Below are 72,089 nucleotides of genomic sequence, written 5' to 3'. Positions count from 1 at the left end.
CAATCAAGTGACTATAGTGAATGACCTTAATTCACCTCTCTGCTTCTTTTCTATGTCCCATCCCTTTGAGTGAAGTAGGAGTGGAATAGTTACAGAGAATGATAATGGTAGGAGACTAAGTTTCCTCAGATGCCAAGGACTCCAGCCTGGCACTACAATGGAGACTAGGATGACAAGGAAACTTTCTCATGGGCATGAGAATGAGAACAGCTATTACATGAGAACTGATGATCTGAACAGAAAATCTAACAGTCTTCACAGAAATTACAAGGGAAAGGGGAGAACAGGTTGTCCCAAAATGCCCAATCATAGGAAGATTGCCTACAGAGACATTGAAAAAAAGAGTTCATAAGGGAGATAAAAAATTGCAGAGTAGATGACAGTCTCCAGTGGTGGAGAGAATTTTTTTACAAGTAGTTCTCTATATGAATGAAATTAGATTAATTCCAAAAAAGAAAAAGAAAAAAATGCCTATGAAATTGAGAGGTAAAGGGCAAAAGGACAGTTAATGTAAAAAAGGAGCCATCAAACTGGGAAAAATTTAGAATATGAACTAATATTATTGGCTACTACTACAAGGTCTATGATGCCAAAGGAGTGGCTGACTTAATGACTTTGAGGAAGAACTCCAGAGTTGTTCTTATTTGCTTTTCTTTGATTATTCAAGAGGCTGAACTTATTTTCAAATGAGTAGTCGCAATTACAGTTTTTCCTGTGTAAATTATCTGATTTATCCACTGACCATTTATTTATCCATTAAATACTTAGAGGGTGAATCATTTCCGAAAAAGTTTTAAATGTTATGCTTATATCTGATGCATTTATCACACATATTTTGCTTCCTCTACTTCAGGTCCATTGGTAGCTTTTTAAAAGCATCTTAATTGTGTTGATTTTTTGCTCTGAAGAATTTTTATTTTTATGTGGTTAAATTTACAATAGTTAATAATTTCCTCCATATGGCAAATGAATATGAATTTATCTCCTCCATATTGTGATAAATATAATATTTGCTTTTCTTTTTTAAATGTTTAACTTGTTAATGCCTTAGAGTTTATTCTGGTGTGTCCTATAGAAACAATATTTTTTGAAAGTACATTATATCAAATCCCCCTGAGATCTGGTTACTAAATTTATTACTTTTCCCATTTAAGGGAAAAGGAAACTTAAGAACTTAAGAGGCTTGCCCAAAGTCACTTGGAAAATAAACAGTGGTGAGATTCTAACTCATGTCCTTACACCACTTTATGTTTTTCAAAATTGTTTCAAAGGGTATGGATTTAAATTAATTTCTTTTCCAAAAATTACAAATTAACAACTGTTGAAGTATGGTAGCCCATACCTTGTTTCTCTGTCAGGTGACCTGCTTGAGGAGCAGGAAGGAATAAACATTAATGTATATCTTACTCTGTGCCAGGCATTGTGTTAAATGTTTTACTTTTTTTTTTTTTTAAACAAACATTATCTTATTTGTTCCTTACAACAACCCTGGGAGATAGGTGCTATTATTATCTTCAATTTATAGTTGAGGAAACTAAGATATACAGAAGTTAAATGATTTACTCAGAGATAGAAACCTGGTATATTTCTGAAATCAGATTAGAATTCCCATCTGGATTTTCTGGGTCCAGAGTTCTATCTGTTGCATCACCAGTTATATCAGGACTACTTGAGCTTAGGAGCAGGGTCGGCTCTGATAGGGTATCTTAAGTAAGTCCATCACCGATATGGTGAAATCCCAGAACACAGAGAAGAGAACCTTCCAGTGAGTGATTGCTGTACTTCTAGCCTGGGTGAAGAAACAGGGAGACCCAGTTTCAAAAAAGGAAAAAAAGAACAAATATTTAAATGCACAGACAAGGAGAAAAAAAGGTTTGTACATGAAATCATAAATTTCTGTAATTTAGAGTTTTTTTAAAAGATCAACATATGACCCATTGCCTCACAAAAACAAAAACAAAAACAAAAAAAAAGATCAACAAGTGTCAACATAAATGTTAACTTATTATTTCTATTATTTAGTTTCTCAGGGTGAAAAATAGTCGAACTTCACTGACTAGAACTAGTGCTAGAACTTTTGGTATGGATGTACACTTCATTCAGTAATCTTTTTTCCCCATCTTTGTTCTTTTTAGTGTTATTTCTCCCTTCTCAATAGGTATAGTGACTTCACCTTCTTTGATGTGAAGAGAGTTAAAAAAATCTTTTCAGATCTTTTTCATTTTTTTGTATAATGTCCTTCAGAATTCATTTTAAAAAACCCTCAGAATGCCCTCACTTGGATCTCTTCATCAAACTTTCTTATTTTTCTCTGATTTATAAAGTGATAGCTGCTTGTAATTATCCACCATCCTTCTGTGAATTTGATAAACTCTGGTGGCTTTTTATTTCTTCTAGCGTAAATACACATTCCTCGGTTGGACTTTTACAATCCCTTCATGATTTGACTGCTATTAATCTTTCCATCTTTAATATATATTATTTCCTTTTACACATTCAAAGATCCAACCCAGCCAATTTTTGTGGTGTTCCTCAAATATGATGCTTCCTATCTCATCAGCATCCTTTTTTTATTGATTGCCCCTCATCTCTTCCTCTTAGAACTCCTAGTTTCTTTCCAATCTCAATTTCAGGGCCATGTATATGAAGCCTATCTTAATCTCTGAAACTGCTAGTCTCTTACCCTCCCCCATTATGCTGTATTTATTTTTTGTTTGTTTTCAAGGCAATGGGATTAAAGGACTTGACCAAGGTCACACAGTTAATACAAAGTGTCTGAGGCCACATTTGAACTCAGGTCTTCCAGATTCAATGATAGTGCTCTATCCACTGCACCACCTTTTATATTAATTTTGAATATGTTTAGTATGTGATTATTTGAAGAGCCTGTGAAGACTCATGGTCCAGAGGACCGCATAGCATGTATTCTTTAGAAATAAGGGGTCCCAGCTCTGAATTCACAAAGAATGAATTTCATCTTAGGAAAGTCTAACTCCCAAAAGGAGAACAAGCTCTTGTATTCTCTCTCATTCCATCCCTATTCCTGAGACCCAGTGAAGATCTCTTCAAAAGGTTACATGTCAGTGAATTTGCTACCTTGTTTTTTTAATTTTTTCATTGTGATTTGTTTAGTAACTTTAAATTTAAAATGTAATTTTAAATAAAGTTTGGACTTGTCTTAAAAAAAGTTTAAGTTTGGCTTTTGTTTCACCTCTTCAAAAGGAAGTAACATAGGCCTTGTTAGAAAGGTACTTAATGATCAACTTAGAATAAGCATAGGATAGTTATTTCCTCCCACAAAACATAAATGCTTAAAATAAATGATTTTGAAATCAATCAACATTGATTAAGCACTTATCATGTGCCAGACATTGTTCTAAGCATTAAAAACACAAAAAGAGGTAAAAGACAATTCCTGCCCTCAAGGATTTTATAATTTAATAAGGGAGGTAATATGCAAAAAAAAATATACAAATAAACTATATATACAGGACAAACAGGAAATAAGAAACAGAAATAAGGCACTAAAATTAAGAGGGTTTAGGAAAGGCTTCTATAGAAAGAAGGATTTTAGTTGGGACTTAAAGGAAACCAGGGAGGTCAGTAGTTGGAGGAAAGAATATTCCAGGCATAGGAGACAGTCAGAGAAAATACCCGCAGCCAAGAGATAGAATATTCTCCCTGTTGAATAGCTGGGAAGCCAGTGTTATAAGATATAAGACTAGAAGGAGGGTCACAAAGGGTTTTGAATGCTAAACAGAACATTTTGTTTGACATTACATGGGTGATATGATCAGATTTCCACCTTAGGAAAATCACTTTTAGTAGTTGAATGGAAGATAGATAAATATCCATTTACAAATAAGTGAAGCATGACACAAATACTTTAAAGATGAATAGACTTTTATCTCCAACCTGTTCTGTAAGCCAAACTCATTCAGGATATATATCTTTTTGCCAACCTGGCATGCATAGTTTATTCTTCAGTTGATAGTCATCTCCTCTGAAGAGTTACAGTTGTGGGGTGGAGGTGGGGGGGGGTTGAGGGGGTGGACTCCATGTACTTCTGGACTCCTAAAGTAGCCACCAGGCTTAAAAAGTCCATCTTTCATGATTGCTGTTTGGTCACATTTGTATAGAGAAGAATCTAGTCTTGCTTTTCCTAGTCAGTATATGTTTTGCTGCCATATTTAAGCAGTTACCATAGCTACAATGTAGGCAAAGGAATAATTCACTCCTTGTGGGAAATCCAAATAGCCCCAGTACACACCACAGACAACGAAAGATAGTGGAAACTTTTTCTTTTGAAGCCCACTGAAGGAATGGCATTTTCTGTTCAGATGGTCAATCCTCTTGGATGTATCTTCCTACTTTCATGGTGGGGCACATAAACATGGGGACCAAATTAGGAGCAAATGGCTAGACATATTCTTTATTATAGATTCCATGGGAAAGGGCCAAAACAAAGACCTATCCCTTTAGATGTTCCATGGCGTTCAATATAGACTACTACATAGGTATATGCTGTCTCCCTTGAATGAATGTAAATTCCTTAAGGGCAGGGTTGCTTCAACTCTCCATTGAGCAGTGCTAACCTTGCTTAGCACATGATAGGTGCTTAATAAGTCTATTGATTAATCCTGTTCCATAAGATTTTATAAGCAAATTTATATCTTAAGCCATTGTTGCCTTTGGCTGCCTCTCTGCTTGGCAAATAAGTCAAGCATTTGCTGACTTAGTCTCTTTTGATTTCTTTTGGTGTGGTGATTAATTTACATTGTATCCTAGGTTTGAAGATTGAAGAAGAGCTAGAAGGCACCTCAGAGACAAACTAATTTGTACTCATTTTACATTTTCTGATTTTACAGTTGAGGAAACAGACATGGGGTGATTCAATGATTTACCCAACATCACACTGATAATAAGTACCAGAGGCAACATAAGGCCCCATTTTCTCTGGCTGTAGAGCCAGTGCTCTTTTACCAATAATACTAACCTTGAATCTAATTGTTGGAAGGCCAGGTGTGTTATATTTTATCCTTCCTCTGGGGGTTCACTGGTAGGGGTTTTAAAGGTGTCTAGGCGAGAGTAATGGCTCCAATTTCCATTGATAATAGTCTCCCAAGGCCTGTATCCCATTTCAATTTGTCCCTTGGAGTAATTTTTACAAAGCAATATTTAGTTCAAAAGATACAATAACAAAAATACAAACATATTCCTCCAACACATGAGAGGCATAATATCTCTCTCTACTTGCACCACCTCAAACTCTGGGGCAGGAACAGAAACGGATTTAGTTCATGACAACTGAGTTCCTATAGTTCCTATATTCCCTATAGAATTCCTATACACAGTCTCACTTCCAAATCCAGCAAGACTTCTGGCTAACAGCATCACTTTATCTAGAATCTTGGATCTAACAACCAGGTATTGTGGGGATTATCATCAGCACCAAGAAACTGAGGACAAACAATATATACTAGAGATTCCAGGTCCATTTCTCAGAACTGGAATAAAGAGAGAGAGCAGGGCAAGGAAATTCTCATATGAAATGTAAGCTTCACCTTCTGGATGGACAGCAGGAAGGAGAGACAGAATGAGAGGGACAATCTCACTTTTACCAGTTTTAAAGTCACAGTTTGGGGGCAGCTAGGTGGTGCAGTGGATAGCGCACTGGCCCTGGAGTCAGGAGGACCTGAGTCCGAATCTGGCCTCACACACTTAATAATTACCTAGCTGTGTGGCCTTGGGCAAGCCACTTGGCTTTAGCTCCCCAAGTGGTAGGGGATACAGAGGCCTCCATATTTAAGCAATCTGGACCGACCCTCTGAGTACCTCCACATTACAAGATATGGGCAAGACAGGTTGAGTTATATTACATCCATCAATTTTCTTTTATTAAATATTTCATTTAATTATTTTTTCCAACAACATGCAATGGTAGTTTTCAACAATCAATTTTTTGCAAGGTTTTGAATTTTACGTTTTTCTCCCTCCCTTCCCTCCCCCACTCCCCCAACAGAAAACAATTTAATATAAGCTATACAAGTATAGCCATACTAAACACAGATTCATATTAATCATGTTGAGAAAGAAGAAGCAAATCCAATTGGAAAGAAAAGCATTAGGAAAAAAAGAATGCATAAGACTACTTTTAAAAATTTAAGATAGAAACTTCAATCTACATTTTAAACTCCACAGTTCTGTTTCTGAATATAGATGGCATTTTCTACCTCATCTTTTGAATTCTTTGATTATTCATCAGTCACCTTCTATATGAAATTACTGTAATTGATATCTTTCAATTTCTTCTGCTCTCCTTTCATTTTTCCTAATCAATAAGCCATTTAAACTGATCACTTTGAAGTTGTTTTAATTATACCCTATATCTTTGTTTAAAAATGATAAATTATCTTCAACTAAAGTTTCTGTTTATTTCCATGTCACTTTCTGAACTTTCATCTACCTAACCATATTTTCTCTCTTTTTATTTTTGCTGTTTTAATGATCATTTACATCTTTCTATTCTTTGCATTTGTTATTCCTGTGGTTTTCTCTAAATTTATTTTTAATAAAATAAGGAGGAAATAATCTATTATTTGGTCTGGGAATTTTCAATCTTGTTATTATTTTGCAAATGAAGGTAGACATTAAAAGAGAGGCCTTTTTGCCTGGTGTGTAAGCCTTACTGCTTCTGCTGCTTCTAGGCTCTGAACTTCTTTCTTTGTTTACTTCCTAGGGTCAGCACAGAGTATAAATAGATCTAAGAGTCATTGGTATGTAGTCGTTCATTCATTTCAATCATGTCTAACTCTTTGTGATCCCATTTGGAATTTTCTTGGCAAAGATACTGGAGTGGTTTGCTATTTCTTTCTCCTGATCTTTTTAGAGATGAAGAAACTGAGGAAGAGTCAAGTGACTTGCTTGTGGTCACATAACTGATAAGTGTCTGAAATCAGATTTGAATTCAGGAAGATGAGTCATTCTGACTCCAGGTCTGGTACTCTTATCTACTACACCACCTAGCTGCCCATAATCTACATGGAAATGATAATTGAAACCTTTGGGAAATGAATAATATAGAGGGAGGAGAGAGTCTCTTTAGGTGTCCCTCTACAATGGGCAGGATATGGATTGAGATTCAACAAAGGATCAGTCAAACAGATAGGAGGGAAACTAGGAAAAAAATAATGTTATGAAAACCTAGAGAAATGAGAGCACTGAGAGGACTATTATTGACAATCAAAGACCAAAAAGAGGGCAAGAAGGATTAGTTTAGGGAATTTAAGAGATAATTAAAAAACTTTGGAGAGGAGGTCAGGGTAAAGACTGCAAAGAATTAAGAGGAAAGTGGAAGAAAGGAAATGAATCAAATATCATAGTAGTTTCAAAGAGTTTAGTTAGAAAAGGGAAGACATATGTATGATGATAATTACCAGGGATGGATGAACCTAGTGAGATTTTTTGAGGATGGGGGAAACATCAGCATATTTGTAGGCAGTAGGGATGCAGATGATAGACAAGAAGAGATTAAGGAAAAGTATGATAAAGGGGACTAGAGAAGAATCTGCTGGAGAAGACAGGATATAATAGGATCCCTGAGTTTATCTTGGTAAGAGGACCACCTCTTAATGTGAAAAAGGTAAAGAAATAAGGACAACTGAATAATGTGAAATACTTTGAAGGTTCCCAAGTATGAAGACAGGTGAAATTGAGGAAAAACTGTGAGCCAGATATTGAATTCATTGAGGAAGGTAGGAGAAAGTCCTGGAGGTCTCTAGCAAAAACTGCTAGAATGAACCTCAAAGGAGGAGAGGTTATGTCGTGAAGATGGTAGAAGGAGAACCTAGATATTGATTGATGTTTGTCTTTCATTCTCAAAGAAGACCATGACATCAGGGAGGTGATGCCATGACAAGCAAATGAATTGGATTTGAGCAAAGGACTGCTGTGCTAGGTCACCAATCTCACTTTCTCCTCCAAAGTCATCTGGACCCATGGGCCAGATATTGGATGATTGGAGACAGCCCTGAATGTGAGGCAAGAAGGGTTAAATGACTTGTCCAAGCTAGTAAGTGAGTGGAATATTCCCAATAAAATCTTCTTAGAATTAATATTCCTAGTGAAGTCCTCTTAAGTTAAGAAATATTAAGAAAAACAAACCAATATTGTTATTATTCTTAGAAGAAAGACCTTGCAGCATTCCAAATGAGACTTGTAATGCCATTTGTTACACCACTTTTTTCTCAATAAGGATGTTTTTACTAACTGGGAGGATAGTAGATTGTTCCTAGAAAGACCTCACATTCCAAGACAAGTTCATAACTTTATGATAAACTTACTTTTACTTGACTTAGACATTACTTCATTAAGATAGTTATAATTCTGAAGGTTATTCTCACCATCTGATAGTGAGGTAATATTTGATGGAAACCTTTCATTCTTTTCTTTGTTGCTGGGGTAGATTTTCATGAGTAAACTGTAACCCTGAAGACTAACCAATGAATCACCAGAGAGAGAGAGATGATAGGGAGGAGGAGGGGGATCACATAAGGCTGTATAATCTTGTTTGACTGTCAATTTGAGGCAGCTCCTTGATCTTCACTACCTTTATGAGACTTGGAGTGTGCCCTTCTCTATAGAAAAGTAAATAAACTTTTTTTTCTTTTTGCTCAGAGGAGTCTCTCATCTCAATATTTTTTTAAAATGGATTTTTATCTCACACATAAAGGTAAAGTATCTGAGGCCACATTTGAACTCATGTTCTCCTGACTCCAGGACCAGTACTCTATCCACTGCACCACCTAGGTACCTGGAGATAGTACTGGGGTAAAGCAGTATTTCAACTCCTTCACTTCAACCAGTAAATTGGAGGGAATGAGTGAAAGCTGAAGAGCCATAATAATTTTTATTCAGTTACTTTATAGTCATATCTAATTTTTCATGACTTCATTTGAGATTTTCTTGTCAGAGATACTGTTGCCATTTTCTTCTTCAGCTCATTTGACAGATGAGGAAACTGAGTCAGGCAGGGTGAAGTAATTTACCCACCATCATACAGCTAGTATCTGAGGCCAGATTTGAATTCACTCTTCATTCCCTTTCACTCACCCCATTCCCATATGCAATCTGTTGTCTTCCCTTTTAGAATTTTAGTTCCTTGAGGGGAGGGTCATCTTTTTGCCCTTCTTTGTATCTCTATCACAAAGAACAGTTTCTGGCACCATGATAAATGCTTGTTGATTGAATGACTCACCAAGTCTTACTGATTTTACCTTCATATTATCTTTTACCTAAGTTCCCTTATCTCCCTTGACAATGACACCACCCTGACAGAGGCCCTCATGTAGATAGTTATTTGTTTGGTCTCCTCCAGTAACCTTTCTCTTCTTCTTTTTTTGTTTTTTAGGTTTTTTTTGCAAGGCAAATGGGGTTAAGTGGCTTGCCCAAGGCCACACAGCTAGGTAATTATTAAGTGTCTGAGACCGGATTTGAACCCAGGTACTCCTGACTCCAGGGTCCGTGCTTTATCCACGGCCACTGCGCCACCTAGCCATCCCTGGGGTTGGATTTAAACTGAGGTCCTCCCAACTGACTCCAGGACTAATTTTCTATCCACTCCACTGCACCACCTAGCTGCCCCCCTTTGTTTAATTTTAAAAGTCCTTTGTAATCTGATTCCCATATACCTTTCCAGTCTTAAGAAATTTTATCCCTCTCCATATACTCTGCAACCTAGTAACACTGTCCTCTTTAATGCTTTTCAAAAGAGGGGCCACTAGGTGGTGTAGTGGATAAAACACTGGCCCTGGAGTCAGGAGTACTAGATTCAAATCCGGTCTCAGACACTTAATAATTACCTAGCTGTGTGGCCTTGGGCAAGCCACTTAACCCCATTTGCCTTGCAAAAAAAAATTAAAAAAAAAACCTGATAATGTTCTTCAAAAGAAGACGCTCCATGTTCCAACTCTGCATTTTCCCCTGGCTTTTCCTTATACCTAGAATCTTCCTCCTCTTTTACTTAATTCTTGTCCTTATGTCCATCTCCTAGTCTTCCTTCCTTCAAGATCCAGCTAAAATCCTACCTTTTTACAAAAAAAACCTACTTTCCTCTGAGATCATCTTTGTGTAGGATAAAAATCCACTTTAAAAAAATACAGAGACTCCTCTGAGCAAAAGGAAAGTTTATTTTGGCTTTTCTCAAGAAAAGGGCACACTCCAAGTCTCACAAAGGTGGTGAAGATCAAGGAGCTGCCCCGAGGTGACAGTCAAGCAAGATTATATGGCCTAGCGTGATTCCCCCCCCCTCCCTAGCCCTCTCTCTTCCAACCTGATTGGTTAAGGTTTTCAGAGATACAATTTTGATGTGAAAAATCTACCTGGTAACAAAGAGAAGAATAAAATGCTTTCATAGAATATTATCTCACTGGTGAGGGTATCAGAAGAAAATTTCTAATGACTATTTGTTGTCCATCTAAATGAATTAATGTCTGAGTATGCAAGGTCTTCTTAATACTGTTCTCCCAGTCTATCACCAAATAGGTGGCTAACCAAGAATGCAAGGTCTCTTCTCTGGAAGTATTCCACTATTTCCCTCCCTAACAGAGGGAATCATGAGAGTGTCTGGCTGGGAATGCGAGGTCTTTTCTCCCTCTTTCTTCTAAGAATAGTCTGAGTAATAGTCTGTCTTTGTTCTAATGATTTTTAACCCTGAGAGGACTTTGCTAGGAATATTAACTCTTAAGAGGGAATATTCCACTCACCTCTAATTTATCTTGCATATATTTTGTTTGTACATAGATGTTTGCAAAGGAGTAGGAAGGTGGCACAGTGGATAGAATGCCTAGCCTAGAGTCAGAAAGACCTGAGTTCAAATATGACCTTGGATATTAACTAGAAGATCATTTAACCTCAGTTTTATCACCTGTAAATTTGGAATAAATTTTGGAATAATAATAGAAATAGTCTCACAGGGCTGTGGTGAGAATTAAATGAGATATTTGTAAAGTGCTTAGCATAGTGGCTTAGTTGGAACCTTTCTTGTACCATCTTTGCCAGAAGATGTTTGCATAGTTTCAGATAGTACCAACCTGCCGATTTGTTTTGTTTAACTATATTGATATGTTACCAGAGAGGATTACTCTTTGATGGATGGGAAGTATTTGTAGGTAATGATGCAGAATGTAAGCATCATTGTAGGCAATGATGCAGAAAAAATGAGAAATGTAAAAAAAACAGTGTCAATGAAACATTAAAAACACAGAAAAAAACTGAAAAAAGACCAGGAGGGTATATGAACAGGACAGTTTGGTTACTATCCTAAGGATAACAGAGCTCTTCTTTGTGTAGCCCAAATAAAATTGAGGGTCCTTATTCCAATTTCTACTTGCACTGTCAGATCCCTAGAGAGCAGCTACATCTGGTCTTCAGGGTTCTAGGCTATACCCCCATGAGGAACTATGGGATTTTTAATGCTATTGCCTCAAGCCTTAATTCCAATGTGTTCTCCTCAATATCAATGACCAGGTAGGCTTGCCTACTATCACTGATTTTTTAAAATTTACTTTATTTATTTTTTTCCAATTGCATGCAAAAGTAGTTTTCCACATTCCAAATTCATCCTTTTGGAAGTTCCACATTTTTCTACTACTTTCTCTTTCCTTCCTCCTTCCCATGGCAGGAAACAAACTTATACAAGTTATACATATACAGTTGTGTTTAATATATTTCCTTATTAATCATGTTGTATAGAGGAATTAGAACTAAAGGGCAAAACTATGAGAAAGAAAGAAAAAACATGAAAGAAAATTTAAAAATTGGACTCCTACATCATTGATTGAACCAGCTAATTAATTATTCAATATTACCTAACCAATTAACACCGATTAATTTTTATAAAGAGAATTATTTACACAAAGAAAACAAGCAATGCAGACAGGAGCAGTAGAAAGGCTATACTTATCTACTGGTCTCAAGTAGTCTAGTATTGCTTAAAAAAGACTAATTTTGACTCTTCTATTTTAAATTTCCTTAATTTCTTTCACTAGTTTTTTCACCAGACATTTTTTTTAGGTTCTTGCAAGGCAATGGGGTTAAGGGCTTGCCCAAGGCCACACAGCTAGGTAATCATTTAGTGTCTGAGGCCAGAATTGAACTCAGGTTCTCCTGACTCCAGGGTCAGTGCTCTATCCACTGCGCCACCTAGGCATCCCCGCCAGATACTTCTTGATCACCAAAGGTCACTCCATTCCCATACTTAAATGTACTCTTGTGATACTGCTTCCAAGGAGGAAAAGAAAAAGAACAGAGAAAGAGAGAGAGAGAGAGAGAGAGAGAGAGAGAGAGAGAGAGAAGAAAAATTTGATCATCTGATACTATTTCTCTTCATAAGGTTAGGGATAGGAGTATCTGAAATCCAATTTTGCTAAGTATACAAATCAGTCTAGTGAATCTCATAAAGCATTTGAATTACTTGAAGGTGGGCTGAAACCAATGTCCATATTTCACTTATAAATTACATTTTAACAAATAGTTCAAATTCCAATAACATGACTACTTCAAAAGATTCCTTATTTGCACTAATATAGACTTAGCTACACTAAAATACTCACTATTGAGTGGAAAATTCCCTCTTAAGAGTTAATATTCCTAGTGAAGTCCTCTCAGGGTTAAAAATCATTAAAACAAAGCCAGACTATTACCCTTAGACTATTCTTAGAAAAAAAAGAGGGAGAGAGTCCTTGCATTCTCAGTTAGACACCCTCCCGATTCTGTTAGGGAGGGAAATAGTAAAATACTTCCAGAGAAGAGACCTTGCATTCTTAGTTAGCCACCTGTTTGGTGATACACTGGGAGAACACCTCTTGTTGGATGATAAGTACTAAGAAGACCTTGCATACTCAGACATTAATTAATTTAGATAGACAACAAAAGGTCATTAGAAATCTTCTTCTGATATCCTCACCATCTGGATGGTAAGGTAATATTCTATGAAAGCATTTTGTTCTTCTCTTTGTTACTGGGTAGATTTTTTGCATAAAGATTGTAACCTTAATCAATCAGGTTGGAAGAGAGGGGGTTAGGGAGGGGAGAATCACGCTAGGCCATATAATCTTGCTTGACTGTCACATCGGGGCATCTCCTTGATCTTCACCATCTTTGTGAGACTTGGGGTGTGCCCTTTTCTCTAGAAAAGCCAAAATAAACTTTCTTTTTTGTTCAGAGGAGTCTCTATATTTTTTTAAGTGGATTTTTTCCCCACACACTATGGTATTTGATACCATCAATCTGCATCCCAAGGGTGTCCCCATAAACTGATAGTAATAAAAGAAAATGTTTTTTAAAAACTTGTGGCCAGGGCAGCTAGGTGGTGCAGTGGATGGAGCACTGACCCTGGAATCAAGAGTACCTGAATTCAAATCCGGCCTCAGACACTTAATAATTGCCTAGTTGTGTGACCTTGGGCAAGTCAGCTTAACCCCATTGCCTTAAATAAATAAAATTAACAAAACTTGTGGCCAGAGAAAAACCTGGATGGGCAGGCTGTCAACATATCAAAGAAGAATGTAGAAAGAAGACAAAATTTTAATCTATTTTTGGGCACATTTTCTAATGCAGTTGAATCTCCCTAGTTCCAAAGAGCCTTTGTTAACATATAAGGTTCTTATATGGATAATATGACATCAGTCACAGCATGCAAGAGCATGCATAATAACAGAGAAAACCCTCTTTTCCTATACTCAGACATAAAATGGAACATTTTGTGTCACTGCAAAGATGATTTACTATGCAGTCACTCCATGAAGTCCTTTTTTCTTTCTCTAGGACTAACACATTGAGATGATTGTTTCTTTCCTTAATTCTGTTTTCTTTCCACTTTCCATTCCAAGACCCTTTTTCTTCTAATTTTACCATCACAACTCCAACAGCTCCAAAGTGAATCATAGCTAGAACTGAGAAAAAGGCATTTATGTACCTTAAGCATGATTTGAACTTTGACTCATGTGTTTTAATCCCCTAGGGGCATTATGCCTTTACTAGGGGCACATTCAAAATTGATTTATTACTGAAATACTTATTCTGTATGGAGAGATGGATTCTTGGACATTAAAAACTAGGTGACACAATGGATAGGATACTGGGCCTGGAGTCAGGAAGACCTGAATTCAAATTGACTCAGATCCTGGGCAAATCACTTAGCTTTGCAGCCTCAGTTTTCTCATGACATTTTGTGAAGATAAAATGAGACATTTTTAAAAAATCTTTTGAAACTTCAAAGTGCTATATAAATGATAGTTATTAATATGAAATAACCTGACTCTATGATTTCACTAGCATGAAGAATTTCTTATATTGTAGCTCTCTTCAGTAGCTTACATATAACTTACAAGATGAGTTCTAGGTAATTTCAATGAGGACAAAACAAAGATTAAGTGACTTACCCTGAGTTACAAAATAACTGTCAGAAGGAGGATTTGAACCAAGCTTTTCTTAACTCCAACCTCAGCATTTCATTTATTACTCTGAACTATTTCTGATAATTTAAAATACATATAGTTATCCCTTCCACGGTGAGACTTTTCTCTTCATGGTTTCAATATATCATGGGTCAGCATAAGAAATTAAATGAAGAATTTTGGGACAGTTGTGCAGAAGCAAAACCATACTCTGTATGGGTACTGATCACATCAATCACTCAAACTCTCTTTCCAAAGTTACTAGTGATCTTTTTTTTTGTGTGTTAATTAATTAATTTATGGCCATGGGGTTTGAATGACTTGTCCAAAGTCATACAGCTAAACAATTATTAAGTGTCTGAGGTCAAATTTGAACTCAGGTCCTCCTGACTCAAGGGCCAGTGCTCTACCCACTGTGCTACCCCTACTAGTGATTTCTTAATTTTCAGATCTAATGGTCTCTTCTTATTCCTTGCTCTTATTATCCTCTTCCCAGCATTTGCATCACCTCTTCATCACCTCTTCTCTAGGTTTTCAAGACACTGATCTTTCTTTGTTTTCCTCTTCTCTGTCCAACTGCTCCTCATTGGCCTTTTCTGGTTCTTCATCCATTGTGACACCCTCTAAAAGGAGGTAGCTTGATCTCATCAACTCCTATTGCTTCAATCATCTCTATTCAGTGGATTCCTGGATCTCTCTAACCTTAATGTTTCTACTGAACTACATTTATGCATATGCAGTAGCTAGGAGGTTCAGTGGACAGAGCACTGGGCTTGAAATCAGGAAAATTCATTCTCATGAGTTCAAATCCAGCCTCAGACATTTTTCTAGCTTTATGACTCTGGATAAGGCATTTGATTTTGTCTCAATTTCTCTTCTGCAAAATAAGCCAGAGAATATACTTTATTGTTTTTCCTTAAGGATATGATTTCTCTCTCATCATATTCAACTGAGATCAATGCATACCATGGAAACAATGTAAAGACCAACAGACTGCCATCTGTGGGGGGTGGGGGGAAGGAAGCAAGAATAGGGGAAAAATTATAAAATTCAAAATAAATAAAATCTTAAAAGAAAATAAGCCAGAGCGGCTAGGTGGTATAGTGGATAAAGCACCAGCCTTGGAGTCAGGAGTACCTGGGTTCAAATCTGGTCTCAGACACTTAATAATTACCTAGCTGTGTGGCCTTGGGCAAGCCACTTAACCCCATTGCCTTGAAAAATCTAAAAAAAATAAATAAATAAGCAAAAAAATTAAAAAAAAAATAAGCCAGAGAAGGAAATGACAAATCCCTCCAGTATCTTTACCAGGAAAATCCCAAAAATGGGGTCACAAAGAGTCACACATGACTTAAATAATACATCACACATCTCCAATTGCCTTTTGTACATATAGAACTGGAGGTACTATAATAGGCATTTCTCATTCACCAAAAGAGAATTCATTATCTTTCTTCCCACTCACAGTACCTGGTCCTACTTTTTCACTAACTGTTCTATCACTGTCAAGAAGAGTACCAATATCTTTCCACTCACTCAGGCTCTAAAACTTGGTGTTCAATTCAATTTCATTTACCCTATGTAGCTAATCCTTTGCCAAGGATCTTATTTCTACCTTCACAATTTCTCTCATATACAACCCTTTCATTCCAACCACATAGTCATCACCTTAGGCATTACTCACCTCTGTCCTGGACTACTGAAATAGCATTCCAAAGTGATCTCATCTCTCAAATCTCTCCACACTACAATCCAAACTTCACACACCTGCCAAGATGATTTTTCTTTTTCTTTTTTTTGAAAGAATTCAAAAACTTTATTGACCTGATTAGAATATACCAGATGAGGGGCAACTAGGTGGCACAATGGGCACTGGCCCTGGAGTCAGGAGTACCTGAGTTCAAAACCAGTCTCAGATACTTAATAATTACCTAGCTGTGTGGCCTTGGGCAAGCCACTTAACCCCATTTGCCTTGCAAAAAAAAAAACCTAAAAAAAATGCCAGATGAGAACCAATATTGTATAGAAAGTTGTACAGAATTTTTACAAAAAAACTTTACATATCTGTACCATATGCATTTTATCCATCTGAAAAAATTTTCTACATCCACTGTTAATACAGAATGCTTGACAATCTTGTTTTTTTAAACCATCAGAGCAATTCACAGTATGAATACATTTCCAATAAATCTAAACATCCTCACTCAAATCATGCCAGATTTGTTACTTTAATATATTCAACATTAAATTCTGTACATAGAGTGAAAACCACATCAATTCCCCTCCCCCCAAAAAAGAAAAAAAATTGTGACAGCAGATGCAACCTAGACTTGTTTTTTCAGTGATTCAAGTTCCAGTCCTTGAAGGATCATATCTTTAATGGCTCATGTTTAAAAGCCCTAACACAAGTATGTTACAGGTAGCTATGTCAGTAGTGATATTATTCTACCTTTGTTTGTTTTGGATAAGAGTCAGCAATGGCAGCTTTCTGGGTTAGAATTCCCCGCCCCCCCCCCCCCACAAAAGGTCCCACAAAAGAAAAACAAGTATCAACCCAAACTTCTAGTGCACAAAATGATTTTTCTAAATCACACTTTTGGCCATGCCATTCCTATACCCAAGGAACTCTAGTGGCTCCCTACTTTCTCTAGGATCAAATATGAATTTGTCTAATTAGCATTTAAAGTTCTTTATAACCTGGTCCCTTCCTACCTTTCTGGACTTCTTATACCTGATGCCCTTTCACACAGTTACACTGTCCTTCTTACTGCTCCTGAAATATGGCACTCCATTTCCCGTGACTTGTACAGGCTATCACCAATACTTAGAATGATTTGTCCCCTCTTAATTTCTCATGTTCCCTTGTAGTTTGTTTCAGTTATGTTTGACTCTTTGTGACCCCATTCAGGATTTTCTTGGTAAAGATTCTGGAGAGGTTTGCCATTTCCTTCTTCAGCTCATTTTAGAGATGATTCTTCATGGTTAAGTGATAGTTTAATGGCTTACCCAGAATCATCACACAGTTAGGAAGTGTCTAAGATTACATTTGAACTCAGGAAGGTGAGTCTTCTTGACTCTAGGTTCCCAACTCTATCCATTTTACCACTCTGCTTCCCAGAGTAATTCAGGTGCTCTTAATGTCCCTAGCTTCCTTCAAAGACCAATTCTAATCTGACTTTCTTCATGAGATCTTTCCTGGTACTATTGCCTTCCTCTGTAAACTCTCTAGATATTTTCATATTGTCTTCTCCATTATAAAGTAGGTTCCTTAAGAGGAAGGACTGTAGGTTGGGTTTTGTTTATTTTATCTTATCTTATCTTAGTTTAATTTAGGGTTGGTTTTTTTTTGTATTTTGTGTTTAGCAGGGTACAGGGTGTATTCAGGAAGACTAATATCTCTGGTGTAACAGTTATTGAATCCTTTTCGGGACTGCTTCCCCCCTTTGTTAATCCTGGTTCACCCAGCTCTTTACCTGTGACTCCAAGAAGCTGTGGCCACATCTCATAAACCATTTTGGTTAAACCAGGTTGAAGGTAACCCAGGGGTCTCAAACCCTTTGGTGAGTAGGAGGTGTCTAAGTTAAGCATGTGAAGATTTCCCTGGTAGAATGGGCAGGTAAGAACAATTTGTTCCAATCTATTTCAAATAACTATAGCAACAAGTGAAGCAGTAAGACTTCACTGGGAGCTGTAGTCACAACCATGCATAGCAGGAAGCCCAAGCCATAGGGTTGACTTCTCACTGGAAGCAGCAGGGGGACTCAGCAACCCCCAGGGTGTCTGAGCAACTGTTTAAGGACCACACTGTTCACATCCTCATAAAAAATGTGCCCTAAAATTATCTGTTTCATTCAACCCTGGCCTGCTTACTTTGGCTGGTGGGGATCCCATTCTTTGGTTGAAACACAAAAAAAGGTATTAAATTTTTCTTTTTTACAAAAATGATTTTACTCAGCATTGGTAAGAGGAATATTTATGGACAACATAAAATCCAGTAGACCTGAAAGACAAATAGCACTTGTAACAAGAAAACTCAGCAAGTATTGCATCCAAATAGCAATTTTGAGTGAAACAATGCTGGCAAGTGAAGGTCAGATTATTGAAACTGGATTGGATATATGTTTTTCTGGAGGGTCTGCAGTGCAGAGGAACTCCATGAAGCTAGTGTAGGCTTTGCAATCAGAACTAATCTAATCATGCCTGTATACCTACCTAAAGGACTCAACCTCAGGTTCATGATAATATGATTGCCGCTTGTGGGAAAGTACCATGCCAGCATCATCAGTCTATATGTTCCCACTGTATCTACTGAAACCTGAAGAGGTCAAAGAAAAATTTTATAAAGATCTGGAGACCCTCATCAGCAATGTGACAAAAGACAACAAGACAGTGTCTAGTACATTTTAAATATTTTTATAATTGTCTGCTGAGTCAAATTGAGTAAAGCCTCCTCAAAATTGTTATTCTATGCTGCGTGGTTTCGAGGGGAGAGAGGTAGTATAACCTGGAAATACTGCTTTCTGAGGGGCTGAGGATACCCAGACCAAGCTTGATGCATGCTACCTGTATACTAAAGGCCTTCCTCTTGTTCATTTAGTATCTTGGGGTGGGGTACCAATATACTACTTTATATAGCTATTCATTTTTACTATATGCCCTACACACTTGTTGTAGTCATACATATCCTCAAGAATGTTCTCTATACCAGTTCTTGTGAATGTAATCAGATGTGAGACTTATGCCCACTGGGGAACAGAAAATTTCAGTTTATTTACTTGAGTCCCTGGAGAACTAGGTCCTCTCATTTCTAAGGGTGAGGAGATTTCTATGTTTTTGTTTTTTTTTTTAGGTTTTTGCAAGGCAAATGGGGTTAAGTGGCTTGCCCAAGGCCACACAGCTACGTAAATATTAAGTTTCTGAGACTGGATTTGAACCCAGGTACTCCTGACTCCAGGGCCAGTGCTTTATCCACTACACCACCTAGCCGCCCCTGAGGGGATTTCTATGAAACGCAGTTACATCAGTGCAAATAAGAGATCTGGGGGAAGCCAGGGACCATCAAGGTGATAGCAAAAGTGAAGCCTCTGCCTCCATCACATTTACTGGGTCTGGTAAGTTTAAAAAATAAAAAAAGGAAAGATGGGGATACATGAAAGCCAGAAGCCCAGGCATGGGTCTGGGAAGCAAATACAGAGAGATATGAAGACAAAAGACTATAAGCTGAGCAATGGGGAAACCACAAGGAATAATAGATACTGAATGGTTGGAAAGCATTCTGTTGCTGGGAATAGAATGATGACTCTTCTCAGTTCTTTGCTTTACTGGCATTCTAGAGTTCTTATGAGAAAATACTGAATCCATATCTTGTTTCTTTTTATTTTCTTTCTTTTTATTGGTCTTTTCTCTATTTTTAAATAGTATTTTATTCCCCCCCCATTATATGTCAAGTCAATTTTTATCATTCATTTTACAGGATTTTGAATTCCAAATTGTTCTCCTCCCCTCCCTTTCCCTCTTCCTAAAATGGAGGCAATTTGATATGGATATATGTGTGCAATTATGTGCCATATATTTCCAAATCTTTGTCACAGTTGCAAAAGAAGAAATAGATCAAAAGGGAAAAAAAAATACAAAAATAAAGTGAAAACAAAGTAGACTCTACATTCAGAGTCCATCAGTTCTTTATTTGAATGTGGATAGCATTTTCCATCTTGAATCCTATATTTTTATTTTGGATCATTGTGATGCTGAGAAGAGCTAAGTTGTTTATAGTTGATCCTTACATGATGTTGCTGATATTGTGTACAATGTTTTCCTGGTTTTGTTCTCCTCACTTTGCATCAATTCATACAAGTTTTTACAGATTTTTCTGAAATCTGCCTGCTCATCATTCCTTATTGCACAATAATATTTTATCACTATCATATACCATAGCTTTTTTTAGTCATTCTCCAATTGATGGGCATCCCCTCAATTTCCAATATTTTGCCAGCATGAAAAGGGCTGGTATAAACAATATTTAATGATCTCTTTTGGGATTCAGACCTAGTAGTAGTATTGTTGGATCTAATCTATGTTTCTAAGAGTTTATTTAACTTTCTGCTTTGATTTTTTTTTATCATTTAACTACTGAACTTAATAAATAAATAAATTGAGCATTTTCAAATACATACTAACTGAAGAGGATTATACAGAAACTGAAGATCTTTATTATTGTTATTGTGCTATTGTTTCAAATATGTATTTATGGAATATATATTAATTCAAGATATAGCTTTCAAAGCTCTACTATTTATTTGTGATCCTTTCAGACTTTTTCTTTTTTTAAAAAAAGATGCTTCAATGACTCTCCTTTTTCTCTCTTGTTCATTTTTTTGCTACCCTCTCTCCTCCCTACTGCACTATATTATTTTAAAATCGATTTAAATAAGATTTTTGAAAATATCACATTGTCTCAATGTTTCATTAATCAAAAAGAAAGAGACCATAGGTAGTAAAATACAAAGGAGAGCGAACTAGGGGATTTTAAAATGGTGTGTGTGTGTGTGTGTGTGTGTGTGTGTGTGTGTGTGTGTATTTGTTATGAGAGAGACAGAGAGAGAGAGATATCCACACAGAAAGACAGACAGAGATGGAGAGACTGACACAGAAACAGAAACAGAGAAAGAGACAGAGCTTCTATTTTTAATAGCTAGGAACTTCTCTGTTTGGGGCTTGGACTGAATAAAAAAAATTATTGATTCATATTTTTATACTCTCCAAAAATCAGGGAACAATGAATCTAGATCACCCTAGACATAAAGCAATCTGTTTCATGCATATTTCTCCCCATTATTTTTTTCTGTAGCAGGTTTAGAACAAAAACTATATACCTCTGAAGGGAAATCCAAAGGGAATTAATTATAAAGATGCCTGAAAAGAGGAGTTAAGAAAAGTGATATTGCCCAACCAAGATTGCCAATCTAATCACGTTCTATACCCCTCCCTACATCTACTATACATAAATCATTCCCCCTAACATACTGAAACCCACTTAAGTATATCATCCATCCTTTTCCATTGGCCTTGAGTTATTTGCAATTATAATTTATTTGAGATAATGGTCTTCCAAGACTTACAGCTACATAGCATCATCAGGAGATTATTGTATAAAACAAAAAGGGTTTAGCATTTTTATAGTCTTGAATTGCTTAAAATTCCAACCCTAGTTGGAATCTATTTGTTTGGTTTGAGGAGGAGGAATCAGAGGAAACTCATGAAAATATTTTCCATTTTTATTTTTGAGTTATGATAATGGCAACATAACTCTACTCTTTTGGGGATTTATTCAGCTCAATGAGTTCCACTAGAGCTCTTTATATTATAGGAAAGTATTTATTCTGTCATTAAGAGAGAACTGACTTCCTAGTCAGTGTCAGATTACTATAAACCTTAGAGAGCTTCCATTTTATCAGAAGCAGAGAAACGTGAGCATAGGGGTGATGAGATCAGTTGGAGACAAACTTTGTAAATCTTTTGTTCAGGGAATCTTCCTTCTTCCTTTATCCTTTATCATCAAATTTAGGCCACACCTGAGGGCCTGACCTTCAAGCTGATTTGGATTGCATAGTCTTCTGGTGGGAAACCAGGGAGTACTGGTGCTGTAAACACCCAAGACTACCCAAAAGAGACCCCTTCCGCAAAGGCAAAAATCTCTAATTCAGGATTTCGGTCATTCCCAGGTCACCACCCCTCCCATGGACTCTGAGAGAAAATTTAAAGGAGATTGAGGAAGGGGCTCAATCTCTTTGACCTTCCAGACTCCTGTTGAAACCCTGGTCAGCTGGCTGGACCTGTTGGGTCAGCAACCCACGTGGTCTTCTCTTTAAATTCTTAACTTTTTTATCACCTTTTTTATGTGTTGTAGCTTCTTTTAATACATCTCTATTTTCTTTCTAAAACTTGCATTCTTGGGGTAGTGGGGCAGTTATCAAACTCAAGAAAGAAGCCAGTGTCCACATATCTACTGGAGTTGAGCTGAAAAACAAAACAAAACAAAATAAAAGGGACATCCTTGTACATACCTTAAGAAAAAAACTTTATCACCTCCCCATGCTTCCTGGATTTTTATGTTTCTAATGAATCATCATTCTCTAGGGATTGAGGCTCCAACCAAACACCAATCTCTTTTAATTTAAGGAAAAGTAAGGCTGAATTGAATTAGATATATAAGGCAGGCCTCTTTAATTAGTACCCAAAACAATATGAAAAGTCTGCTTTAAAAATCCCTTAGCAAACATTTTAGAGAATAAGGAAAGTCCTGGAATTGGAGAAAAATGAACATTATTCTAGTCCTTCAAAAGTAAATCTTTCAAGGTCAAAGGAACAGTGTGAACATCACATTTCTTAAAAAAAAAGTAACTTAAAGGGCATGAAAATATTTTCCCCATACTTTTTCCATGTTGTTGGTTTTCTTTATCAATTTGTCTGGTTCATTTTTGTTACTTATGATAAACTTATTTACAGATATCAGACCTATCTTCATTAATTCCATACTTTCTTAATCCTTGAAAGAATTGTTTTAGCCAGTCTGAGATACTTCATTTCAAATCTGGGGCATTTGTTGAAGTTAGTCCATTATCTTTTCCCTTTCTGGTGACTCTTTGGGTATCTTTTAATCATCCATATTGAATGTTTAATAACCAGATCTCCAAAAATCCATTGCACATTTTAAAGCTTAATCTGCATTATTATCATTTTCTCTTTCACTTTCTTAAGCCTAGTCAATCAAGAAAACATTAAATCAAGCCCAGATTTGTATTTTCCTCAGGTGTGAAATGGTCCTATTGAAAATTTGACTATCTGCCTTCTTCAGAAGAATACATCTCATCTTTTAATCCATATCTATTCATTGGTTGTTGGCTCTTTTCCTCTCCAGCTTTCTGATTACATTTCTTTTCTCTCCTTTGTTCTTTCATTCAAGGGGTAACTTTGCAAGGGATATTAAGGTGATAGAGTCTTAAGGGACTTCCTACTTTGCCATCTTTGCAGTTGTAATTTTGCATTCGGAGCCTGAGAAATGCAAAACTCACGAAACTAAAATATGAAACAATGAAAGCACATTCAGGGGCAGCTAGATGATGCAGTCCAGGAGTCAGGAAGGACCAGAGTTCAAATTTGATCACAGATACTTATTAACTGTATCCCCCTGGGCAAGTCATCTAATCCTGATTGCTTTAAAAAAAACCAAATAAACCCAAAACACATTGCCTCACACTAGATCTTTTTTTTAAATAACAATGTGGCAAGTATCTTTGCTTTATTCACTAGGGCAACTAGTGAGGGAGAAGGATTTGTGAGTGTCTTAAAATCAGATCTACTTCCACAGAGACTTTTATACTTCTCTTCATTTCCTCAGTAGCAATGGAAACAGGTACTGATTCTCTAAAGTGATAAATAATATACTAAGAAATCAAGTTTCTGGGTAATTAATAATCAATTTATTAATTAGAGTGGCTGACAAACAACAAATGGAGAGAACCTGAAAGCTTTAAATACTTTTGTTAAAAGGAATGCCCTTGACAAGTGAAAATTAACCCTGATTGGTGGACATTTAATGAGGCTATGGGCTAAAATCTTCAGCTCCTCCCTCTGAGATTGTGGCCTGATCATGAGATTCTGATATCTCCATCAACCTGGAGAGGGGAATTCATCTCCAGATCACTCTAATTGGTTTTTCCTTCATGAGCTGAGTCATCCTGAACTCTAATGGAGGGGTATAAGGATGGAGTTCCTTCCTCTCAGCCTCCCTCAGGGCCATTTACACTCTATACAGAAGTTAGGATTCCTAGTTGGGTGGAGTCCCACTCAAGAATGAAGAGCATGTTATTTGAGGACTAGGAGTTATCTCATCAATCTGTCCTTTAGAGAATGACTTTTCAAGAGATGAGTCTTAATGAGGAAATAAAGGAGAAAAGCCTGTCACACTGTAATAATTGGTTATAATATAATATAAAATAATAATTTCTCTCAAAAGTCATTTTAAAAATTCTTAATTCTAGACTTCAACAAATCTCTTTTTCCTCTGAGTTTCACTTCTTAAAAAAAATGAAGACATTGGATTAGATTCTCTTTATAATCCCTTCTACTAGCTCTCTCATTTCACTCTGTCCCTCTTCAAGTGTTTTGCTTCTGACTATTGACACTTGTTCCACAAGAAAACAAATAGTAATACTGCAATAATTTAGGCATATGGTTGTAAAGATGGTGCATTAGATCAGGTCAGACTTGGGCTAAGTTATTAACCTCAGGTTCAAGGTTACTTATGATAAGGTTAAAATGAAACAATATATATTCATAATTCAGTTAACAGTAAAAGGACACTTAATTAGTTATAGCAGAGGAAGGATATTAAGAGTGGGAAAAGGATTTTTATTAAGGGTAAAATATTAATTCAGTTGAACAAAGCTTCCTAATGTTTGATTGTGTTATTAGTCTGCCAGTCGGAAACCTCACTTCTGTGTCTTTTTATGCCAGCTTTCATACTTAGATAACCAGGGAACTATGTCAATGGCTCAAACATTAGTCCCTAGAGTTAATAAAATCTTGTGAAGTTTCATTGGCTTTTTAAAGAAAAATTAACCTGACTTAGAATAGGGCCTTGGGAAAAACAATTCCACTTGCTTGGCAGGGTTTTAAGAAATACTGCTCCTATCACAAATGGTAGAAATATGGAAAAGACTTTTTAAAAAATATAAGTATTTATTTAGTGTTTTATTTTTCCCCAATTCCATGTAAAAATAATTTTTAACATTTGTCTTCAAACAAATTATCTCCCTACTTCCTACCCCATCTACCCTCATTGAGAAAGCAAGCAATTTGATATGGTTATAAATGTGTAGTCATACAAAATATTTCCATAATAGTTATGCTGTGAAAGAAGATATAAATCCCCCCCTCCAAAAAAAAAGAAATCTTAAGAAAAATACACCTTTAAAAAGTATGCTTTAGGGGAAGCTAGGTGACTCAGTGGATAGAGCACTGGCCCTGGAGTCAAGAGTACCTGAGATCAAATATGACCTCATACACATGATAATTACCCAGATGTGTGGCCTTGGGCAAGCCACTTAACCCTATTACCTTGCAAAAACCTAAAAAAAAAGTATGCTTTAATTTGGATAGTATTCTTTATCATAAGTACTTCAGAGTTTTCTTGGATCACAATATTATTGGAAAAAACTGTCTTTCTTAGATAGTTTCTCCAACTAAACTACCTAGCATTCCAACATTACTATAGAGAGTGCAACTATGATGGGCTGGATACATTGTTAGAATGCCAGACATGTGTTTGCCAAAAAAACTATGTTATGGAGAACTCACACAGAGCAAGGGGGTCAGAAGAAACAATACTGAAACTCTGAAGGTCTTTAGAATTTAGAAGGAATTTTAGAATTGATTGTACAGCATAGGAGACACTGGTACAGCATGGCATGCCCTTGTCAGTGAGGGTACTGCACTCTATGAGGAAAACAGAATTGAAGCAGCTCAAAGGAAATGTGTAGAGCATTCTGAGCTTGTACTGGTCTGATTAGCCACAGTCAGACCCCAGACCTCTTTTCTTGCCTCAGAAATGAGCAGCTAAAAATATCCCTGTGCATATAGTTTCTTTTCCTTTTTGTTTTACATTACTTTTGGAATAAGACCTAGTAGTGGCATTGCTAGGTCAAAGGATAGGCATGATTTTATAGCCCTTCGGGCTTAGTTCCAAATTGCTCTAAAGAACTCCATCAACAATGCATTAATATCTCATTTTCCCTATGTTCTCTCCAACATTTATCATTTTCCTTTTCTGTCCTATTAGACAATCCAAGCAAAAGCTTTTTCTTACCTCTTTTATAAGAGATAATTTACCCCCTTATACCTTCCCCTTTCCCTTTCTCCCAGTACATTCTTCTCTCACTCTTTAATTCTCTTTCTTAAGATAGCATTCCTTTGTATTCAATTTACATCTGTGCTCTCTGTCTATATATATTCCTCTAACTGCCCTGAAAATGAGAAAATTCATATAAGTTATCAGTATTATCTTCCCATATAGGATTATAAATAGTTCAATATCATCAAATCCTTTGTGATTTACCTTTCCTGTTTACCTTTCTGTGATTAACTTAAGTCTCATATTTGAAGATCAAATTTTTTGTACAGCTTTGTCTTTTTATCAGGAAAGTTTGAAGGTTCGCTAATTCATTGAATATTCATATTTCCTCTGAAAGAATGTGCTAAATTTTGCTGGGTAGCTGATTCTTGGTAGTGATCCAAGCTCTTTTGTCTTCTGGAATGTTATATTCCAAGTCCTATGATCCTTTAATGTAGAAGCTGCTAAATTTGGTTATCCTGAATGTGATTTCACAATACTTGAATTGTTTCTTTCTGGTTGCTTGCAATATTTTCTCTTTGACCTGGGAGCTCTGGAATTTGGCTATAATATTCCTGGGAGTTTTCATTTTGAGATCTCTTTCAGAAGGAGATTGATGGGGGCGGCTAGGTGGCACAGTGGATAAAGCACCGGCCCTGGAGTCAGGAGGAGTACCTGGGTTCAAATCTGGTCTCAGACACTTAATAATTACCTGCTGTGTGGCCTTGGGCAAGCCACTTAACTCCATTTGCCCTGTAAAAACCTAAAAAAAAAACCAGAAGGAGATTGATGAATTCTTTTAATTTCTATTTTCTAAAATATCAGGGTACTTTTCCTTGATAATTTTTTGAAAGATGATTTCTAGGTTCTTTTTTTTTTTGATCATGACTTTCAGGTAGTCCAAAAAATTTTAAATTATCTCTCCTGAATCTATTTTCTAGGTCAGTTGCTTTTCCAGTGAGTTATTTCACATTATCTTCTAGTTTTTCATTCTTTTGATTTTGTTTTATTGTTTCTTGATTTCTCATAAAACCATTAGCTTCCATTTGCTCACTTCTAATTTTTAAGGAATCATTGTCTTCAGTGAACTTTTCTACCTCCTTTTCCATTTGGCCAATTCTCCTTTTTAAGGAGCTTTTTCTTCAATTAATTTTTGTGTCCCTTTTTTCCATTTGGCCAATTCTGCTTTTTAAGGCATTCTTCATTATTTTTTTGGATTTCTTTTATCATTTGGCCTTGTCTGGTTTTTAAAGGTTATTTTCTTCAGTATTTTGTTTGTGTGTGTGTGTGTGTGTGTGTGTGTGTGTGTGTGTGTGTCTACCAAGCTGCTGACATTTCTTCACTATTTGCTTTTATTACTTTCATTTCTCTTCCCAATTTTTATTTTACCTCTCTTACTTGACTTTCAAAATTCTTTTTGATCTTTTCCATGACCTGGACTCATATATTTTGGATGTTTTGGAAGAAGAAGCTTTGACTTCTGAGTATGTGCTTTGATCTTCCTTGTCATCATTGTCTAAACTTTCTAGTCCGAACTTTTTTCTGTTTAGACATTTTCCCAGTCTATGATTTTATCTTTAACTCTTTGTTAAAATAAGACTCTGCTTCCAGGATAGAGAGCACACTGTTCTGAGATTCTGTGTAGCTGTTTTCAGAGATACTTTTAGGATTTGCAATTTTTCAGTTCTTCCAAGGTAGTATGATCTGAGGAGAGATGTTAACTACTCTCCTGGACTGTACTCTGATCTTTTCTGCCCTGGAACTGTGAGGAGGGATCCTTTTCCCTTGTGGCAGCAAGTTCTGGTGTGCTACTGCTCTTCTCCTCCTCCTCCCTGTGTCTGTCACCCAAAACTAGGACCCAGATTTGAATATGAGTAAAGCAGCAGAGTTCTGTTTCAGAGCTAGCAAAGAGATCTCTGTAAACTCCTTCCAATCCCCTTACTTTCTGTTGACTGAGAGCTCTGGAAGCAACTGTTGCTGCTGCTGCTATTGATTCCATGGCTCCCAAGATCTGCTTCTGGTTTGGTAGAGGTGGGGCTGCCCTCTATTCAGGTATGATAAACCTTTCCTGATCATTTTCTAAATTATCTCTAGTGTCCTGTGGTCAAGAGGTCTGGAAACTATCACTACACCACTGATTCACTTACCAAGCTGCCTATTCTTGAATTGCCTGCATGACCTGCCCTGCACTGCACTTGTCTCTCACTCTGGTGCAAGAGACAAAGTCTGCTGTCCTAAGTTATCTTGGGTTCGAAATTTGTTTTACTCTATCTTTTTTTTTTTTTTGGATTCTGTCACCCGACAATTTGTTTAAAGTCAATATTTAAAGGTATTTGGAGAGTTGGGGGAGAATTCAATTGAGTCCCTGCCTTTACTCCACTATCATGGCTCCATCTACCAGGAAAGACTTTTTAAACTAAATAATGTGTTGTTTTAAAGAAAATATTACAGATGGATTGTCCTTGCTAGAAGAGGGGTTTTAAAGACAAGGATACTAATGCATTGATGGTGGAGTTGTGAATTAGCACAACAGTTCTCCAGAGCAATTTGTAATTATATAAATAAAGAGGTTAAGGTATTTGTATTAGGGGCCTGGCTAGAGCCCAGGCCTTATGAGACTGTACAGAGAAACTACAATGGGTCATCTTTCTAACTCATGATCACAAATTCAACTGACAAGGCAGGTCAGGAATGTTGGAACAGCGCGGCCCAGTATCACCTCAATGATAGACCAATAACACAGGGTTGCCTTTAACTAATTTTGAACTGAGCATCCAGTCCAGGCCAGTAGTACCCAGAGGGACTTTGAGAACTCTGAGTCAGCACCCAGGGTCCAGTCAGGGACTAGGCCAATAGTAACATTGAGAAAGGCCCTTGACAACAGGGCTGTGATTGAATTCTGTCCTCAAGCTAAACCAATAATATTTCATCTCCAAGAGAGTTTGGGAGTTCAGATTTAGTGTCCAGAGGTCTACTTATGAAATTATCCAGAGCAGAACCTAGCTTCATCCCTCTCTTAAGACAGCATTTGTATTATCCAGAATGCCTGGATCTCAGATGCAGCCCTCTATGTTCCCAACTAGGCAAGCAATACATGGATGCCCAGACCATATCGTGAGAAAAGTTACTGAACAAAAAAAAGATAAGTAGCTGTTATGAGATCAGGAATGAAAAGCACAAATCAAGAATAAAATAATAATTTCCCCAAATGCACAAGTTTCAAAGAAAAATACAGCATGTTCACAAATAATTAAAATTCCTAAGAGAAATGATTCAAGGGTTTAAAATTTTTAAAAATATTAAAAATGAGAGCAATTTCCTCTGAAAGAATTGGGAAAGAAATGAGAGTGATGGACAGCAGTCTTGGAAGGGGAATTAACATTTTAGTATGAAAGATTTCATACCTAATTTAAGTAGCAGACTTCATGGAAACTAAAATAAACCAAGTTCATTATTCCTTGAGACAATAAGAAATAGTAAAAATAAAGAAATTTATAAAAAAAATTAGAAGAAAATATAAGTTGTCTCATTTAAAACCCCCCAACAAATCTAGAAAGCAGATCAAGTAGAGATCACTTAAGAATCATTGGATTTTATGAAAACCATAACTTTTAAAAGGGCCTAGAAGTCAACATAAATGAAAATTGTTCGAATCCAAAGTGAAAATATAAAGAATCCATCAGTTATCTCTTGAAAGAAACTCCAAAATGAAAATTCTCAGGATTGTTGCAGCCAAAATTCAGAACTTCCAAATCAAAAGAAAAATCTTGCAAGCAGTCAGAAAAACATAAACAAAGAACTAGTTAGGATCATGCAGGATTTTGTAGCCACTACTTTAAAGAAGCAGAGAGCATGGGATATAATATTCTAAAAGCAACAGTTATAGGCTTATAGTTTCTATATATATATAGCAAAATTGAGTATAAACCTAAAAAAGTAAAAAAAATTGGATGCACTGAAGGACTTCCAGGTAGTCCTGTTGAAAAAAATTGGTGTTTAACAGAAACTTTGAAAAACAAACAAAAGGGTAAAGAGAAACATAAAATGGTAACTATAAGTGAAAAATCAGAAAAGATTTCATAAGAATGGAATGTTTACCCTTTAATGGTGAATAGGGGATGAAATGAGCATCTTCTGAGGGGTAATAAAAAGAATCAAATAATATAAGAGAGCTCAGGGAGATTTTTGTTATGCTGTGATGATCTTAGAAGACAGGGAAGGGTGAGAAGAAAAGGGGAAAGTGAGGAGAATTAATCTCATATAACTAGGGAGAAGGAGAAGTCTATACAAATAGGAAAGGGGTAGAGTGAATAGGCATCATTTGGACCTACCTCTCTTTGAAATGTTGCAGAATAAAGTGAGAACAAGAAAAAATTATACTAAAACAGCAACACTATAAAAATGAATAACTTTAAAAGGAATATAAATCAATGATTCAAGAACCATTCCTCAATAAATAAATGGTCAAGGAATATGAACAGGCAGGTTTCAAAAGAAATTCAAACTATCAATATACATGAAAAAATACTTCAAATCCCCAAGAGAAATGAATTAAAGCAACTAACTGAGATTTCACCACAGTCATCATATTGGCAGAGATAACAGAAAAGAAAAATGACAATTGTTGGAGGGGCACGAAAAAATTCATTATTGGTTAGCTATGAATTGTGTTAGCCAACCTAGAAAACAATTTGGAACTGTGCTCTTAATGTTTAGTAGATTGTAATACCACTGCTAGGTATACCTCAATGAAATGAAAAAAAGAAGGAAAGGACTCATATATACTTATATATTTGTAGCAGCAACAAATTGAAAACTAAAAGGGTGCCTATAAATTGGGGAGAGGTTATGAATATATGAAATATCACTATGCTGTAAAAAAGTCCAAAAGGAATGGATTCAGAGAAACACAAGAATACTTCTATGAATTGATGCAGAACCGAGTAGAATGATTTCTATAAGGATTACAAAACTGAAAACAAAATAACTTTTAAAGAATTTTTAACTCTGAACATTTCAGTGATCAACTACATAGAATTCTTAAGAACTGACAAAAGCCATATTGTCATTTTCCTAACTGAGAGGTTCAAAGTTAGACATGTTTTTCCAGACATGAAATGGGTGGATTTATTTTACTTGACTATGCTTATTTTTAACAAGGAAGATTTTTTTTTTAGATACAGAAGTAAAAAGGCTAGTAGTATTGATGCTAAATTTTAAAAAAGAAAGATAAAAGCAGTCACTGAAGTATTTTTAAAAAGAGAAAACAAAGAATAGAAGGGGAAACAGATTAATAGAGTACTGAATCTCTTCTTTTTATAAGGAAATGTTTCTGCCTGTTGGCACTTTTTGAGTTTATGATTTTTAATAGTAAAATAAAAATGTGATAACTAGATTTTTATTTTATAAGCTAAATTCATTCATCTCATCTTTTGTTAAATGTTCAGGGATATTTTCTTCTAAATATTGTTTGGTATATCATCTATTATAATTCTCTTTAATTTAATTACTTAGAAATTTATATATTCATTATTTAAAGGTAATTTTTAGTTTTCATTTGGATTTTCATGTTTTGTTCATTTTTTGATGATTGTGATTTTTTGATATTATTATATGCTTTAATGCATTTGTTTATTAGTTCCTATGCAAGCACATGAACAATATTTAAATTTCATGGAAGCCTGAGAAATATATATTTAATATCCAATATTTTCATTCAAAAAAAATCTCTATGGGTCTGTCAAAACAAATTTATCCAACATTTTGACCAAATCCATAATTTTTTCCTTTTTTTTTACTATATTCACTATATTTACTATATTTACTATATTTACTACTACTACTACTACTACTACTACTACTACTACTACTACTACTACTGCTACTACTGTTTTATTATTTTGGTTTCTTTTCATTTGAATTAACTCTTTCTTTTAAGGATTTGATTGTTATTATAGGCAATAAATATATTTTATTTGATTTACCTTACTTGTAGCAGTAAATTTAAAGAATACTACTTTCCTCCACTGATCTTCCCTACTCTACACTTCCCTTCAGTACTTCAGAGAAAGGAATTCTATCCTTTTAAAATTTTTTAAAAGAGCTATCCTTCTTTCAAAGGATTATATCCTTAAATTCTAAGTCTTTTTTATTTTAATGACTATATTTCATGTGACTTATAAACAGAAATATCTACCACTTCCTTATCATCTAAGAATTGTTTCACTTGTGATGATGCTTGTCCTTTGACCTCAAAGAAGCCCAAGATATCTGGGAAGTGATGCCATGATAAGCAAATGAATCGGATTTGAGTGAGGGAGTGTTGTGCTAAATCACCAGTCTCATTTTCTCTTCTGGAGCCATCTGGGTTCAGATGTGAATCGGGATGGTTGAATATGAGGCAATCAGGCTTAAGTGACTTGTCCAACTAGAATGTGTCAAGTATCTGAGATCTCATTTGAACTCAGGTCCTTTATACACTGCACCATCTAGCAGTCCCTGTTTCGTTTGTATTATGTTCTAGTTTACCTTGTTGTTTCATGTACTTGGTCATCAAAGGACCAACTGTGTTCTGAATTTCTCGGAAAGCATTACATTTTTCACCTTCAATGAAAAAAAAAATCATCACCTTTTCTTTTTGAAGTGTTCTCGGTTTGCTGGGAAGGATGTTGACTGATATCCCTTTCTTTTGTCATATTAGCCTCTTCTTTGGACCCAGATGGCTCCGGAGGAGAAAGTGAGTTTGGTGACTTAGCACAGCATCCCCCTCACTGAAATCTGATTCATTTGCCTGTCTTGGTATCATCTTGCTAATATTGTGGTCTTCTGCATGACTTAAATCTTACATTCCTCTTTGTCTTATGTGGATTCTACTGATTTATTCTGCTCTTCGTTCCCAATATTTCTGTTCCTTATTTTTCTTGCATGATTTTCTGAAATGTAATATTCGGACTTTTAGTTTTTGAGGGAGACCAATAATTCTCAGTTGATCTTTCAAAGATCTCCTCTCTGCCTTTTGGTTTGTAGAAATCTGAAATTATCTTATTGTTTTGCCATTTTAAAATTTTGATATTATTTGTTCTTTTTATGCTTTTTTTCATTCTCCATAAACTTCTCTACTTTATTTTCAGCCTTTTGCCTATATTGCTGATTTTCATTCTCATTTTCTTGAATTCTTCCTCCAGTCTCTTATTTACAATTTTATAGTTTCCTGATAATGCCTTATACTCTAGATTATGCTTCTAAACCAAGGGGTGTGTGTGTTTGTGTGTGTGTGTGTGTGTGTGTGTGTGTGTGTGTGTGTGTGTGTGTGTGTGTGGGCGCGCGCAGACATCTATTGAGGACCTCTTTAGCAGTCTGTTGAACGCTATAAGCCTATTTAAGAATAATGTTTTTAAATTTATAAAATAAAATCTATAGATTTACAAAGTAAACCAACATCAAGAATCACATCTTGCTTCTTTCCCTCTGGAGATTTCATTTTGTTTTCTTTTACCCATAAGAGTTATTCATTGAATTGTGACTTTTTTAAATTTTATTTGCTTATTTGATTAGTCTTTTTGCTCATTTTCCTGTGAGGTTCTTTTTTTTTTTAAGGTTTTTGCAAGGCAAATAGGGTTACGTGGCTTGTCCAAGGCCACACAGCTAGGTAATTATTAAGTGTCTGAGACCAGATTTGAGCCCAGGTACTCCTGACTCCAGGGCCTGTGCTTTATCCACTACACCACCTAGCCACCCCTATATTTTTTTTTCATTCAACCACTTCTCTTCTTATTCTAAGAGCATTATGAAAAGCAGAGAAACTTTTCAATTTCAAATTATCAAAGGTATCTATTTTATATTTGGAATTGCCTTCATCATTTGTTTGTTCAAGAATATATTTTCTACCCATAGTTGTGAGGGGCATATATGATCTACTTCTAAGGGTTTTTTTTATGAACTTTAATATTAACATCATGTACTATGCCCAAAGGGCAACAAAAATATGCATACCCTTTGATCCAGAATCCACTACTGGGTCTATACCCTGAAGAGATGATGAAAAAGGGTAAAAACATCACTTGTACAAAAATATTCATAGCAGCCCTGTTTGTGGTGGCAAAGAATTGGAAATCAAGTAAATATCCTTCAATTGGGGAATGGCTTAGCAAACTGTGGTATATGTATGTCATGGAACACTATTGTTCTATTAGAAACTCAGAGGGATGGGAATTCAGGGAAGCCTGTAGGGATTTGCATGAACTGATGCTGAGTGAGATGAGCAGAATCAGAAAAACACTGTACACCCTAAAAGCAACATGGGAGCAATGATCATCCTTGATGAACACACTCATTCCATCAGTGCAACAGTCAAGGACAATTTGGGTCTGTCTGCAATGAAGAGTGCCATCTGTATCCAGAGAAAGAACTGTGGAGTTTGAACAAAGACCAAGGACTATTAACTTTAATTTAGGAAAAAACTGATATCTTATTGTCTGATCTTTCTATCTCTTATACTTTATGTTTCTTCCTTAAGGATATGATTTCTCTCTCATCACATTCAATTTGGATCAATGTATACTATGGAAACAATGTAAAGACTGACAAATTGCCTTCTGTGGGGGGTGGGGGAGGGAAGTAAGATTAGGGGAAAAATTGTAAAAGTCAAAATAAATAAAATCTTTAAACAAAAATAAACATCATGTATCCATTTAGGAGAATGTATTGTGGGTTTAAGGTGCTAGTCTGAGCTTAATTTGTTTCAGTTTTACCATATAGAAAACTCCTAGATAATTTGTATTTTCTATCTTTATCAAAAACTAGATTATTGAGTTCTATTGTTTCTGATTCTCCCTTTTCTATTCTGTTCCATTGATTTATCTCTTTATTTTTAACCAATACTAAATGTTTTTGATAACTGATGCTGTATAATATAGTTTATCATTTCCCTTTATATGCTAGACATTTTTAAAAATGAATTTTTAAATTATTTATCAAGTTTTCTAAAGTTTCTACTTGGTAATTTGATATATCATTAAAAATGTAAATTGACTTTGGTAGCATTGTCATTTTTATTCTATTGACATAGCCCAGCCACAAACATTGAATATTCTCCATCTAAGTTGTTCTTTCTTTTTTAAAAAATATTTTTTCAATTGCTTATAAAAATGATTTTTAAAATTCATTTTTCTAAAATTGTGAGTTCCAAATTCTCTCTTTCACTGTCCCTTGAGAAGGCAAGCAGTTTGATATACATTATGCATATGTGGTCATGCAAAACATATTTTCATATTGGTCATGTTGTCCAAGAAAAACAACAAAAAAGAAGAAAAAGATAGTTAAGAAAGTATACTTTGATATGAATTCATACACCAGCAGTTTTCTCTTTTTTTTTTTTTTTTTTTTTTTTTTTTAGTTTTTTGCAAGGCAAATGTGGTTAAGTGGCTTGCACAAAGGCCACACAGCTAGGTAATTATTAAGTGTCTGAGGCCGGATTTGAAATGAGGTACTCCGGACTCCAGGGCTGGTGCTCTAACCACTGTACCACCTAGCCACCCCCCAGTTCTTTCTCTTGAGGTGGATAGTATTTTTCATCATAAGTTCTTCAGAATTGTCTTAAATCATTGATCAGAATAGCTAAATCTTTGGTAGTTGATCATCATATAATGTTACTATTATTGTAAACAATGTTTTTTTTGATTCTGCACATTTCACTTTGCATTAGATAATATAAATCTTTCTAAGTTTTTCTGAAACCATTCTTTTTGTTATTTCTTATAGCACAATAGTATTCCATCATAATCATATAATATAATTTGTTCAGGTCGTTACCCAATTGATGGGCATCCTTTCAATTTCCAATTCTTTGTCTCCACAAAAAGAGTGCCAGAAGTATTTTTTACTTTTATTTAAAAAAAATTTTTTTGGGAAACAAACTTGACAGTGGTATTTCTGGGGGAAAGGGTATGAACAATTTTATAGTCCTTTGGGCATAGTTCCAAATTGCTCTCCACAATAGTTAGATCAATTTGTAATCCACCATCAGTGCATTAATGTTCCCATATTCCCATATCCCCTCTCACATCCAACATTTTACTTTCCTATCTTAGTCAGTGTGAGAGGTATGGGGTGGTATTTCAGAATTGTTTTAATTTACATTTATCTAATCAATAATGATTTAAAACATATTTTTCATGACTATAGAAAGCTTTGATTTCTTCTTCCGAAAATTGCCTGTACATATCCTTTGACCATTAATCAACTGTGTATTTTTATAAATTTGATTAAGTTTTGCCTATATGAGAATTGAGGTCTTTATCAGAGAAACTTATTGTAAATTATTTTTCTCTGATTTCTGTTTTGTTCCTTACTTCTAAAAGGAGCACTTTGTAACTGAATCTATACAAGTCTTGTGTGTACTTTGGTAGATCAATACTCAAATACTTTATGCATTTTGTAGTTATTTGGAATGGGATTCTCCTTTATATTGTTGCTTCTTGAATTTAAAAAGTTATTATATAGAAATGTAGGGGCAGCTAGGTGGTGCATGGGGTAGCTAGGTGGTGCATGGGGTAGCTAGGTGGTGCAGTGGATAAAGTACTGGCCCTGGAGTCAGGAGTACCTGGGTTCAAATCCGGTCTCAGACACTTAATAATTACCTAGCTGTGTGGCCTTGGGCAAGCCACTTAGCCCCGTTTGCCTTACAAAAACCTAAAAAAAAATGTAAATGATTTTGAGGGTTTATTCTATAGCCAACAAAATGACAAAAGTTCAGTTAGTGTCTTTGCTAGTTCCCTAAGATTTTCCAACTATACTATCAAATTAAAAGAGGAATAATTTTTAACTCCTCTTTCCCTATTTTTATGCTTTATTTTCATTTTCTTGTCTTATTGATCTTGCTAGCATTTATAGAACTATATCAAATAATAGTGAGGAGAGTGGGCATCCTTTTTTTTTAATTCCTGTAGTGTTTTGGGAAAAAATTCTAGCATATCACCACTGTATATAATGTATGATTTTGGTTTTAGATAGATTTTTTTATTATATTAAAAGATCCCTCTATACATACATTTTTAAATTTTTTTAGTATAGTTCAGTGTTGTACTTTGTCAAAGGTTTTTTCCTACATCTTTTGAAATAATTATTATATTTTGGTTTTTAATATGACTTATGTTGATTGCTTTTTAATTGAACCATTCTTATATCCCTGGTATAAATTCAACTTGGTCATAATGGATGATTTCTTGGATAAATCACAAGTCTGTTAGACAGGACTTTGTTTAAATTCTTTTATTTAACTTTTTATTTAATTTTTTCTTTTTTTTCTTTAAGTTTTTGCAAGGCAATGGGGGTTAAGTGGCCTGCCCAAGGTCACACCGCTAGGTAATTATTAAGTGTCTGAGGTAAGATTTGAACTCCTGACTCCAGGGCTGGTGCTCTATCCACTGTGCCACCTAGCCACCCCTCAATTTAATTTTAATATTAACTAATGATATTGGCTTATAGTTTTCCTCCTATCCTTAGGACTTTAATCAAATTAATTAAAGTTTTACATGGTTCTTAATGTCTTTTTGAAAGAACCAGTCTTTATTCTCTCTCTCTCTCTCGAAAAAGAACTGATGAACTCAATGCAGATATAAGCACATTTTTTTCTATTTCTTACTTTTTCCTTGGAATGTGAAAATTTATTTTGCATGTCTATATGAATTTATAGTGGATATTATTTTTCTTGAATTTTCAGTGAATTGGGAAGAGAGAGAAAGGGTAAGGGGAAGTTTTGGAACTAAAAATAAACTTTAAAAATCAATTTAAAATTATTTTAATTATTTCTAATATAATATTTTTTCTAGTTACATTTAAAAGTAGTTCTCAATATTCATATATTTGAAGGTTTATGAGTTCCAGATTTTTCTACCACCCTTCCCTCTCTCTCCCCCCTCCCCATGACAGCAAACAATAGGGTAAAAAATTGTACATGTATAATCATGTTTAACATATTTCCATATAAGACATTGTGAAAGAAAATATCAGAAAGAAAGACAATTCCCCATTGCTCAATCTAAATATTGATGTTTATAGGAACTTTTAAAAATTGACATGGTTCCAAGTGCCATTTTGGACAGTCCAACTCCAGATGCTGCTTTTGAGATGTGCAAGTTACCTGACTAGTTTTTGAAAATGGTCCATAGGTAGATGTTAGCATTTTAGGAACATTTTAAAAATTAATAAACATATTTATGTTAACGTATCAATTCAAAAATGACATAACTTTGGAACTTTAATTTAGTTAAAGGAAATATATCAAAGTGATTTAAAATACCTGACTTCATGGTTCAGAGTGCTAGGAGTGTGTGTGTTTGTGTGTGGGTGTGGGTATGGGTATTTCAAAATGGAAATAAGTTGTCTTAAGTATTGAAATAAATAAAATGGCCTTGAGATTTGAGATTTTTTTTCTTTACTAACTCTGTGTAAGAGACTGAGTTAGTTGAATTAAGATTCTTACAGCCTTAACTACATTTCCAGTGCCTAGCACAGTGCTCTGTATACATTAGGCACTCAGAAAATGATAGCAAATTGAATTTCTTGGCTTTTGTCAGTAAGACAACCCTTTTTATTTAATATGTATGAGTGATTTATTTCTCACAAGCATGACTAAAATCAAAGTAACTGGAGCCCTGAACTTTTGAAATTCCTTCAGAGTTCAGAAATTTTTGGATCCACCAGTATCTTATTGCTAGAAATGCACTGATAATGTAAAACATAATTTAAGTGACACAATGTCATACATTTTTACTGTGTATTTTAAAGAAATATCAATAGTCCAGTTTCTTTGTATGACTCTCAGAAGAAACACATCATATTGTTTTCTGGACGCATTAAATTTGATGTAAGGAAAAAAGTGTATAATAAAGGGATATCAATTAAAAAAAAAGAAAGACAAGACATAAAAGAAAATTTTAAAAGTGAACACACAGTATGCTTTGCTTTGCATTCAGACCCCATAGGTTTCTTGTGTTTTTTTTTTCTCCTTTCAGAATGTGAATATCATTTTCCATTATACGTTCTGATCCCTGAACTATTGAGAGGAGCAGCATCCATCATAACTGATCCATCTCACAATGTTGTTAAGGGGTATGATGTTCTCCTGGTTCTGCTCACTTCACTCAGCATCAGTTCATGCAAGTCTTTCTTTAATCAATTTTCTTTACAGCAAGCCAATCTCTCTGTGTATTAACTCTTTCCAATGACACTATATAGATATATTTGAGAAAAGGATGTACCTCAATTTTATGGGAGAAAAATTGTGCTCTCTGAATGACAAGAATAGAGTTAAATGTATAGAAAGGATTAAAGAGATCTAATTTAGAACTCAGAGTACTTTGTAAACAACTTTTTTTTTTTTTTTAGATTTTTCAAGGCAACGGGGTTAAGTGGCTTGCCCAAGGCCACACGCCTAGGTAATTATTAAGTGTTTGAGGTCAGATTTGAACCCTGGTACTCCTGACTCCAGGGCCAGTGCTCTATTCACTGTGCCACCTAGCCGCCCCTCTCAGAGTACTTTGAACCAAGGTTGATGATACCCTAAGAAATCCAACCTGAAATTATGAATTGGGAGATGGTAAACTAGAAAGAAGACTACATAAACATAAGAAGAGAATTCATAAAGACACTGGAAGAAGAGACATCTTTCTTCACCTCCAATAGGATTAACAAATTAAGACTTCTTAGCTATGAAAAAGGGAAAAAAAATATGTTAGCATATGTTGTAGAATCGAAACTCAAAAGAAATCCAGTCCATCTCTAACACATACTTGAATATTTCCTTCAGCATTCCTGATCAGGGGCAACCCAACAACTAAATATTTCTTTCTCTTTCTTTTCTTTTCTTTTTTGTCTAAAGCAAGGATCTTTAAGCTGTAAGAGTTTTATAGAAGTCAATCATCTGAAGAGTTGTCCTATGGAAGAAGGATTCAAGTTGAAACAATGTTAAAGAAATTTACAATGATACTTCCATATTAGATTTTTAGAATACTGTGTTTTGATTAGAAGAATAAACAACTTTGCATACCAGGAAGTGGAGATAAATTCTCACTGAGATTTTTCTGTTCTGATTCTTCTTTGTAACATATCTGTATTGCAGATCCTGCACTTTCTTCACTCTGGGGATCATCCATCTCAACATCTTTTGGGGAATTTAATATTTCATTAGGCAGCACTTTGAAATTTTGGACAATTATAATGGTTCTTTTCTTATCTTGAGCTGAAATCTATCTCACTGTTTCTGGTCTTCCTATTTGATAGAGAAGTAAGAGTTGTTTGAATGTATTTGAAGGAAGTGATGTGTGTCCTTTGTACTGTCCTTTCTATTGTACTACCAGAAACAGATTATCCTTGGATAAACAAATGTCTCTTTTGATATTACATTAATGATCTTTGTAATTTTTTCATTCTAGTGAGCAAATTAATGCTCCATTTATCTGTGAGTCATACTTCTGGGAACTTCAATCACGTGGAACTTCATTGCAAACCAGGATCTAAAAGCAAACAAAAAGGAAAAGGAGCCTGAGCAGGAAAAATGAATTTTACAAAGAATATACACTTTATTTATTAGTTTTTTCATGTGTAAAAATTTTTATTAGGGTTTGCCCCAAGAGAATTTTATCTTTTACAATGTCAAGGCTGGAATTTATTGACTACTTTAGGATCAGAGATTTAGAACTAGAATAGACCTTAAAGGTCCCCTAGTTCAACTCCTTTAATTCACATAAGAAGAAATAGAGGTAAAGTGACATTCCTAATGTTACAGGTATTAGACCAAGATATGAACATAGGTCCATTGACTCCAAAGCTAGTATTCTTTATGCCTCACCAAGCTATCTTTATAACATATCAATGGCATTATTGATAAAATATCAGAAAGAAAAAGGCAAACTTTTGTGAGTAGCCCATATTTTCATAAAACCACAAATCACTGAAAAAATAGCAAATTTAAAATCTTTCTGCATGTAATATTATTTTTCAATTATAAAATAGTATTTGATTTAGTTTATCACATATTCAAAAAGGTACTTTTAAAAAACACTTCCATTTAGAGATCTCCTATGCTTATGTCAAAAATTATACGAAAATTTCCTTAAAAAGTTGTAACAGATAACAGTATAATTATCCTCTGCTCTCTGATAAAATATAAGGTATAAAACAAGGAGATAATGTTTGCCAAAGGTATCTGCTAGCTCTCATGGAAGAGGAGATTTAGAGATCAAGGATAAGAAGGCATTTTTATAGCTGGTCAATTAGTAAATCAATCAGTCAATATTTAGTAAGCGTAGGTGGCTCAGTGGACAGAATACCAACCCTGGAATCAGGAAGAATCATCTTCTTGAGTTCAAATCTGGTCTCAAGCACTTACCAGTTGTGTGACCCTGAGCAAGATGCTTAATCTGTTTTTATTTCAATTTCCATATCTGTAAAATGTTCTTGAGAAGGAAATGGCAAACTACTCTAACATCTTTGCTAAGAAAAACTATAAAAATGGTCACAAAGAATCAAATATAATTGATAAACCATGTGCCAAGCTCTGGAGATATTTATCTATTTATAATTTATTTATTTTTAATAGTTTTTTTTCTAATTACATGTCAAGACAATTTTTAGCATTTATTTTGTTTTTGTTTTTGTGGGTTTTCTTTTAGATTTTTGCAAGGAAATGGGGTTAAGTGGCTTGCCCAAGACCACATAGCTAGGTAATTATTAAGTGAGGCTGAATTTGAACTCAGGTACTCCTGACTCCAGGGCTGGTGCTCTCTCCACTGTGCCCCTAGCTGCTTATTAAGCATTTATTTTTTATAAGAGTTTGAGTTCCAAATTTTTCTTAGACCAGCACCTTAAACCATAACTTACAATCTCCTCTGCCCTTTCAAAAATTATAGACAATTTGATATTGGTTATACATATATTATCAAGTAAAACACATTTCCATATTAGTCACAGTTGTGAAAGAAAGAAAGAATAGATCAAAAGAAAAAAAAAGCCACAAAAAAGAATAAAGTAGGTGAAAAAAATGTACTGAGATTTGTATTCAGCATCCATAAGTTTTTTAACTGGATATCAATAGCATTTCCTTTGTACGTGTTTTAGATTATTCTGTTGTTGAGAAGAGCTACTACAATTCATAGTTGACTGTAACACAATGTTGTTGATACATATTCTACTGCTTCTGTTCTTTTAACTTTACATAATTTTGTACAAATCTTTCAAGGTTTTTCTTGAACAGAACTATGTCTGTTCATCATTTCTTATTGCACAATAGCATTCCATTACATTCATATGTCAGACTTGAATTGATGGACATTCCCTCAGTATCCAATATTTTGCCATTACATAAAAGGCTATATAAATATTTTTGCAAAAGTAGATCCTTTTTCATAATTTTTTTGGGATACAGATCAAGCAGTGATCTGTATCCCAAAAAAATTATGAAAAGGATCTACTTTTGCACAATTTTATAGCCCTTTGGGCATAGTTCCAACTTGATCTCTACAATGGTTGGATCACTTTACAACTCCATCAACAGTATATTAGTGTCCCAATTTCTCCACATTCTCTCCAACATTTATAATTTTCCTTTTTTGTCTTATTAGTCAGTCTGATGGATATGAAGTAGTATCTCAGGGCTGTTTTAGTTTGCATTTCTCTAATCACAAGTGATCTTAATATACCTATAAATAGCTTTGATTTTAATTTCTTCATCTGAAAACTGGGAGTTTGTATCCTTTGCCAATTTGTCAATTGGAGAATGGCTTGTATTTTTATCAATTTGATTCAGTTCTCTCCACATTTGAGAGATGAGACCTTTATCAGACACACATGCTAAAAAAAATATTATTTCCCAGGTTTCTGCTTTCCTTCTAGTCTTGATTGCATTGGTTTTGTTTATATAAACTTTTTATTTTAATATAATCAAAATTTTCTATTTTCTATTTTGCATTGCTCTCTGTCTCTTGTTTGGTCACGAATTCTTCCCTTCCCTGTGCAGCTGACAGTTCCTTGCTCTTCCAATAGTTTATAGTATGACCTTTCATGTCTAAATCATGTACCCATTTTGACCTTATCTTGGTATATGGTGTGAGATATTAGTCTATACCTAGTTTGTATCCTAATTTTTTCAGCTTCCTCTTTAGATTTTGTCAAATAGTGAGTTCTTATCTCAAAGGCTGGGGTCTTTTCAATGATGAAATACAAAGTTACCATGGTCATTAAAAACTGTTTCTTGGGGCGGCTAGGTGGCGTAGTGGATAAAGCACCGACCCTGGAGTCAGGAGTACCTGGGTTCAAATCTGGTCTCAGACACTTAATAATTATCTAGCTGGGCAAGCCACTTAACCCTATTTGCCTTGCAAAAATCTAAAAAAAAAAAGAAGAGCTGTTTCTTGTACACCTAATCTTAATTATACTGATCCACTACTCTATTTCTTAGCTGGTACTACATTATTTTGATTATTATCGTTTTTTATAATATAGTTTGAGATCTGGTATTGCTAAACCACCTTCTTTGGTAATTTTTTTCACTAATTTCCTTGATATTCTTGATCTTTTGTTCTTCCAAATGAATTTTATTGTTATCTTTTCTAGTTCTATCAAATAATTTTTTGGTAGTTTGATTTTATGCCACTGAATAAAGAAATTAGTTGAGGTAAAATAACCTTTTTTTTTAATATTAGCTCAGCCTACCCATGAGAAATTGATATTAATATTAATAGTCTATAAAAGGTGATCTTTCTCTGTCTCTTTGTCTGTCCTTTCCTTCTCTCTGCCTATGTCTCTCTTTCCCCATCTTTCCCCTCCTCTCTCTTTGTCTCTTCATCTCTTTCCCTCTCCCTCTCTCTCTCAGTCTGTCTCCCTCTCCTTCTCTCTGTCTGTCGCACTCCCTCTCTTTCTGTCTCTCTGTCTCTCTGTGTCTGTCTCTCTCAGTCTTCCCCCCCCACATAGACTGCTAATTCCCTTTAAACTAATATTTTATTGTTGAAGGATTATTTTTTGTTTGTAGATAATTTTTACTGATTACCTTTTCACACAGGTAAAAATGAAGGCATCTTTCCCTTTTCATTTATCTCTAAAATTTTGGCTTATTCCACATGTTCATTTTCTCTATCAACATTAAGAAGGCTTAATGTAGCCATCTTTCTAATTATGATTTCATGGGAAAAGGAGTTGAAGAAATGGATTATCTTTAGAATATTCACTTTTGGGTTTTTTTTTTGTTCTCTTGGCTATTGTGTTATTAAATGGTTTGCCATACAGCAGAAAAAGAACTATAATGCTTGGATATATTTCTCATGGGGAGAATGAGGAAAGCCAAATGCAAAACCTTTATAGGCTAGTTTTTTGTTTTTTTGTTTTTAGGTTTTTGCAAGGCAAATGGGGTTAAGTGGCTTGCCCAAGGCCACACAGCTAGGTAATTATTAAGTGTCTGAGACCGGATTTGAACCCAGGTACTCCTGACTCCAAGGCCAGTGCTTTATCCACTGCGCCACCTAGCCACCCCTTTTCTTTTTTTTTTTTTAAACATTCCTGAATCAGAATAAAATAGCTAACTTTAGAGTTCCTTGACATATTTGGTGTGACTTTAATTATTATTGGTTTATCACATCTTGTTCTCTTTTAAACACAACAGTAATCCTTCAGTTAGAGGCATCAGATGATGTGCTTCCAAGAATCTTCCCAGGTCTTTTTTCTCCCCACCTCCATCACTATGCTATTTAAATCCAAGTTCTTCCAATTCAGTGACACATATCTTCATTTCTTCCTCTTTTTCTTGTATATTGAAAGTATACCAATGGAGCATATAAGCTACTCATAGGTTATACCTTTTCTCTTGGTACATGACACCCCACCCCATCCTACCCTTTATTAGCTCATACATTTCTTAGCAAAGATACTGGAATTATTTACCATTCCTTCTCCAGTTTGTTTTATAAATGAGGAACCTGAGGCAAGTAAAATTAAATGACTTGCCCCGGGTCACACAGCTATTAAGTGTCTGAAGTCAGAATTAGATTATGTGCCTCTCCATTGCCTTTAAGTGATGCTTAATTTCATGTTCTCTGACTTGCAACCTTTCAGAACCATTTGTAGGTATCTGGACAATATTATAAGACTGGACAATTGGTATTCTTCATGAAGTTTGTTTCTTTGTGTGAATAGTTAGATTACACTGTTTAGAGACACTCGAGCTTATTTAGGAAGATTTATAATGTGTAAGAGATTGATGCAAGCAGCATAGTGTCATCTCCAATGAGAAACATCTTGAGAGTGAAAATTAATCAGTTCCTTATTTGTTCCAGGTATTGTACTAAGTATTGAGGACACAAATACAGGCAAGTAAGAAAAACAGTCCCTAACAAGGAGCTAACATTCTTGTGGAGAAAGCAACATGTGAAGGAGAGCTGGAAAGCTGAGCAGATGGAGAGGGAGGGACACAGAATTTGAATCATGGTGTGGAAATGGCAGTGATGGCCTGATTCTGGACAATATAAGACAGTAGCTCAACTCTCAGAACCCAGCAAGCTAGGGGCAGAGTACAAGGTTTCCTTGGAGGACATAAGAACAAAGAACCATTCTGGGCAGCATGGTGAGGAGATGGTCCAGGATATAGAGACAAAAGACTGGCCACAAGTATGAGCCCAGAATAAAGACAAAGAGTAAATGCTATTTTTGGAAAAAGCTTGACTCAATGTCACAAATACTGGTTGATTGAAATGAATGAAAAATCCTCAACAAAACTAATAATAATTATAGCTGACATTTTAAAAATAGTGCTTTTAAATCTATATAGCACTTTACATATCTTATCCTATTTGAGTCACACAGAAACCCTGTGAGATAAGTACTAAGGGTATTATTGCCATTTTTAAAGATGAGAAAAATGATACAGAAAAAAGAAGTGACCTTCTCATAGTTATATTAGCTTGGAAGGGTCAAAACCTGATCCTTCTACCTAAGTGTGGGTTCAATACAACACTCCAAGATGACAGCTGTCATTTAAAAAATGCATTAAAACAAAGCCAAAAGTCAAATACTTGTAATGACCAATCTTCCCCTTAAAAGATGTTATTTTTATTCATTATACAAACAAAACTAAATAACTACAATTTTTAAAAATTAATAATCAGAATTTTGTTGTTGTTCATTCATTTGTTTCAGTCATGCTGACTCTTTGTGACCCTGTTTGAGGTTTTCTTGGCGAAGATACTGAAATGGTTTGCCATTTCATTCTCCTATTCATTTTGTTCATTTTGCACATGAAGAAACTGAGGCAAATAGGGTTAAGTGACTTGCCCAGGATCGCACAGCTAGTAAGTATCTGAGGATTAGAACTCAGGAAGATGAATCTTCTTAATTTCAATCCCAGCACATTATCCACTGTGCCACCTAGCTGTCCTATCAGAATTTACTTTGAAAATAAGCATTAAAAATATGAAGTACAAAATAGCAAATTTTCTTTGGCACATCCTGTACTGTTTGACTACACTTTACCAGTAAAACTCTCAATCTTTCAATTAGTGCTAAATATGAATTATTTTACTTCATATATATTCCTAAAAAGTTTTAGTTATTAACTTTTCCCAACACACAGAAGATCAGCAATAGCAAATCATAAACTGAAAACAAGAGAATGGAAGCACTGAGAGGCACTATTGATTGCAATGCCAAAGGATCATTGGTCCTTGGTTAAGGACCACAGTAAAGACCAATAGAGCAATGACTATGCTTCTTTTCAGATGCACAAAAAAACTTCTAAATTCCCAGAACTGGCCCTGAAAGTAGCAGTGCAGAAAAAGTCAGAAACTTGAGATAGAACTAACAAAGCTCAACAATAGCATAAAGTTCCAAATCCAGGAATGGGGTGGAAAAATGAGCAAACAACAACTTCAAGTAACAAGAAAGAAATCATTCAAAATCGTCGCCACACATCAGGATCAAAAAATTTAGTGGCTACCCATTAAAGGAACAGAGGACTTGGAATATGATAATGTATAGGGCAAAAAAAACTGGGATTATAACCAAGAATCATCTACTTAGAAAACCTAAATATAGTGCTTCAAAGGGGAAAACAGAAATTTAATGAAATAGAAGACTTTTAAGCACTCTTGATTAAAAGACTACACCAAAATAGAAAATTTGACTTTCAAATATAAGACTCAAGAGAACCATAAAAAGGTAAACATAAAAATCTTAAAGGACTCAATATAGTTAAACTGTGTGCCTTCTATATGGGAAGATGATACATTTATCTTCTAAGAACTTTATTATTATTAGGGCAGTTAGAAGGATTCTATTTAAAAAGAAGATAGAAGAGAGAGTTGATTTTGTTGAGATGATATTAAAAAAAAGGTAGGTAAGAAAAGGTGCCCTGAGAGAAAGGAGAAGGGAAGGAAAATTATCTCCCAGAAAAGAGGCAAGCAGTAGAGAGGAAAATCATTGGAGGCAAGGAGAACAGACAGTGCTTGAATTTCATTCACATCTAAATTGTTTCACAAGGAGAAAATATATACACACTCAATGGATAGGAGATTGTCTTACCCAGTGGGGATGTGGGAGGGCAAGGGAATAGAAAGGGGAGTTGATAAAAGTTACAGCAGGTAAAAGAAGGCAATGGTCAGAAGCAAAATAGATTTTAGATAAAGAACTGGATAAAGAGAGAAAGAAAATAGAACGAAGGGAAATGCATAGTTCATAATCATAACTGGAAATGAAAGCAGATAGCTGAATGAATTAGAAACCAAAATCCAATAATATTTTGTTGACAAGAAACACATTTGAAAGAAAGAGACATACACAGGGTAAAAGTGAGGGGTTGGAGAAGAATCTATTATGCTTCAGATGAAATTAAAAAGTGAGGGGTAGCAATTATGATCTCAAACAAAGCAAAAACAAAAATAGATCTACTTAAATGGGATTTTGCTAAAAGAAACTATGGAAAATGAAGCAATATAATATTAAAACAAATGAACCAAGTGTCATAACATTGAAATTCTTAAAGAAAAAATTAAATGAATTATAGGAGAAATAGACAGCAAAACCATACTAGTAGAGGACCTCAACTTTTCCCTCTCAGAACCTGATAAATCTAAATAAATAAAATAAATAAGAAAGTACTTAAGGAGATGAACAGAAAATCTTAGAAAACTAAGATAGACTAAACCTCTGGAGAAAAACTGAATAGTATTGGAAAGAAGCATACCATTTTTTTCAACTATAAGTGAAACCTTTACAAAAACTGATTATGTATTAATGTATAAAAATGACACAACCAAGGTCAAAAAAGTAGAAATATTAAATGTACTATTTTCAGATCATAATTCAATAAAAATAAAATTTAATAAAGGACAATGAAAGCATAGAATTAATTTTAACTGGAAACTAAATAACCTATTCCTAAGGAATGAGTAAACCAAAGAACAGATCTTAGAACCAATCAATGGGGTGGCTAGGTGGTGCAGTGGATAGAGCACCAGCCCTGGAGTCAGGAGTACTTGGGTTCAAATCCAGCCTCAGACACTTAATAATTACCTAACTGTGTGTGGCCTTGGGCAAGCCACTTAACCCCTTTTGCCTTGCAAAAAAAAAAAAACCTAAAAAAAAAGAACCAATCAATAATTTTATTAAAGAGAATGACAACAATGAGACAAGATCCAAAATTTGTGGGCTACAGCCAAAGCAATACTCAGGGGAAATTTTTAAATCTCCAAATGTGTATAACATGAAAAGAGAGAAACAGCAGATCAATGAATTGGGCATGCACCTAAAAACACTAGAAAAAGAAAAAAAAACTTCAAAATTCTTAAATATCTAAAATGAAATCCTAAAAAGAAAAACTTAATAAGGTTTCATGTAAAAAATGAATGAATTAACAAAAGCAGGAGCTGGTCTTACAAAAATAGATAAATCATTAGTTAAGTTGATTTTTAAAAAGAAAGAAAAAATCTAAATTATATAAAAAAATAAAAGGGATGACTGGATCATCCATAAAAATTAAATTAAAGCAATTATTAAGACTTTGCCCAATTATATGCCAGCAAAACTGACAATCTAGATAAAATGAATATTTACAAAAATATAAATTGCCCAGCTAAAAGAAGAGGAAATAGAATACTCAAATGATCCTATCTTAGTACAAGAAATTGAACAAGTCATAAATGAACATCCTAAGAAAAAATCCCCAGGATCACATGTATTCATGAGTAGATTCTTTTTTTTTGCAGGGTTTTTTGGCCAGGCAATGGGATTAAGTGACTTGCCCAAGGTCACACAGCTAGGTAATTATTAAGTGTCTGAGGCTGAATTTGAACTCAGGTCCTCCTGATTCCAAGACTGGTACTCTATCCACTGTGCTACCTAACTGCCCTCATGAGTGAATTCTACCAAATATTTAAGGAGCAATTAATTCCAATATTATTTTAAAAATTAAGTAAAGAAAGAATCCTATCAACTTCTTTTATTATTATATATTTAAATTTTTATTTATTATTATATTCATTTTATTATGGTTTTGATATTTAAACTAGGGAGATCAAGAACAGAGAATGAAAATTAGAGAATAATTTCCTTACTGAATATCAAAGCAAAAATTAAAAAAAATAATAATTAGGAAATTATAGTAATATATCACAAAGATCATACTTTATAAATAGGTTGTAATTATATCAGGAATGCAGGGCTGATTGAATATTAGGAAAACCATCAATGTAATTGGTCATATCAATAACAACAAAAATCATATTATCTCAATAGATGCAGAAAAAGTCTTGGATAAAATATAACACCTATTCCTATTGAAAAAACACACATACACATATACATATGTATATACAAGAAAACATAGAAATTAATGGAACCTGTCTTAAAAAGACAAGTAGTATCTATCTAAAACAAGAGCAAATATTATCTGTAATGGGGATAAACCTGAAGCCTTTCACAAGATCAGGGGTGAAACAAATATGTCCATTATCACCACTGTTATTCAGGGTTGTACTCAAAATATTAGCTATAATGATGACAAGAAAAAGAAATTGAAGAAATGAAAATAGACAAGGAAGAAACAAAATGATCACTCTTTATAGATGATATTTTGGTATATTTTGGAACCTCAAAATTCCATTTAAAATAACTGAAGACATAAAATATTTGGGAATCTTCCTGCCAATTTAAACTCAGGGATTCTATGAATACAATTACAAAACATTTTCACACAGATATAGACAAATCTAAACAACTGGAGAAATATTAATTGCTTAGTGGTAGAACAAACCAATATAATAAAAATGACAATTCTACCTAGGTTAATTTACTTATTCAATGCCATACTAATCAAACTACCAAATAATTATTTTACAGAGCTAGAAAAAATAATAACTAAATTCACCTGGAAGAACAAATGGTTAAGAATATCAAAGGAATCAGTGAAAAAAAATGTTAAGAAAGGTGGCCTAGGGATAGATAGCATATCTGCTCTGGAGTCAGTATGTCTTCAGTTCAAATCCAGAATCACACACTTCTAGCTCTTCTAGCAAATCACTTAACCCTGATTAACTAAAAAAAAAAAAAACCAGGGCGGCTAGGTTGCGCAGTGGATAGAGCACTGGCCCTGGAGTCAGGAGTACCTGAGTTCAAATATGACCTCAGACACTTAATAATTCCCAGCTGTGTGGCCTTAGGCAAGCCACTTAACCCCACTGCCTTACAAAAAAAACCTAAAAAAACCCCAAACAAACCCCAAAACAAAACAACAAAATGAAGATAGCCTAGCAATTCCATATTTCAAACTATATTACAAAGCAGTAAACATCAAAACAATCCTGTCTTGGCTAAGAAATGGAGTGGTGAATCAGTGAAATAGATTAGGTATCAAATGTAAATGGTAAATCAGGAACTCAATAGTAAATGACCATAAATAACCTAGATCCAAAGCTTTGGGGGAAAGAGTTCAACATTTGACAAAAATTTCTGGGAACACTGGAAAGCAGTTTGGCAGAAAAGAGACAAAGACCAACATCTTATATTATATATCAGGGTAAGATCAAAATTGATAAATGATTTAGAAATAAAAGGTAATATCATAAGTAAATTAGAGGAACAAGGAAAACTTTACCTGTCATATTTATGGATATGGGAAGAGTTTATTACTAGACAAGAGACAGAAGAGATTATGGGAAATAAAATGGATAATTTTGATTACATGAAATTAAAAAACTTTTGCACAAACAAAACTATAGCCAAAATTAGATGGAAAACAGGAAACTGGGCAAAATTTTTGCAATAGGTTTCTAGCATTTCTTACATACACACACACACACACACACACACACACACACACACACACACACATATATATATATGAAAGCCAAATTTATAAAAATAAAGAGTTATTCCCCAATAAATAAACAGATAGTTTTCAGATAAAGAAATCTGAATCTATAATCACTTGGAGAAAATGCTCTAATTCACTATAGAGAAATACAAATTAAAATAGCAATGAGGTATTACCTAACATCTCTCAGATTGACTAATATGACAGGAAAAGAAAATGACAAGTGTTAGAAGGGTTGGAAAAATAGGGATCCTAATTCACTATTGGGAGAGTTGTGAACTGGTCTAACCATTATGAAAAACAACTTGAAATTATACCAAAGGGCTATAAAACTTCATACCCTTTGATCGAGCAATTCTATTACTGGATCTGGATTCCCAAAGAGATCCAAGAAAAGGAAAAAGAACCTATTTGTATCAAAGAAAATTTATAGCATGTCTTTTCATGGTAAAGAATTAGAAATCAAGGGGATGAATTGCAGAATAGTTGAACAAGTTGTGATATATGACTGTATATGACTGTGAAAAAATACTATTGAGTATAAATTGATGAAGGGAATGGTTTCAGAAAAATTTTGCAGGACAGTATTTTGAAGCAAAGTGAAGTGAGCAGAAAAAGGAGTATACTGTTTACAGTAACACATTTGTAAATATGATTGATTGTAAAGCTTTGTTTCTCTGATCAAGAAAATGATCCAAGACAATTCCACAGGACCTACAATGAAAAATGCTATTCACCTCCAAAGAGAGAACTAATGCACTCTGAATGGAGACAGAATTTTATTTTTATTGTTTTGTTTTGTTTGTGTTTTCTTTGACAAAATAGCTAAAATGGAAATATGTTTTGTGTGATCTCACATGCATAAGTGAAATCAGAGAGCTTGCCTTGTCAAGGAGGAGGGTTTAGAGGAAGGGAGAGAAAGTTTTAAAAAAAGTGATTGTAATTGGGAAATATTTAACAGAAATAAAAATAAAGTATAAAAAAAAGAAATTGAGAATAGCAGTCAAAAAAATCTAATAGCTATCCAGTTTTTTTATGTGTTAATACCTTTGTTTTTGGTACTAGTTATTTACCAAAATTCCTCTTTCATTCCTCCCTTGTAACAAAGAAACAGTTCAGGAAAGCCTGTGTACATATCTATCACCATTTACAACATTCTATACTCATATACTTCTACCACACTACCAAAAAGGAAGCATGTCATCATCTAACATTAAAATTTACATTATTGTAATATGTCACAATTTGCACCAATAAATAAAAGTGAATGGAACAAAAAGTAAGAATTCACTCAAACATTCTGGCTCTGGCCTCCAAAACTACTGCTTACATGTAGCATCCCCATAATTCCTAAGGGCAGGTTGGGTCCCTAGAAGGTGGCTATTCCCCCCTTAGAGTTCTACCTTGGTTTGTTTCTCCATAATAATTAACCAGGAGGACATAATTAACTTTAAGAAATAGAGTTTACTGAGAAGATATAACAAGAACAATAGGTACAAAAAGACCTCTCCCATATTAGGGGGCATGATCTCCTTTTGTACATATAATTTGTCTATGGAAAGAGTGCTCTAACTTTCTTAGATAAGAAAATTCTCCCTACTAATGCAAGTTAGCAGCATCTCTTTTAACTTGAAGTTTTAGGGAAATGTCTAGGCCTAGGGCTACTAAGTTATGGAACTCCTGATCTGTGCCTAAACTATCTTGATTGGTGAGTAAATCATTGAAAACTAAGAGTCTTTATAGTGTTCATTCAACTTTGGTGTCCAGCTGACACTTAATGTCTGGTTCCAGGAAGCAGTAGCATGTATAGGGGATGCACCTTGGTAAACTATCTCAGCAGTCAGACTAAATCAGGTTGATGGTAACTAAGGAACTTTAATCTGTCAGTGAGTTAGAAGGGTGTCTACCCCAAACATGTGAAGACTTCCCCTAGTGGAATGGGTGGATCAATGACTATGAAAGTGCTGAAGCAAGTGTTGTGGAGCCCTTAGAGCTTGGTCAGACTGAAGATGTCAGGTCCATCTACTGAGTCCTGGGCCATCACTAGTGCCTGAATTATATCACTACTGACTTTGATGACTCTGTAAGAGAGTGAGGAGGATGACTTTGTTCAACTCTGCCTCACTTAAATCCAATTTGAGAATGAGTCGACATCACTGATAATGTCTTTCATCCTCTTCAAAACAAAGAACAACGCTAACCACCCAGACCCATCTTCCCTGATACCTCATGTCTCATTTACAACTCTATCAGCCATCCTGTCCCATCGTGAATTAACTAATTCATCATCCCTATGGTTCCCAGACAGAACCTTTTTCCTTGATCACCATGAACCTACATGTTTTCTCCTCTCCTATTAGAATGCAAGCCCTGAAGGCAGAAACTCATTTCTGTATTTGGAATATGCAGCATTTAGCAGTTCCTGGTAAGTATTTAATAGATAATTTTCTACTCCTTCATTCATGGCAAAGAAATCAGCTTCTATTTTCCCCAAAAAATATAGAGAACAGGAAAATCATAGGGCTTTAAAATAAGTTTTGTTGACATCTTTTGTTCAGAGGCATATGAATATCTTCTATCTCTACTTTTCTCCTTTGTCTTAATACATAGTTAAACAAAACCAACTGATCTTTTATAGCAACACAGGCAATATTCTGTATCTGATTTTTCCTACATTCTGAGAGGAGGAAGGAAGGGATGTTTCAAGATCTGTCTCCTAGAACCCAAATCAGTCTTTGTCTTTTATCTGAGTTTTAAATAGGAAAAATCTATGAGTGAATGTTCAACGTCTGCTTTTCTGCCATGATCAGATATTGTTATTCATGTTTAATGTAAAGTTTCTTGCTGTTCCTTGCACAAGACATCTCTGAATTCTGGGTGTTTTTATGGTTGTCCCCTAGGCCTGGAACTCTTGCCTCTCTTATCTCTGTCTCCTGTCCTCCCTAGATTGCTGCAAGTTCCAGCTAAAATTTCAAAAGAAGCTTCTAAAATTTCAAAAGAAGCTTCTCCCCATCTCCCTTAATGCTAGTGTTTTCGCTCTCTTGATTATGTCCAATTTATCCTGTGTGTGTGTGTGTGTGTATGTGGATATATATATATATATATATATATATCTGTTTTCTCCTTGTTAAATTAGAGTATGAACTAGAGAGCAGGAATTATCTTTTGCCTTTTTTCAGATGATCTATCCTTGTCATAGTATCTGGCCTGTAGAGGTGCTTAATAAATTTGTTGACTGTGGGAAATATGAGTTTCCTTCTAGAAAAGAAGGTATCAAGTCTAAAACAGTACTTCTCCATCCTCCAGATTATCAGAGTACATGAAGTATTCCTTTTTTAAAATGGATGTGTTTTCATGTGAAAATAAAGAAAAGGATCTGAAGAAGTAGGGAGAGGATATTGGTCTATGACAAGAGACTGAAAAATTGATGAAGGAAGAAGGGGCAGAGAAAGGGAAGGACCACAAACACTTGAAAGTAACATGTTGTGAAGGCTACCTTCCCACATGTAATAGTAGAGTGTCAATATGTGGCTCGAAGGGAGGCAGAATAGACATTTCTAACCTCCTTTTTCCCCTCCTCCAAAGATAACCTTAATTCTTAGCAAGAGGGGAAGTAGGAAGCTCAGACCAAAGGCCTCTACTCTAATATCCATAGAGCTCCCTTAAATATTGTTAGTCTAGGGGATATGATGTTCAAACTCAAGTTCACTTCTGGTTGCTACTTCATTAAGTTTTATGTCCAAGGCATGACCCCTTTCCCACCAAATATCTGTCCCACAATGAACACATGCAGCACTTAGCAAGAAAACCATTTATTCAAATTAGAAGCAAAAAAAAAGAAGTCAGAGAAAGTATACATATGAGAATGTATAACATAAAATACAGAACGAAAGAGCTATCCCATTAGGAACAAGGTAATTCAGTTTATTTTTATTTTCTTTTAGTTTTTGCAAGGCAATGGGGTTAAGTAACTTGTGGAAGGTCACACAGCTAGGTAATTATTAAGTGTCTGAGGCTGGATTTGAACTCAGGTCTTCCTGACTCCAGGGCTGGTGTTCTATGCACTGCACCACCTAGCTGCCCCTAAAGTAATTCAGTTTAAAAGAGAGAGAATTCTAGATCTCACTCAAGGGGAAGTTCCTCTGACATTTTTAGAGTAGCAACCTAGAGAAAGAGGCATAAAGGAGATTGCCAGTTCCTCTAATGTTGGTTTCTTTTCAAAGTACTTTTTCTGCTCTTGAAGCTGGAAGCCAGAATAACTTGAAAAAACTTCAGAACCCATAAAGACCTGAAACATGAAAACAGCTGAAGAGCTCTCCTCTATCCTGCTCTCTCCAATGCCACTCTGCATCATGCATAGATGGGATGTTGATTTCCAACAATAAGGAGAGAGTCCAATACCAGTGATCTTTAGAACTAAGATTATATAGATATGATACTCTTCACAGAGAGGAGAAAGTAGCCACTTGTTGGGTAAGGTCAGAGGGGAAAAAAAGGTGAGTAGTAGATTTTGGTGACTCCAATCAAGACATTGTATTAGCTATTTGTTGATCCTATAATAATGCTGCCTTCCTGAGTATGTATCCAGAATTTGAGAAGGAACAATTCTCAAGACCTATCAAACTCGATAACTTCTGGTGATACATTCAAGTGATTTATTCAATACTACTGGAAGCAATCTAGAAAGTATTGCTAAGGATTGTGAAGTCCTCTTTGAAAATGAAAGTCAAACAGTAACATAAGGTATTGGTTACATATGTAAGAAAGGAATTTTACAGAAAGCAGAAAGGTAATGATTTGCACCTCAAAGAACAGATGACAGAAAGGGAAGATCTATATCTGATAAAACAGAAAAATACCTGGTAAACACCAAAGCATGAACTGATATCTCAATCTGGAATTTGCAGATAGATGGATTAGAAATTGTCCATGTAAAATGAAGGCTATAGTTGATGTCTCAATTTTTCAGACTTTAGCTAGTTAAGTAACCTGTTCCCTTAAGTAAAGGTCAGTTACGAAGTTGAGCCTGAAATTTCCTTATCACAATAGATTATGTTTATGGTTGCTAAGTCAATGTTTGGTTTGTGGGATTCATTTCTATTTAAGTCTTACACCATGGTTGTAAAAAGAGAGGTATTATAACAATTACAGCTTCCTTCATCTTTCACCCTAGGAAAGAAATTCCTTTAAATGTACACACCCAATATTATTTGGTGTTAACTACGTGTGATGGTTCTGGTGACATCAAGGATTTCCATTTTGCCCTACCCACAATAACATGCAGGAAAACCTAGGTGACTCAGTGGATAGAGTGCTGGATCTGGAGTCAGGAAGACCTGCATTCAAATGCTGCCTAGGACACTTACTAGTGGGCAAGACAGATCCCTAATAGGAATCAGTAGCTACAATGATTCATCTTTATGGAGCCAGATGCAAATCTGTTCCCATTTCAGCCACATAAAAAGGGACAAAGGCATTCTTCTGGATTCTCTAATAAATTTAGCTGACTCTGAAACAATAAATCCTCAGAGGGTTCCTCAAGCCTGTGAAATTCAACTGTGGAGAATCTGCACTGGCATCATGAGATCAAACCACTCTTGAGATTCATCAGATTTCTATTTAAACATTTCTACAGCCTGTCCATTTTATAGGTGGTGAAGGGCCACTCACATTGTCTCTGCTCCCTTAGTGGAGGAAATCACTGACCTCCCAGGTTCAGTAATAGGAAAATGCCTGAGATTTCTTATTACTGGTCAGAATTTCTAAGTCTTTGCATGAACTGATGCTGAGTGAAGTGAGCAGAACTGTCAGAACATTGTTCACATGAGGGGCAGCTATGTGGTGCAGTGGATAGAGCACAGGCCCTGGAGTCAGGAGAACCTGAGTTCAAATCGGACTTCAGACAATAATGGCCTAGCTGTGTGACCTTGGGCAAGTCATTTAACCCCATTGATTTAAATAAATAAAATTTAAAAATACCTTAAAAAAAGTAAAAAAAAATTGTACACATGAATGAATAGCAGCATTGTGAGGGGATCAAACGTTTGTGATACAGGCTTCTCTCCATAGTTCAGTGATCATGAAAGAATCCATCCTTAGATGCATGTTCCATCCAAGACTCGTAAAAAGAAAATGCCATCCACATCTGGAGAAAAAACTATGGAGTCTGAATGCAGAGCAAAACATATATATATTCCTTTTTGGAACTTCTTTTATGTTTTTTTTTCATTTTTTCTCATGATTTTCCTTCCCCTTAGTTCTAATTCTTCTTTTACAACATAACTAATATGGAAATATGTTAAACACCATTGTACATGTACAATGTATATGAGATTGCTCACTGCCATGAGGTGGGGAGGAAGGGAGGGTAGTAGAAAAATGTGGAACTCAAAAGCTTGCAGAAGGATGAATGCTAAAAACTATCTTTGCATGTAATTGGGAAAAAAACTTTTAAAGTAAGAACTCTCCCATATATCACCAGAAAGACTCTTTGAGTGAATGTCATGAAAAGTCCCCCTAGTCCAATTGCCCACCTTCTTTCCACAGCTCAATTATCATGTGAGCCATGAGTCCATCTCATTTCATCACAATCCAGTTACTGACAATACCAAATTTTAGAGGGTGGGCCTAAAGTTAATACCCTATTAGTTGAAGTTTGTTATGTGTTTGGACTATTCTTTCCCCAATTTAACTCTCTATCTTTACCTCCTTACCTCTCCTTTCCTGTCACTGTCTGTTTCATTACTGAATTTTATATATTACTAGACCTTCTCTCTCTTCTCTCTTAACCCTAACCCTAACCCTCTTTTTTCTGGTTCAGGTAAGTGAGATTATAAGATGCCAGCTCTCTCAATTCCTTTTTTCTCTGGTTTTGTTCCTTCCTCACCGCACTTCTTTTATGTATTTCTTTTTTTTTTTTGTTCCTTTTCTCCCCCTTCTCTTAAAAGCAATAAAATAGGATAAAATCTCATCTAGGCCCTGTATTTCTCTTATTTAATTCTTTCTCTTACCTTGAAATCATTAGAATACTGGAGGGACAGTGCATTGTTTGTTCCTTTTAATTTCTCTTGACTCTTGTGTTTGCATTTTAAAAGTCCTACTCAGCTCTGTTTTTTTCATCAGGAATGCTTTTAAGTCCTCTATTCTATTAAAAATCTTTGCCTAGCCCCCCACAATGATTTTTTTTAGTCTTGCAGGATACTGTTCTTGATTATAAATCTTTGTCTCTGAATTTTGCAATATTGTATTCCAAGATTTTTTTCCTTCTCTGTAATGGTTGGTCCTAAGTCTTAAGTGATCCCAAGTTTAGTTACTTGGTACCTCAACTCTTTTTGGCTATTTGCAGTATTTGCTCTTTGATTTAAAAGCTCTGAATTTTGGTTATAGTGTTTTTTGGTTTGTTTCTTTGGTGTTTTCATTTTGAGATTTCTTTCACGAGGTGATTGGCAGACTGTTTTTCTATTTTCGCTTTGCCCATTGATTCCAACAAATGTGGACTAATTATCTTATGACTTCAGGAAATGTAATGTCCATTCTGACCTATGATGGTGACATTTTAGGACCTCGAGATATACAGAAACAAATATTCCAGAAACCTCTAAGATTGAATCAGAAGTTCCATTCATAAGAAAAATAAAGGAAAAAATGACCACAAGCTCCTCCATCCAATTCAGGATTCCACAAGAAAACTGTTAGAAATCTTTGGGAGGTTCTGAACAGAGATGAATCAAGGTATGCTTGCATAGTATTCAAGCAACCTTACCTTACAACAAGAGACAAGTTAGAGCAGAACTCAGCTTAAGGCCCATTTAACCTTGTTCAGACCTCAACAGAAAACAGAGACATACCAGGGCCTTGGAAGCACAGGGGGACTAGTATGATCAGCAGGAGACACTGACAGAACAACACATGAGAAGCAAAAGTATCTGAGGTCCAGTGGGAATTTGTTTCCAGCACAACTGAAAAAAATAGTTGATGCTTGTTAGGGTCACTGTAATGGGTATGGCCTTTTCTAAGTTCAGTATTAGGCAAAGAGAAAGAGACTGAGAAGGGGCTGAGCCAAAACCCAAGTTGATCCTCCAGGATACTGAGGAATTCCTGAAGAGGGTAGGGCTGGTCTTATCCACCACTTCTAGCACCAAGTAGGGTCTTCCTACTTCATTCAAGAAAACAGGAGGGAGAAACACAAGTCTGAATCTAGAAATTGAAACTAAATTTATGAGTAAATATAAGGAAATGCCAAATGATGAAAAAAAATGGTTTATAGTTTGAATATGGTTTTCAGGAAATCTAAATTTCTCCTTTTGATCTTTTTTTCAACATAAAGCTTTTAAAATATTAGATACTTTTATATTTTTTCAGGCTTTGACTTTGTCCAATCATATCTTCTTGTCACTGATATCATTGTGCTCTATTCTATTTTAATGGAGTAAAATATTTAACAAAGGTTTTCTCCTTTTTAAACTAAACTACTTATTTCCCTTTCAATTTTTTCCTCATTTAATTTCTAATTTCATTTTTTCCTCTTACTCAGCTGCTTTAGCTATGCCTTTTGTATTTGTAGCCAAGTCTTTTTTAAAAAAAAATTTTTATGGCAGCTACATGGCACAGTGGATAGAGCACCGGCCCTGGAGTCAGGAATACCTGAGTTCAAATGTGACCTCACTTAATAATTACCTAGCTGTGTGGCCTTGGACAAGCCACTTAACTACATTTGCCTTGCCAAAAATTTTTTTTTTCACTTTTTAAAAAAAATGAAGCCTTGCTTATAATTAACTCTTTTCTGAGTTAACCACTTGGACTTCTCTCAACCCCATAGTATTTCTTCATTGCATTTGGTATTTTTATATATTTACTTAGATTTTCAGCCTCAATTTTTGGTTTGGGATTTCAAGCTTAGGTCAATTCCCTTTTAGATGGGTTGGATGGACCTTATTTGATCCTGATCTTCTGCAGTCTGGATGTCTCTGCTCTAGCTGATGCAGAAAGGGTGACTGGTAGTAGACCCACCTTTTGACTTAATCCTTGGTTTCTGTCCTAGTCTCCTAGTGATTCACTGTTGGTTTCAGACTTGGCTGGAATCTGTCAGTTTCTCTTTGATCCCTAAACAGGAGATGGTTCCATCTGTTATTTTGGTCCTAATACCCCAATGGATATTGAATATAATACTGGCCACAAGCCTCTAGTGATGACCCTCTGACACTGGTTCCTAAGTACTGAGGTGACCCTGTTTCCTATTGTTCTCAATGTTCTGAAGAGCTCACAGACATTCTCTTTCTTCTTGTAAAGAAATCCATGGTAGCTGCATCCTTGCTTCTGATGTGGTAAGGTTAAGATCTGACTTAAGAACCCCTTTAATAAGACCTCATAAGTCTTGGTTCCCTTCCTCAGTTTATGAGGGGAAAATGTGATTCTCTGACTTTTCTTGATGCCATATTAACTGGAAATTGTTTCTTTACAATTTCCTATTTGATTTTTACCTCATTGTAACTTGTTGCTGTGATCTCCAGGACAAAGTTATCCAAGGACAGTTTTAAAGTAAGAATGTATAGCCATTTAAAAGCCTTCTTATCCTTTGCCTGTAACTTGTCTAAGTATTGACCTGATCTAGTGTGCTAAACAGTAGGAAAAAAAGCCAAAGGAATGAATGTGAAAAGTATTGGCAAAGAGAACTGACAGGGATCAATGACTGACTGAATATAGGATGTGAAGTAGAGAGCTGAGTTCAAAGTGACTTGAAATTTTTTAATCTGGGTGATAAAAAGAGGTCATATCATTAAGAAAAAAAGGAAATCAGATGGAAGAGTCAATTTGGGAGAACTTAAGTTGATATTAATATAGTAAATATAAATATATTAAATATAAATTGATAAAATGGCCCCTTAGAGATCCTATAAGCCTCTTAAATAAGAATAAAGGGGAACATTTAGAAAGTGGGATTTTTTAGCAAGGAATTGGTAATATGGGACTAAAGTTCAGAGCAGAGGACAGTTTTAATTATGTAAATTTGCAAGTCATCTGCACAGAAGTCATTCTTGAAACCAAACATCACCGTTTGAAACCAACATTTATGAGGGGGGAAATTAGAAGGCCAAAGAAGTAAACAAAGGTGTCAAGAGAAGAAAACTAGAATATGTTTCATCACAACAGTTAAAGGAGGAGAGATTTGTCTTTCTTTAAAAATAGTATTTCATTTTTGTCCAATTACAAAGAAAGATAATTTTTAAATATTCATTTTTTATTTATCTATTTTTTTGGCAATGCAATGGGGTTAAGTGACTTGCCTAAGGTCACACAACTAGGTAATCCATCTGAGGCTGTATTTGAATTTAGGTCCCCCTGACTCCAGGGCTAGTGCTCTATATCTGCTGTACAACCTAACTGCCCTCTAACATTTATTTTTTTAAATAAAATTTTGAGTTTCAAATTTTCTCCCTTACTCCCTAAAATGGTAAGCAATTTGACAGATTATATATGTGCAATCATGCAAAACCTATTTCCATATTAGTCATCATGTAAAAGAATAAACAGTTTGCAAAAGGGAAACACACACACACACACACACACACACACACACACACACACACACAGACACAAAGAGAAAGTAATATGCCTTGATCTGCATTCAGACTTCATCAGTTCTTACTCTGAATACAGATGGCATTTTCCATCATCTTTTAGAATCTTATTGCTGAGAAGAACTAAGCCAATCATAGTTGATCATCAAGCAATGTTGCTGTTATGGTGTACAATGTTCTCCTGCTCTATTCATTTCACTTTGCACCAGTTCATGTAAATTATCCAGGTTTTTCTGAAATACTTCTGCTAATCATTTCTTATAGCACAATAGCATTCTATTACATTCAAATAGCACAATTTGTTCAGCTAATCTCTTATTGATGGACATCCCCTCAATTTCCAATTCTTTGCCAATACCAAAAGAACTATGACAAGTATTTTTGTACATGTAAATCCTTCTCCCTTTTAAATAATCTCTTTGGGATATAGACCTTGAAGTGCTATTGCTGGATCAAATGGTATGTACAGTTTGATTGCTCTTTGGGCATAGTGGAGAGATTTTTCAGAAACTTGAAGAAGTGGGGAAAGTTAAGAGAGGACAAAGGAATAAACATTTATAAATATTATCTCATTTGGTCCTCACAACAACCCCCTGAGGTAGTTGCTGTTAAAAATCTCCATCTTGTAATTGAAGAAACTGAGGCAAACAGAGGTTAAATGATTTCCCCAGGTTCACACAGCTAGTAAAGGTCTGAGATTAGATTTGAACTTGAGACTTTCTTACTCTAAATCTAGTATTCAATTCACTAAGCATTTGAGATCAAGGAAAGTCAGGTCTTTGGGTTTGGCAATCGTGAGGTCACTGGTGACCTCTGTGAAAGTACTTTATAAACCTCTATATAAAGGTTGCTGATAAGAAACTAATAAGTTCTATATAATGTTACTTATAGGAAACTAATAATAGGGCCAAAGTTCCTTGGACACTGCATCTTGGCTTTTTAGCATCTTGACTTTTCTCTGAGAATTTTGGAATTTCAAAGACTCTCAAAGATTTTGAAGTCTAAATTTATTTGCCCAAAAGATCAACAGGTTCAGACCCCTATCACACAGGGTTGGAAGTACAAATAAAGTGCAATCATCTATTTTGGAGGAGGGAGGATGAGAGTGGATAAAGAATACTTGGCACAAACAAACTAATTAATGAATGAATAAAAACAAAACAAGGCAAAGAATACTAGACATTTAAGCTCAGTAAGTGAAAGTGAGGGAGAGAGAACAGATTCCAGAAACCTCATTAGTAAAAAGACTTGGAAATGGAAAAACTTGGAACATTTATCAGACTTCAAGTTTGGTGGAGGACAGAATAGTAAGGAGGAATGATTTAATGATCTGTTTCCTAATAGCATTGAAAGGTCTTAGACAATTTCCTTCTATCTCTCTCTCTTCCCAATTTACTCACTCCTCAAAGTTTCCATTTTGGAATTATAAAGATGTCAAATAACAATGATCACTAGCATCAGGTTTTTAGTAAAGGCCATACAACTTGAAACAGACATTTTAGGTATGCGAGGAAAATTCTTGTGTCCTTAATCTTGATCTAGGCTTTCTCATCTCAAATCATTTCTACTTTGGAGCAAATACTTCAGACTCAGTGAGAGATCCACATAGAAAGCAGCCACCAGGAAAAAATCCAGACAGTACAATACAGTCAGATCTTATTTCACCAGCTCATGCTAAATATTATTTAAATATGATTTTTTCAGACAGACACAAATTGATTATCTGATAAACACTGATGATGTAATAGGAGAATATTTATTAAGCTAAAGAAAGACAGGAAAAAAGGACATTCACAAAGCTTATTCAATAACAAGACTGCATTTTCCTCCTGTGAAATGTATAAGGCTACTCCAACTACTCTAACTTTTTTTTCCCTAAATGACTTGGCAATCATTGGATTTCTTAAAAATCAAAAATGAAATTACTAGCAAGCATAAGAAACACATGTGCTCAAAGTAGTGTTATAAAAATAATCCTAATCATTCTCTTTTACATCCAATTCAACCTCTGCTCAACTGAGGTTGCACATGCTTGAAATAATTTTCTCTTCAGTGAGTCCATATTGCCTTTTGGCAAAGCCCTTCAACAATCTAGCTCCAGCCAGTCTTTCCAGGGTGATTTTGTATCACTTCTTCTCAAGCATTCTATATTCCAGACAAGTCTGTCTAGTTTCTATTCCCTGAACAAGATATTCCAGTTTCCATGTTTTTGTCTGGACAATTCCCCTGTGACTGGAAGGAATATTCCACTTCCTTACCTCTATCTTTTTGAATCCCTGACTTTCTTTAAAGTTTAGCTCAAGTGCCACCTCCTTTTTTGATTTGTCCACCTTCCCTAATATTTTTGGTTATTTTGTATTTGTGTTGTTATTGCATTGGGTTGTTATTTGTATAAACACATATACTGTATTTGCTTATTATCCATGAACATGTTGTATCCCCACTCCCATCTCCCCTACTCCTTCTACCCCCATTGTGAGTTACTTGAGGACATGCTTCTGGCACATAATAAATGTGTAGATTAACAAAATGATCTTAGGAAACCATTCTTGGTAGAACAGAGAAGCTATCTCTTTTAATAGATCTTCAAATGTATATAGTTGGGATTTTTTGCATTTGTTGGCAAAACTGTCAAGTCGAAGTTCTCCCAAACATGTTATACATAGAAGAAATTACTTAAAGGAAAGCCAAACTCTAAATAAAACGTATATTTACATAAGGTCAGCTCAGTGGAGCAGTGAATAGCATTCTGGGCTTGGAATCAAGAAGATATCTTCATTAATACGAATCTGGCCTCTGATACTAGTTGTGTGATTGTGGGCAAGTCATTTAACCTTGTTTGTCTCAGTTTCCTCATAAGTAAAATGCACTGGAGAAGGAAATTGAAAACCAGTCCAGTAACTTTTTTTTTTAGGGTTTTGCAAGGGAATGGGATTAAGTGGCTTACCCAAGGCCACACAGCTAAGTAATTATTAAGTGTCTGAGGCCAGATTTGAAACTACTGACTCCAGGGCCAGTGCTCTATCCACTGTGCCATCTTTAATAAGAAATTCCGAAATGAGATCATACAGAGTTGGCCACTGCTGAACTACAACCTATATGTGATAGGCACTGCGCTAAGTACTGGATATACAAAAAGAGGTGAAAAAAATCTACTCAGTCAAATTTAGGGAAATATAATCAATATAGAAATTCAGAGGATTCAGGGACCATTTGGCAATAAGCTACTTCACACAATTCACACAATCTAAGAAGGAAGCTAAGAGACTTATTGAACTCTTCAGGTTCACCACCACAACAGGTATCCTGATTAACCACATTTAGAGAGTCTATCTCTTCCAAGTGGGGGTCTAGAAGAGGTTACAGCTCTGTAAGTATTAAAATAAGCTGTCCAACAATCTTTCTCCTTGGGCCATGATGACTCTGCAAACACAAGTTTCTGGAGATCTTTGTCCATTAAGAACAGAATGAGTGGAGCCTTTGGCAGCCATCAAGTCATCATTGGTCTAATAAGTGACAAATTTTTGGAGCTATAAATGTGCTCACTCATCATACCAGTTTTGAAAAGTAGTTGCTTGCCAGTTTCTAGGTCTTAGGTAGCTACTGAACAAATGATTCAGAGTCATACAATCATTCTTTATCCAGAGTTGGGAATTATGAAGTTAAGTGATGCCACACAGGATCTTCTAAGAAGATGGGTAGGACACTGATTTCTACTGCTAAATGGAATGTTAAAAATCAAGCTTGGGTCCCTCTGCTAACAGTACCCTTTTTAAATCAGTGGGAAACTATGCCAGAGACTGAAATCTCCAGTTCAAGGCTTAACAAACTTCCTCCTCTGTTAGTCTAATGTGCCCACATCTATAAGAATCTAGCTTCTGAGGAAACCATTTTGCTTCGAGAGAGGATGCAGTTATGCTTCTGCAGCTATAATTTGGGTAATAAATAGGGGTTCTGATGATTCCTTCCAATGGGCTGAGTTCCAAGGCCAGCATATAAGAAAGCATTAAGGGATGGGGCAAAGATCATTTTAATCTACACTGATTCCTGAGCAGTGGCTATGGATCTGACCATGTTGTCTGGGGTTTGGAGAAAGCAGGACTGGAGAGTCAAAATCTCTCTTTTGGAGAGGTTAAAATCAAAGGAGTAATTTTTGCTGATGCGTCTACTGCATACAGTTGTTCGGAAGCCATCTGAATGACCATAAGAAACAAGGTATGCTCTCTATTGAATTAAACAACTATATTGGAGCTGTTACAAGAATATCAGAGACTGAAAATTAGTTCTATTACCTAAAATATGGTAATGTCATATTTTATTGATAACATTGTTGTTGATTAGACATTTTTTCAATCATGTCTGACTCTTCATAATCCTATTTCAGGTTTTTTTTTGACAAAGAAATTGGAGTGACTTGCCATTTCCTCCTCCACCTCATTTTACAAATGAAGAAACAGAGATAAAGGATTAAATGATTTACCCAGGATCATTCAATTGGTAAATATTTAAAGCCACATTTGAACTCAGGTTTTCCTGACTCCATGTCTGGCACTCTATCTACTGTGCCACCCATTTGTCTTACTGGTAACAAATAATTTCCCTAAATAAGGATGAGACAGCTTCTTGTGCCAGTCAGAACATCTAACCCAATTAGGTGGTACAGTGGATTCAGCATTGGACCTGGAGTCAGGAAGATCTGCATTCAAATTTGGTCTCAATGTTTACTAGTTGTGTGATACTGGACAAGTCATTTGCCTCAATTTCTTCAACTGTAAAAAGGGGGATAACAATAACGTCTCACTTGCAGGACTGTTATGAGGTTCAGAAGAGATTAAATTTGTAAAGTCCTCAGTACAGTGCATGTGGATGATATGATAAATACTATATAAATATTTATTCCCTCCCCCTAACCCCAGTGACCCTTAACCTGTCCCCAGATGACAAAATAGACTGCTTATTCCATCTCAGGACAAGTGATTTTCCCTTGCTAATCAATTCTAACTTTTCAAACCCCCTATCTATGATGAATCAATGCCATCCTAGGAAGGGGAGAAGCTTTCTGTTAAGCAAGTTTCTTAGATCCAAGGTCCAAGAGGACTTACCTGATAAGTATGGACTCCTTTTGTTTATTTTTTTTTTGCAAGGCAAATGTGGTTAAGTGGCTTGCCCAAAGCCACACAGCTAGGTGATTATTAAGTGTCTGAGCTCAAATTTGAACTCAGGTACTGCTGACTCCAGGGTCGGTGCTCTATCCACTGCACCACCTAGCTGCCCCCTTTTGTTTATTTTTTAAGATGTATTTATTTTTAGCATTCTTTAAAAAATGTTGAGTTCCAAATTCTCTCCTTCTCTCTAGTCTCTTCCCCATTCACTGAGAAGACAAGCAATATAATATCAATTATACATGTGAAAATCATGCAAAACATATTTCTGTTAGCTCGGGTATGAAAAAAGCAAGAAAATAAAGACATAGAAAAAATTATACATCAATTTACATTCAGAGTTTATTAATTCTCTCTCTGGAGGTGAATAGAATTTTTCATCATGAGTCCTTTGGAATTGTCTTGGATCATTGTATTGATCAAATTTTTCACATTTTATATTTTTCATTTCAATATTGCTGTTATAGTGAACAATGATTGCCTAGAACTGCTCACTTCTCTCTATAATAGTAAACATAGGTTTTCCCATGTTTTTTTGAAATCATCCCCCTTGTCATTTATTATAGAATAGTACTCAATCATAATTATATGCAACAACTTGTCCAACCATTCCCCAGTTGATGGGTGACTCCTTAATTTCCAAATTTTTGGATGGATTGCTTTTAGACACAATTCAGTTGACCCTCTCAGATCTTTCTTTATTCTACTTGATGATTTTAATAATAATAGCTATTTTTATACAGCCCTTTAAGGTTTGTAAAATGTTTTACAAATATAATCTTACTTAAATTTCATAATAATCCTGAGAGGCAGATGTTATTGATGATCATCACTTTTAAAGATGAGGAAACTGAGGTACAGAGAGGTTAACTGGTTTGCTGGGATCACACAAATAGTGTCTGAGCTAGGGTTCAAACTCAATCTTCCCAATCCATATCCATCCCTCTATTTTCTATGCTACCAAGTTCCCTGCTTGGAGTCATCTGGGCCTCAAGACCCTTGCTCTCTCAAGGGGTTTCATAGCATGGGAAAAAAAAAACCTCAAGTTCCCCTCTAAGTGGGACAAAGATTTAGATTTACATTTACATGATATACATTGATTTAAGTTGAATGTGATGAGAGAGAAATCATATCCTTAAGGAAAAAAATAAAGTTTAAGAGATAGCAAAATTACAAAACTTTTAAAAAAAATTAAATGTAATAATAGTCTTTGGCCTTTGTTCAAACTCCACAGTTCTTTCTCTGTATACAGATGGTATTCTCCATTGCAGATACTCCAAAATTGTACCTGATTGTTGCACTGATGAAATGAGCAAGTCCATTAAAGTTGATCATCACCCCCATGTTGCTGTTAGGGTGTACGATGCTCTGGTTTTGTTCATCATGCTTAACATCAGTTCATGCAAATCCTTTCAGGCTTCCCTGAATTTCAATCCCTTCTGGTTTCTAATAGAACAATAGTGTTCCATCTCTCTCTCTCTCTCTCTCACACACACACACACACACACACACACACACACACACACACACACACACATACATATATATATATATATATATATATACACCACAGTTTATTAAGCCATTCCCCAGTTGATGGACATTCACCCAATTTCCAATTCTTTGCCACCACAAACAGGGCTGCTATGAATATTTTTGTAAAAGAATTGTTTTTACCCTTTTTCATGATTTTTTCAGGGTATAGAACCAGTAGTGGTATTGCTGAATCAAAGGGTATACTCATTTTTGTTGCCCTTTGGGCGTAATTCCAAGGTGCTCTCCAGAAAGGCTGGATGAGTTCACAGCTCCACCAACAGTGTATTAGTGTCCCAGATTACCCACATCCCTTCCAACACTGATCATTGTCCTTAGAGGTGTGAAGTGGTACCTCAGTGTGATGCTTTAATTTGCATTTCTCTAATAAGTAGTGATTTGGAGCAATTTTTCATATCACTATGGATTGCTTTGATTTCCTCATCTGTAAAATGCTTTTGCATATCCTTTATCCATTTGTCATTTGTGGAATGGCTTGTTGTTTTTTTAAAAAATTTGACTCAGTTCTCTGTATATTTTAGAAATGAGTCCTTTGTCAGGAATACTAATTGTAAAAATTGTTTCCCAATTTACTACATTTCTTTTGATCTTGGTTGAATTTATTTATCTTCATATATATATTTTCTCCCCTTGCAGGAAAGTAAGTCCCTCCAAGGCAGGGATGATTTTACTATTGTTCTTCTATCTCTAGTATCTAGGTTTTTTTTTTAAACTATGTAATATATTTTTGTAAAACTGAATTAATGTATCCTTTATTATTTACGGTTTCAAGAAGAAGGATCGTTTAATGGCATAAACATTACATTATAGCATTGTTTTCTAAAATATTTTTCAGGACACTTTAGTGGCTCTTGAGGAAGAATATATTGTATCATATATAGTGTATCTTTAATTACTATGAAACCTAAATTCAGAAAGCGATTTCTTAGGAGAGAGAGCATGGTCAGAGGTTAGAGTGGAGACTGAGTATAAGAGAGTACTGGGGAAACATATTCAAGGTTCATTGGTCCTATAACCTATCTGTTTTTGAAGTTCTACCAATGAGCTAGGTGAAAGGCATCTAGAAACAGGAAACCTCAAGAGAAAAACTCTAGTTTCAAACAGGAAGAGAAGCTGAGTCTAAGAGGGGCATGTTTGAGGCTAGTGTGGTAGAGGGAGAGAAAGGCTTATATGTGACTCATGGCTTGAGGGAGATTTTAGTCTTCTGTCTCTCTAGCAGTAAAGGAAGAGCCTTGCACATTCTGCTGTTGTTCAGTCAGTTCAATAGTGTCCTATTTTTTGTGACGCTAGTTGAGGTTTTCTTGGCAAAAGATACTTGTGTGGCTTGACATTTTCTTCTATAGCTCATTTTACAACTAAGGAAACCAAGGCAAACAGGATTAAGTGACTTGCTCAGAGTCACAACTATTAAGTGTCCAGAGTTGAACTGAGAAAGATGAGTTTTCTTGACTTCAGGCCTGGCACTTTATCCACTGTGCCATCTAGCTGTGCTGCCTTTCATATAGTAGGTCCTTATTACAGAGGCTAGAATCATAAGGCAAATCAAAAATATCTGGCTCATTTGGTCTTGCCAAATGGAGTCTAAAACCATAATAATGAGTCTTGGAACTGATTTCTAGAAGGGTAGTTACATCAAAAGCATTGTCAAATCTAATCCATGGCAAAGACTAGAGAAAGCCAGAGGACTGACTTAGAGACACAAAGATGCCAATTCAACACAGAGAGCAGCACTAAGAAACAGTTATACTTCAAAATATCTACCTATGACTGGGGTTATCTGAAGCATCAGGACTTTTTTGTGATTAGTTTTGTACCACTCCAAATATTGACCCATAGTGCATTCAAGAATTATTCATTTAGTGACTAATTCTCTGCTGCTGGGACTTCATATAGCAAAGTTCCTGGTACATAGAAAGTCCTTAATAAATGTATGTTGATTGATTGATTTACAAGTAGAACCAAAATAGTTCCCTACCTTCAAGGAATTTACATTTTCTGAATAGAAAATAAAATACAAATTTTGTACAAAATAATTTCAAGTGAGGGCACTAGAAATAGAGGGATTAAAATAGTTGCTCTGGGGGCTGCTATGTGGTGCAGTGGATAGAGCACCAGCCCTGGAATCAGGAATACCTGAGTTCAAATCCAGCCTCAGTCACTTAATAATTACCTAGCTGTGTGGCCTTGGGCAAGCCACTTAACCCCATTGCCTTGCCAGAAAAAAACCAAAACGAACTTTAAAAAAAAAAAGGTGCTCTGCAGCAGATGGTCCTTGAGCAGAGCCTCAGTTTCTTCATCTTTAAATTGGAATAATAAGCTAATACTTGGTCTCCTTCAGACAGTGTAGTATATGAGATAGAGAGAGCCTGGAGATCAGGAAGACCTGGGTCTAAGTCCCTTCTTTGACATGCACTAGCTGTATGATTCTGCAAAAGTTATTTGACCTCAGTGCTGTAGGCAAATTTCTATGATAATAAATTAAATTTGCTGAGCTGCTTTAGGAGAGAGAGAGAGATCCCTGAATCCAGTGAAATCCCTATGTCCTATCCTAATCATTTCCCCCCAAAATGACTAAACAACTGAATCCAAAGCAAAATAAAGATCTGCCACCACTGGGCTGTTGTGAGAAAAGTAAATCTTAGGAGGAGTTACCTCACTGATTATCAAGGCCCAACTTTACCACCAATTCCTCCATGAGGTCTGTAAGATGAATCATCTTTCCATCCTCCAATTTCTCATTGCATTTAAGAGTATAGAATTCTTCTATCATATAAGATTATAGATTTACAGCTTGAAGGAATTTAACATTCATCCCAGTCCAACCCTTTTATTGTACAGACTGGGATTTTATGTAAAATGACATTTTATACATATACTATCTATGTCAATTTTTAGGTGGAGGAAATAAAAATAGAAATAAAAAAAAGTGGGTGAGTCACTGTGTGACTTGTTGGAGGTCACTCATTTAATAGGCTATCCAGAGCCAATTCTTTTCCTTTTCTTCTTCCTTTGTACTTATCTCATTTTTTCGTAACTTTTGTTATTGATGTATATCTATCTACCTATCTTATCTAGTCTACATTAGATTGTATATTCCATGAA

General features: G+C 35.2%; 1 long non-coding RNA gene across 4 annotated transcripts; it reads right to left on the bottom strand.

Annotated features, from left to right (window-relative positions):
* Nucleotides 1-21,595: 21,595 nt before the first annotated feature.
* Nucleotides 21,596-60,914, bottom strand: LOC141499416 (uncharacterized). 4 transcript variants are annotated; one of them, XR_012471713.1, is made up of 4 exons: nucleotides 60,704-60,914; nucleotides 40,394-40,859; nucleotides 40,137-40,280; nucleotides 21,596-22,472 (listed from the first exon to the last, which is right to left on the bottom strand). It is a non-coding gene; the product is annotated as an uncharacterized LOC141499416 (long non-coding RNA). The 4 variants fall into 4 exon arrangements; XR_012471714.1 differs by lacking the exon at nucleotides 21,596-22,472 and adding an exon at nucleotides 39,970-40,053; XR_012471715.1 differs by lacking the exon at nucleotides 40,137-40,280 and having other exon boundaries at nucleotides 21,598-22,472.
* Between the last annotated feature and the right edge of the window lie 11,175 nt (nucleotides 60,915-72,089).

Source organism: Macrotis lagotis, chromosome X (assembly GCF_037893015.1).
Source record: "Macrotis lagotis isolate mMagLag1 chromosome X, bilby.v1.9.chrom.fasta, whole genome shotgun sequence".
Lineage (NCBI taxonomy): Eukaryota > Metazoa > Chordata > Mammalia > Peramelemorphia > Peramelidae > Macrotis > Macrotis lagotis.
Note: the sequence above shows the minus strand (reverse complement) of the source record. Positions and strands in the feature narration are given on the sequence as shown.